We start from the raw sequence: 61,255 nt of genomic DNA, 5'->3' as shown, positions 1-61,255 counted from the left end.
ATATAGACATGTGAGCTCAGCTACTCAGCAGCCCCTCTGCCTGAATGATAATTCCTGGCATCCTGATACCTGAGTGCCAGACAGATAGTCATTCCAGAAATAACAAACCCAGATTAACTTGGCTGTTAAATAGGGAAATGTAAATATATTTTTATTATACTTGGTGGGTGTTTGGTGGAGGGCAAGGAGATCCATGGGGCAGGGTCCAGGATGCTCAGATTACTGCCACCAGACCTCCCCTTTCATGATGATGGAGTTTGGGTGTGTGTGTGTAACATGGGGTTTAGCAGCTAATAAAAGTTTGGGGGCTCTTTTGTTTGGGGCTTCCATCTTGTTCCACCTTGTGGCAGGTGGGAGTCCTGTCACGACAGTCTTCAATAAAGACCAAGCCTACTGGCTGCTGTTTTGCTCTGGTATTCCTGGATGGTGCCCTTGTTTTTGGTCCAAGGGAGCCCTCAGATTTCTCCGCCCACATGAGGGTTCTGCTGTCCCTGTGCATCCTGCCCCCTGATGCCCCCAACCTCACATTGCCTCATGGTGGCCAGGCCCTGCTTGAGAAGCCCCAGCTTCCTATTCCCCCCTCCCAGCATAGAGGTGCTTTTCGCCTCAGACCCCCAAAAGGCGCCAAAAATCCCCACCACTCCCACCAAACAAAAACAAATCCTAGGGGAGTCACTGCGCCTGCGCCCGGATGGCTCGAGCCGGCCAGACGAGGAGGCGGAGCTTCGTCCCTGCTTACCCATCGTCCCCCCCCCCCCGCTCCCGCCTCACTCCGGTTCAGTATATGCCCCTCGTCAGGGAGCTGGAAAGCTCTCTCGCTGGATGTTGGGCGCGCATGCGCATTCCGCTTCTCGTCGCGCGCCGGTGGCTTTTGACAGTTGAAAAAAGGAGCGCGAGGGCCGGCCGGGCGGGAGAGGAGGAGGAGGAGGGGGCGGGGCCTCCCGTCCTGAAGTTTTGAGGAGAGAAGGAGGGAGCGGGCGGCGACTCTCCTCGGCTTCTTCGCCAGGCGGGGCTGGGGTTTGGGTCCCGGCCAGCCTTCCTCTCCTCCGGGCAGAGTCTGCCGCCTCCCTTCTCTCCCGGCTGCGTCCCCTCAAGTGCGCTCGTCGGAGCTCTGAGAGGCGCCCGCGCCGGTAAGGATGGCGGGTGGGCGCTTCTCCCTTCGGAAAGAGGGACGGGCGTGAGGGAGGGGAGGGGGAGGCAACTCGCTTCCAGAAGCCAGGGAGGCCGGTGCAGCCCCTGTCTCGGGGGGGGGGGGGCGGGGGGGCGGGCGGTTATAATGGTGCGATTAGCTCTGGGCTTAACGGTCTCACAGGAACCTCCCCACCCCCAATTTCTATGGCTGCTCGGACTTCTAATGGGGTCGAGGGTGGGGGGCTCCTCCTGAAGTTTATGCTGGTTGGGGGTGGGGTGGGTGGGTGGGGGCTGTGGACCTTGTGGACGTCTGCTCCAAAGCCCTACCTCGAGGGGTAACTATTGGGGGAAATTCGTGGAAGACCCCCCCCCCCCCCGCTTTTCTCTCCAGAGGGAGAAGGAGGTGTGTGTGTGTGGGGGGGGACTTATTGCCATTGATGCCTCACACGCGTTTTACTCAAATTGCCGCAGAAGAACGTTTTGCATTTAACCTCAGTGTTTACATTCCCCCCCCCCACCCGCAGAAAAGGATAACGGCAACAACACTTCGCGCATCTGATTCAGTCCGCGAAAGTTTAGTGCTTTTAAGGCGCCCCCCCCCCGAGACGGTCTTTTCGATTCTGTTGTAATTCTCGGTTCGCTTATCTGGGAGAGCGAGCCCTTTATGGGACATTGTGAAATTTACTTCCAAGTAAAAGTGCACAGGACTTCGGTTGTTCCCTTCCGATTTTAGGGAAGCAGCTCTGCTATTGCAAGAGTAGTTCGGCTTCTATGCTGATGGTTTTACCGCATCTCCTTCGTTTCAAAGCGTGCTTGTTAAATTTAAAGTTGCCCCTCCTTTCAGAGTTTGTGTTTGTGCAAGCACACACTTGAGCTGGATATACCACATACAATACATACCTTTTCTTGGGGGGGGGGGGGGCGCGCGCGAAAAAACCAAAACAATATTCTTCCCATTAATACTTAATCTCTGTCGCTCCAAAGGGCAAGACCAGAACCAAGGTGTGGAAAGTTCAAGAAAGCAGAATGTGGTTAAACATTAGAAGAAACATCCTAACAATAAGAGCTATTCAACACTGGAAAAGACTGCCTTCCTTCACTAGATGTATTTGAGCGCACCCATCTGTCAGGGATGTTATTTCTGCATACTGCGCTGCAGTTCCTATACTAAGCAACGGGTTGGATTAGATGACCTCCACAGTCCTTTCTAACTGTATTAATTCCATTTTCTCCATAGCTGTTGGATGCTGCTTTTATTTCAAGCCTTTCTTTGCTGTTTGACATTGCAAGTCACCCCATCCTCTGCCCCCCTCGCTAACTGGACTGGAACAACTGCCATTGCTTTTTCCTGTTCTTGCAGTGGCTAGAAGCTATTTATATCTTTACCCACCAAAGGTGTGGGCAAAGCTGGTTAGTACAGTGGTACCACGGGTTAAGTACTTAATTCATTCCGGAGGTCCGTTCTTAACCTGAAACTGTTCTTAACCTGAAGCACCACTTTAGCTAATGGGGACTCCCGCTGCTGCCACGCCGTTGGAGCACGATTTCTCTTCTCATCCTGAAGCAAAGTTCTTAACCTGAAGCACTATTTCTGGGTTAGCGGAGTCTGTAACCTGAAGTGTATGTAACCCAAGGTACCACTGTATAGGTTATTTTACCTAGTGTTGTCCTGACAACTAAATAGTTTAAAGAATGTCAAAATGATGGCTCCCCACTCCAGTGCTTTGATCCAGAGGAGAATAGGAGGATATAATATGTGTGTGTTTGTGATTGTGAGTATTTATCTGCTATAAGCATGCTTTGCAAGCAAGGAAAAAATTAGCCCTGCACTATTCCAGGTGCCTGATTAGGGTGAAATGGCAGTGGCTAAAATGTGTTGGATGACCTTGAGAGTGAAATTGTAGGGATGCACTTCATTTGGAGGGTTATGGTTATTTAAAAGAGTAATGATATAGAAAGTTTGTCCTTTTTCTACACAGTAGAAATACTTGCATTCCAAACACTGCAGCTCTGCAGTGAGTGCTTTTTACCTTTAATAACTTATTTGGGAAAGGTTTGTAAATAGCAATCTTCAAGTATTAAATCTGAGGGGTCACTTTCTTTCTCAAAATCCAAAGATTCAGCCTGTCTTCTCCTTCAGAGCCAAACACTGACTTTCTTTTAGGCTTCCTTTCTCTATTATAGGCAATTGTAGTTACTTTGTGCGCTGAATCTGCTACTTTGAAAAGGGTAAAAATGTTTGCAGTTGCCATGTGAATACATTGATACAAAAGTACCAGAATTACTTGTTCCTAAAGATTTGTAGCCATGTTAGCTGGTTGCAGCACAGCTGAAAATTTTAAGGTGCCACAAGACTTTGTTTTCCTCCCTGATGGTTGGCTAATGATTTGAGAATGGTGCAAGTTCTTTATCTTGTATTTTCTCCTTTGTTTTCCTTTAACTAGGTGAAGCAAGTGAACAGATGTATTTTGTTTTGGTAGTGATGGATTATTATTTTTCTCTCGGGGTGTGGGGTGGGGACTGGGAACAAATAGGGGTGGAAAGTGGGATGAAATATATTGGGAAATTAATATTGGAAACAGATGGTCTTTTGGGAGAATCAAAAGGCGAAATGTTTTGGGAGAAGGCTAATTGGCAAAGAAATTGTTTTGGGAACCTGGCTTGTGCTTCAGATTCCAACTTTGCTCTGCTCACAGTGTGTTGTCTTGGGCAAGCCACTCAATTTTATCTGGTTCTGTACTCCAGTTTCCACTACTGGCTCATCAGATATCTCTGGGAAACTTACAAACATGACATGAGGGCAGCATCCACAACTGGTATTCAGAGGTATACGATGTACATGGAAAATCGGGGTGGAGCAGAGTTAAGGGAAAGCAATGTGGGAGTGGCTTTCTAGCATATATGGGACATATAACAGTCCCAATATTGGAGGTAATAGCTACCCCTGGTTGTGGGATAACACTGCATTCTTTGACTTTTTGCTAGGTGCTAGTTCAGGAAAATGTGTTTTCTCTGTTTCAGTATTTTTGAAAGTTAAACAGTGCGCCTGAGTGTTTGTGTGTGTGCTGGCATGCTTCTGTTTGAGTTATTGTATATATTAAACTTTGTACAGTAATAACATCTAATTCGTATAGCAATCCATAAACACCTTTTATAGGATGGAAGACATGTTAAGAATATGTAGAGCAATTCTCCACCCAAGTTGGGATCAACTATATACAAACTTGTCTGCATGTTAGCCAATATATTATAGGTTGTCCTCAACTGGCACAAGAGTTAAGTGTCTTTAACTAGGGGCATGCCTGATAAAACAGAGGTTCAGGTAGGGCAGCTAGTTGCCATTAGCTAACCTGCTTTAAAATGATTAGCACAATCTTCCATTAAAAGAGGCAGAAGGGAGGTTAGAGGTAATGTTCCAAAAGTGCAGGGATGTTTGATGCCACCATAGCTAGTAACAAATAAATCATTTTATCTTGTTTTACAGACAAGACTCAGGCCAAGAAACTTGCCTAATTGGAGTTTGGCAGGTGTTTGAACCTGTGCTCCAAATCCAGATTTGTTCACCACTAGTCTGTGCTGAGTTTATTACATCCTATGCTTACAGTCACCATTTAGATTTGTTATATATTGTTGTACAGAAGCTTTAAAATGATGTTAGCCTCATGAAAACTTTGCAAAACAGTGCCAATATAGTCAACCTCAGAGCAAACAACTTTGTGGTAACATTAGTTTCTGATTGCCAAGCTACAAATCTTGGGTTTAAATTTTCAGCTGGCACAGAGCTTGCTGTGGTCAATGGGAGTGGAAAATTTTGTCTGAAAAGCCTTTACAGTGGCAGGAGGGAGCAAAATGCTAAGAAATGGAGAGGTTTTGGAACATCAGCTTTCCACTAACATACTTGAGGGTAGTGGATCATGTGGCTAGGTTTTTTAAATACTTGTTCCTTAATTACAAAATTATTAATTTCTGTTTTGCTGCTTTAGAAAGGATAGGTTTTATGGGAGGCTTACTTGTGTTAGTGGCTGTGCTTGAAGTTGTCAGCATTTTCTGTTGCCAACCAGTATTCATGGTGGTTAAAATACAGTCAGAAGGGCTGGGAAGAATGACTGTACTAAATTGCTTGCTGACCAGCATTCCTACTTAGTTGCAAGTTAGCTGTTTTTCAAAGCTAGCTTTACTACTGGGCTTATACAAACAACTAGTGATTATCCTTATTCCCCGTTTTCATTGTTGGTAGGATCCTTGCCTTCAGCTTATCTGTGGTGAATAAAAGGTCTTGCCAACCCACCATATCTTGGAAGTATACTTTACTAACCAATACTTTGTGTGCAAGGCTGCATGGAGGAGCCAAGAAGTGTTCAGAGATTAACTCTTCCAGTTTCTACTATTATACCGTAATTTGCACAAACGTAGAATTTCCTCATATCAAGCCGGTCTTCACTGACACTACATTGCTATCAACTGAAAGCCATCTCAGCTACTCTGATTTAAACTCACTTTAGATTTCAGACAAGCTGACAGCCAAGTTCCTTTATTGTGAAAGGCAGTTGCATTCCAATCATTCTTATTTTTTTGGTCCTATTAGCCAGGGTTGTCTGAACTTTGTACTAAATAAATCAATCAAAAGTCTATACAAAGGTAACCTGAACTGTGCACCAAGAAAAATGGAATTATGTTACACAAATCAAGCTGATGTGCCTATATATTTTAACTTTTGTATACTATGTTCTGCTTCTGAGAATTGTGGGAAGGGGTTGGAAAGCCTTTGGCAAAACTAGTTGTGAATTCCGGTTCCTATTCCAATAGGAAGAGCCTACTTTAAATTGTGCCCCGCCTCCAGTTGTTTGTTCTTTGTGGGAAAGCATAATTATTTTCAGTTTATTTTACAAATTCATAAACTGCTTCACAGCCTGTGGCCATCAAAGTCATGTACAACAGGATATTCAATATTCTATCTACACAGCAAACAGCAGCTTCAAGGAGGATGCTTTCTGTTTGTGTGAGAAATGATTAATCTACCCACCCTGGTCCCCTTCTGAATTGGTGGTTTCTATGACTGCAACTTTTAAAAAAAGTGGGAGATCTAACTTGCCTGCATTGCATCTTGTTTGGTGTCTGTGATGCTGAATCCTGTGCCCATTTTTAATAATTAATAATAATAATAATAATAATAATAATAATAATAACAATACATACCTGACTGTGCTGCCCCAGCCACTTTATGTAGTATACACAAAGAGACATAAGTTTCCATTGATTCTGTATACTTGTGGGTTTTCCCTTATACTCAGATGAAACACTCCTTTATCTGAAAAATCATGATGCTGTTAAACTTTTTTTTAAAGCCGCCTAAACTAGAAGGCATACAGTATTTGTGAATCTTGAAATGTTTATAACTTGAGGGGTACAAAGTGTGTGAGATGTTCGGCCATGATTTTTATTTCACAAAACTTCTAGAAGTGTTTTTCTGCTTTATATGTTTTGATGGAAAAGAGAGCATTACTCTTTGGTATAAATAGTTGTGGTTAGGGAAGAGGATAAAAATAGCTCATCAGCCATGGTGAGGCATAGCCAGAAGTTGAACTTGAGCAATATTTGGAATGTAAATCAAACTAGCAGGAAATTCCAAGTTAAAACTGGCATTTTGTCCTTACTTAACACACACATATGAACTTCCTGACTTTTCTCGGTTAATAACTCGAGACAGTTGCATTGCTTTGAGGTTTTTAAACAGTTCAAACCTAGCAGATTGGTTTTAAAGGGATGATAGCACTTCTGCATGTAGAAGGAACAGGGTTCAGTCCTAAGGATCATCCAGTTTGGATCTTTGTCAGAAACCCTAAAGGAACAGTGTAGGGAGGAATATTAAAGTGTTGTACACCAGAAATTGTATGATTGTTGTCTTGACACTCTGTCCTGCTTGAAAAGCAATAAAATGATATACTCTTCCCTCTAACTGTTTAGATTGGGAACATGATGCAAATTGCTGAGTGAACACACCATACAAACACCTGATAAATTTAGCTTTGTGTGTTTTTGGATTATAATCTGCATGCATATTAGTGCTTTACACACACATGGGAGGGTCAGTGATATCTTTCTGCTGCATTTACATAGGTAAACACTTTCGAGAAACTTTGGATTTATGCATGCATCTTTTCGTTTCCTTGAAACATTTTAACTGTCATGTTCAGTGCTTACTATTCAAAGGGTATAATCTTCAAATCTGCATAGGGAAGAGCTGCTTGAATTCAAACTTTATGTTCACTCAAGCTGCCTGTGGGCATGCAGATGTCTCCTTCCCGCTGCATTTTACTCCGGTGTACCAGGTCTTGTTTCAGTGCTTTATGCTCTGAATCATAAAGGTAAAGGGACCCCTGACTGTTAAGTCCAGTCGCGGATGATTCTGGGGTTGCGGCACTAATCTTGCTTTACTGGCCAGCGTACAGGTTCTGGGTCATGTGGCCAGCATGACTAAGCTGCTTCTGGCGAAGCAGAGCAGCGCACAAAAACACTGTTTATCTTCCTGCTGGAGCGGTACCTATTTATCTACTTGCACTTTGATGTGCTTTCAAACTGCTAGGTTGGCAGGAACAGGGACCGAGCAATGGGAGCTCACCCCGTTGCGGGGATTCGAACCGCCAGCCTTCTGATCAGCAAGCCCTAGGCTCTGTGGTTTAGACCACAGTGCCACCAGCGTCCCTTGCTCTGAATCATATTGGTGATTAAATATGAGCTTGAGCCTGCATGCCTAGCAGTTAGCTCTGAGACCAGACCAGACCAGACCAGACCAGATTTGATTTGATTTATTATATTTCTATGCCACTTTTCATTCAAATGAATTGAAAAGTGGCTTAGTAACAATAACATAAGAGAACATCCCAAATGCAACATAAATAATATAAAATAATTAAATCTTCTATAAAACACCATTAACAAAACAACTAAAAAAAAAGATAAACAGCACAATTACAATAAAAGTCATAGGATTCATAAAGTACTACAGCATTCATAATTTATAAAACAATATTAACAACATTAACAAAATAGCAGCCAAAAAGTAAATTAAGCACAGTTGAATTCATCTACACACACTCCCCATCCCCATGACTCATAATCTTCTATTTTATTCAGTTCATTAAAATACACATACACATAATGCCCATGGCAGCAGCTCCATTCTGAAGGTTCCTGGGGCTGTAGGGTGAGACAAGGCAGATGGGAAAAGCTATTGCCTGATGGCCAGTAGAGCTGAACAATATACTGATACATTGTTCAGTACCGGTTTCTAGACCACATCATGATAACCATTTAAAAATAATTGAGCTGGCAATAAATACATCGTGAAGCACACCGTGTGTGTGTACAACATGCCTTTGCCTGGAAGCAGCTGGCAGAAGGCACAGTTTCATGAAGCTACTGCTGATGCTGAATTGCTGACTTCCCTCCCAGACGCCACTAAGTAAAAATAAGACCTACCACATTGCCCTGTGTTGCTCAACTTCTTTCCTCCCTTGCTCTCATCTATGTGTGTGCGTGCCTGACTTACTGCATGTCCAATCTCCATGCTCCTCTGCCCAGCCACATGTCCAATCTTTATGCTCCCCACCTGCCTGATCTCCATGTTTCTTTGCCCACGGACACGCCTCATCTCCATGCTTCTTTGCTCACTGGCACACCTGATCTCCATGCTCCTTTGTCCAGCCGCAAATTGTGCTTTAATATTTAATTATTCTGTGGCAGGCTTGTTAGTGATAAAGAGCTCAGGAATTGGAAGCTGCAGCTGTGTTTGTGTTTCTTTAAGACTGGCTCTATTTTTCTCCAGAGCTGTTAACTTCATGGTGAAGCAGAATGCCATTCTAATGCAGCAAGAGAAGAGAAAGGTGTTCATGACTCTTGTGGAACTTAACATTTTTCATGAAATCAGAAGGAACAAAAACTGATACATTTAATTAATATGACAGAGCATGTGTGCAAACCTTAACATCAGAAATTTAATGCAGAGTTCTGCTTTGATCTGTATTAGTACATCTGCTGTCCATAATACCTAAACTGCAAACATGTGCAAGATTCTTTTCCAAAAGGGCAACAGGAAATGGCTTTTGTAAAACAGGGGAAAAAATCACACATATATTAACAGACAAATAATAGAGGTGGTTTTTTTGGAGTGGGGCGGGTTAGGCTGTATGCCTGGCCCACTTCTAATTCTTGGAATAGCCAAGCTAACTTCCAGATGAGGTGATGGGCTGTTAAGAGGAATAAAGAAAGTGGCTCGGAAAGTGGCTCCCCTTCATTTCTTCTTGCTGTCCCTGGGCCAGTCCATTTCACCCCCTGTCCCAAACTGCAAATCAGAGTCCTGCCACAAGTTTTTATCTGGGGACACTTTCTTCAGGATCAGCTGGCCCAGTCTCCTTAAGTTGGTGGTCAAGAATTCCCCTCTCTGCTTACTTCCAGCATCTCTCAAACACTTCATGGACCCAAACAAAGGCAGTTAAGCCTCCCAGTGGCTCTTGCCCCACCCCCCAATCCCACAGGACCCTGGGTGATGCTGGCAAAGTAATAAGTGATAACTGTAATTCTGTTGACAGGCATAGGAATAGACACCACAGAGAAGGATTTCATCTGGAAAAAGTCTGTCTTATTGTGCTTATTGGCTGGAGCATTAAATACTTGGTAACTTACAAAAACTAGAATTCCAAAAAGGAATTCAAACCATTTGTTCTTGAGCATTACACTAAAATAATTGGGTCTACACTATATTGTATATAATCCTGAAGCCCTTTACTAAACAAATGCTTTATATTACCTCCATGCTGCTTTAGTATATTGCATTTTGTAAAAAAAAATTAAAAAATGCTTTGGGAATAATTGCCTTTATAACCCTGATGAAGAGGGACCAAATTAAGTGTTGTCTCAAAACTGCATTAGCAGAGGAAACAGAATTGTAATTACGAACGAGTTCCTGATTGAAGCATATGATTAAGAAATTAAGGCTTCTTGGGCTTTTCATATAATATCAGTGTGGGTGTGTGCACGCACTTACCAGTAAATTCAGGTTGTACAATGAAAGTTGATTTGGCAGTCTTGCAAAACAAATCTATTCCCCTGCCATGGTCTTTTTGTGATAAGGAAAATGCAGTGAAAAGTGTGTGATAAAGATAATTCTTGACTCAGCATCGTCTAACCTCCCCACAAATAAATTGGAATGAATGCTCAGTGAATAGCTGTCATTCTCTAAGCTCTCTGCAAACTTTATGCAAACAATACAATAATGAATCCTCTACTGTATAAGCAAGCTGTTTGGAAGTGCCTGCAGACACTAGGATACAAATATCGAACACAAATATGTTTTCTTCGCGTGCCTAACAAAATAAGCTCTTGCCTTGTATCCTTTGCTTTTTGTAGCCACTGATAATACAAGCTTGTCAATATCGGCAATCCGGGGTAGAGAAAATGCCTTTCTTTTTTTGTCCATATCCTGCATTATTGTAAATTACTGCAAATAAAGTAGAAATATATTGCATATCCATATTTGTATAAGGTGAGTCCCCACATTTTTTTTGGCCATTCAGAATTGGTCTCTCCCTTTTGGATTTGTCATCTTTGCCATTCGTTAAGAACCACTAGGGTCCAAGGTATAAGATGTCTAGGGCTGATGAAAATATCTACTGTATTATGCTCATTTAAAACCAGTTTCACTATTCTAGCCATAAAACCCTGGGAGTTACAGTTCTGGGAAAGTGCTGTGGTTTGGAGGTTCTCCAGTTCATTCACAATCACAATTTCAAGGATTCCTCGAAGGCTTGAAACTAGTCTAAGTTTGTTATGGGGATATGCTCTTAGAAAGATAGTACTCATTTTCTTACACATTTCATTTTCTCTTTTTAAACAGATGATTTGCAAGTGAGACTTCAGCTGTGTATCTCCAACTTGTTCCAACAAGATGTTTACAACGAATCCTGCAAATTGGGTTACATTTGAAGATGAACCCCTATTCCATTCTCCTCAGAAAGCAGGGGGAAGTCATAGTGCCTGCAAAGCAAATGGGCTTAAACTCCATCTGCCTAAAATGCCTGATTCCTTGAGCCAATCTCCATCTTCCAGCAATACTCCTCTCTCCTCTCCTGTAGTTGACTATTACTTTAGCCCTGGACCTCCTAGCAATTCTCCACTATGTACACCCACTAAAGATTATTCAGTCAGCCCTTTATTTTCAAAATCTGGAATTCAGCACCTTTATCCTATTCCAGAGTTGTCATCCAACATTAATATTCTGCCAGTGGGTGGGACATCTTCTCAAAAACTGACTGGTACCTCTCAGGCTCAGCATCACTCAGAATGTTCAGTCTCAGAGCCATTAGATGGTGCAAATGCCACTCATCAGGAAAGCGCAAAGAAATCAGAAGATTCCCTGGAATCAGAAACATTCTTCCAATACATTCAGAATGACTGTGCTTTTGCTAGTCCATTTTGGTCAGAAGATTCACCAGATACATCCATCAATGTGCACAAAAAGGATGCAAACCTTGAAAAGGATAGTAGCTCTTCCAGTGAAAAGGACAGGTTCCCTGATCAGAAAAGTCTCAATCAGGGATCATTCCACTATATTTGTGAGAGGCTTGAGCACTTGCAAACTGATACTTCAGATAATGAAAGGACTCTGACAGCCGTGCCATACATGTATACGGGAGATGGCTTTTCTTCGTTTCTTCCACATAGCCTCTTCAGCAGCCAAAGAAAAGATGGCTGGCCTTTCATGTTGAGGATTCCCGAAAAGAAGAATATGATGTCATCAAGGCAGTGGGGGCCTATATACCTTAAGGTCTTACCTGGAGGAATCCTACAAATGTATTATGAAAAGGGCCTTGAGAAACCTTTCAAAGAATTTCAGCTGCAGCCATTTTGTAAACTTTCAGAACCCAAGCTAGAGAACTGCAGTATCTCTGGGAAAATCCATACTGTGAAAATTGAGCATGTGTCTTATGTGGAGAGAAAGAAGTATCATCCCAAAGCTGAAGTGGTTCATGAACCAGAGATAGAACAGATGCTAAAGTTGGGAACGACTGATTACAATGACTTCACTGACTTCCTGGTGATAGTGGAGGAAGAGTTAATGAAGCTTCCTGTTATTTCAAAACCAAAAAAACACTATGAAGAACAGGAAATGATCCTGGAGATAGTGGACAACTTTACAGGGAGGATCACTAAAGCAGAAGGGAAGCTAGTTGAAAGTGCTGTCATCACCCATATTTATTGCTTGAGTTTTGTGAATGGAAACTCTGAGTGCTTTTTGACGCTGAATGATCTGGAGCTTCAGAGGAAAGATGAGCACTACTTTGAAAAGGATGCGAAAAAATGGATTGAAATCATTGACTACCACTTCCATCAATGTGTGAAAACACAAGAATTTGAGCAGTCAAGGATAATTAAATTTACACCTACAGAAGGCTGTAGGTTAGAACTGATGCGTTTCAGGACATGGTATAATGGAGCTGATCTTCCATTTTCTGTCAAGGCCATGGTGGTAGTACAAGGAGCTTATGTTGAACTGCAAGCTTTCATAAACATGTCCTCTTCTGCTCTGACTTCAGTGCATTCAAATTGCATGAAACCCTGTGAAGGTATTATGGTACACTTTCCTATTCCCTCACAGTGGATTAAAACTCTTTGGACCATGAACCTCCAAAGACAGAAGTCTCTGAAAGCAAAAATGAACAGAAGAACATGCCTTGGCTCTTTAACTGAGATTGAATCTGATCCTGTAATACAGGTCTCAATTGGAACAGCCAAATATGAAAGTGCCTATAGAGCTATTGTGTGGAAGATTGACAGACTTCCCGATAAAAACTCAAGTAAATATTTGTTTTATATAAAGATTTTTTCTAAAAATGGTATAAAGCTGTGCTGAAAGGGAATTGCATTTTCTCATAGTGGGTTAACAATATGATGACTCCAGAGATTTTACTGGCCAATTGATTAAAATGTATGGTATGAAGGCTGCAGATGGTGAATTGTGTGTGCTATTGTGCTGGGAAAAAGAAAGATACTCTTGATATAGCACACATTCCTGTGCTTTAGAAATCTGAATATTTTAACCACACCAACCTAACAAAGCAGCTTTGATAGATGCTTGATTCAAGCCAAGTGATAATTAGGCCTGCTTTTCACATTCCGTTTAAGACGTCTTGGCACCTTCATATTTGAAAGTGTTTATTTTGTTTCATTCATATTCTGGGATTTTGCTTTATTAGATCCAGGAATCAAACTCCCTCTCCCTAGGTGGCTACAATTAACTTCTGTAAATTCACTGTGTGTACTACAATGTATATTGATATTGGAAAAGGAAGTGTGTAGGGGTAAGAATTTATAAATTGTTCTGGAACTGGTGTCTTTCCATCTTGGACATCCATATAAATTTTATATCACCTTTTCAGGTATGAAGTGCATCTCTGCATCTTCAAAAGTATGCAAAAAGTAAAAAGAAACAATTTCATGTTAGACTGCAGGAAGAAATTCTGTTGTCCTTGGAAACTGCAATGCATAGAAGCCAGTCTACGACTGATCTTTTGCATTACTTTGAAGGTGATATAAGAATATAATTTACTTACGTTCCACAGACAACAAATATAAAAAGTTACAGAATGTAAAATATGTATTATCATTAAAAGCAAAAATAAGAAAGTAATAACAGCTTGTCTAATTGCTGTTTTTAGAAATATTGCAACTTAGTGAGAAATTTAAAAATAGAGACCTCCCTAAAATGATAAGAAGGAGGTACATATTGAAACATCCAACAGCCTTTTTTGCTTTCATGTTGCATACTCATATTTGTGTGTACCACACACTAAAAATAGCATGTGTTTTTAAAAAATGTATTCTGTGAGCTGTTGCATTATGTTTGCTAAGTAAAAGCATAATCATGCAGCATAGTTAACCGAAAGAGCCAAAGTTCAACACATGGCAGTGAAACCCCACACCTCACTTTGTAGTATGAATTCTTCCAGTTCAGTGGTACCTTGGTTGTCAAACTTAATCTATTCCAGGAGTCCATTTGACTCCCGGAACCATTCAAAAACCAAGGCACGGCTTCTGGCTGGCTGCAGGAGCTTCCTGCACTCAATCGGAAGCTGTGCAAGCCGTGTCGGACGTTCGACTTCTGAAAAATGTTCGCAAGCCGGAACACTCATTTCTGGGTTTGCGGCGTTCAGGAGCTGATTTGTTCAGAAGCCAAGCTGTTTGACAACCAAGGTACCACTGTAAATGAAGAATAATTAGTTCTGTTGGCATCTCTTATTCCTCTATGTTGTTCCTTTAGAAAGCTCAAACCAGAGACAAACACTGCTTAAGTATGCCTAATCAGTGTTTGTCTCTGGTCTGAGTTTTCTACAGGAACAACATGGTAGAATAAGAGATATATTTATGCAAAATAGAACTTTTGTGGTATTCCTGGTTCTGAATTTTGGAAATATGTGGTCTGGAGTGTACATTGTAAAGAATATCATCCTTTCTCTCTCTATCTACTGACATAGCCTCTATCAACCAAAAGAGAGCAGTATTGTAACAGTTAGATGGCTGTACTGCCAGCCTTTTCTTGAGATTCTTGAGTTCTGTTAAGTCCATTGCAGCTGACATACTAGATCTACTTTGGAAAGAAATATCCTCTAGTGCTATGCTGGTGGACTAGCTAATGCATTCAGTCCACGTTAGTGCTGGAATATCCACAGTGACAAGAGACGGCCTCCAGTTACACTTCTGTTCTACTAATATTTCATTATATAAATATCTAGTGTAGCACAAGCACTCACGCTTTTTATCATGGCCAAGTATGCTATAACCTTTCCCCCAGTGATAGGGGAAGTGATCTAATATAATACAGGATATAATCCTGTATATGCCTGCTCAGCAGTAAGTTCTGTATTTCAGTCTTAGTTGAAATTGAAGGTGTGAGTAGTTTGAGATTATATATGGTCCTGTTGGTTTGTGTTGTCAACATACAAAAATAACTTTTAAAATGATGTAGCTTTAGTAATAATTTAAAATACTCTTCTATAATTATGATTTAAAAAATACTGCTATGAAGGCCTGTTCATATGACAGTCAGGTCCTTGGCTATGGGAAAAGCCTGCATAGAATGGCTCCATTTGGTTGCCAGCCAGCCAGTCATTGAGAGTCATTAGGGAGTTGGCTGTCACATTCTTCAGTAACATAATAATAGAATGCAGCCCTATATGTTGTATATTGCAGTAGGCAAGCCTTTCAGGGTATAAAGGTATAAATAATAGTAACTTGAGTTTGCATCAAATAAAGGAACTGAAACTGTCAGGTGAAAGGTACATTGGCTATTGTAACAATCTGATTTCAGGAGTACGCCAGGGTATATGATTTAAACCCACTTTGTATGTGGTGGCGCACACATACATACATACTTGCTAGCTCTCTGGAGGAATGAAACATTATGCATGAAGTATCAGACACTTAGTGTCCTTTGGTGATTAGGATGATTCATCTCTCCCAGGAATGTATATAGGTATATTTGTGCATCTTTAAATATGCTGGGGATGAGACAGATGAAAATATCATAACTTTAAAACAACTCTTTAACTAATACAAGGACTAAGTTTCCCTTTGTCACTTTAGTGGGGTAGATTTTAAAACTGCATAAGAGCAAAGTTAAGTGAAAGTGTTACTTGGAAGAGTTACTAGCGATAGATAAATAATGGATTTCCCCTGCAAGGGAAATAATAATAATAATAATAATAATAATAATAATAATAATAATAATTTATTATTTATACCCCGCCCATCTGGCTGGGCTTCCCCAGCCACTCTGGGCGGCTTCCAAAAAAAATATATTAAAATACTGTAATACATCAAAATAAGAAAAGGCCTACCTCATATGCATGTTTCCAGACTACAGCATATATATCAATACATTTGCAGTTTTTGAGAGGCCACAGCCAACATTGCTATGCTGTTGTCATGTCATGGCCCTCTTCAAATGTTTAGCTTACACAATTAATGTATGTGTTTTTGGAGGCATGGAGTCTTTTAGCATCCTCCTATGTGACACATTTTCCCCAATTTGACAAAAGGAAAATTGAGTCTGCAAGCAAGGTCTTCAAGTCCCTGGGTTCAGTCTGGAATCTATAGTAATGAAAATGAGTGAGATCCAATGTTGTGTGAATGGGTGTTCACCCAGAATGCATAAAGTTTCCAATTCCAAAACAAATACAGCTTTGCATGAGGAAAAGAATGACAGCTTGCTAATCCTATTGTTGATAGGATGTAAATATGGCAGAAATGTGACTTTAACTCAAAACTATGGGAGAAATGTGACTTCAAATCCAAATTGAAACAATGATCTCTTAACCACAATCTTTCTTAATCATTTTTAAATGAAATCTCATGGGGTCTAGTTCCTAGATTATTTTCACATTGGATTTTCCAATAACTGCTGGTAATATGTCTGCCTTGTTCCAGGAAATGCTTTCTTGGCAGCATGGCCTCATTGTTCTTCTTTTCAAGTTTATAGTAAATTGTTAAAGGATTTGATATAATGGAGAACATAAGCAAACAAAATTAAGAGTAAAAATCCCACCCCTGGTCTAATACATGCTGTGAGTGTTCAATGTGGAATGCCAAATTGAGCTCTTGAGTGTTTATTTTATGGGATTTCTAGTTGGTTGGTTTCCATATCAGTTATGATTATTAGGTAACAATCCATGGAACTCCAACGGTTGCCTGAACAGTTGGACACACTGCCTACATAACATTACCTGGCATTTATAGGGACAATTTCCTAAATGTTATTCGCCTATATCCCCCTCCTTCTTACTGTGCTGTTGCATTTCCCTCCTATTGCAAATGAAAAGATCTGAGGCTGGGAGAGTGTCTTTGAAGTGGGAACAGTGAACTACTGTATAAAGTAGTGTTATGTACATAAAAAATAGGACTGTTGCCTCCTTAAAGTTTTAGTTGATTGACTCTATGCATTACAGTACTAGAATAATTAAATATTCATTAGCATTTTGAGTAAGAAACATTTTTCTGCATACTTTTTGTTTTTCTAGATGGCATATGTATGAATTTCAACATTTTAAGTCAGTCCCTACTGTGTAAGAGAGGAGACGGAATACTACTTCTAAGTTGGCGCCTGCCTCCTGCTGTTTTTGTATTAGAAATCTTTCCTTTTCTGCCTGATTAGAAAAGATGCCCTGATTACTTGGCTAAATGTACATTCCTAATCAAGTGCTGGATAAATATAAATAGTGTTTAAAAATTGGGTGAAACATTGTATGCAGATGCCTCCATTAAAACCTCCTTGGGTGATGCTTGTAGGAGAGGATGCAGAGACAGGAAGAGAGAGGCTAACTCCTCCCCACACTTGCCATAAGACTCTTATGCTAGATTGCTTCTACTTTGAAGTTGCTTTTTATTTCAAAAAGGATCAGTTTAGGTTGAAGTACACATGTTTGTGTGTACTATATCCTTCACTGAATATAAAATTCCCAGTTTACTTCCTCTTTCTGATACCCAAGACACACTTCACTGCATATTTTAACATACCCATTTTGGAATTTTAATGATTATCCAGATACTTAAGATGCATTCTAAAGTAAATTCCATCAGATTCAGTTGAATCATGAGCATCTCCACTGAATCTCTGCTAGAGGCTTATTGTAGAAGCACTTGTTGTTTGATGATGCCTCAGATCTTCAGGCATCCTGGCCAACATTTTCATACATTGGCAAAGCTTTGTGATGAGTAAAACCTCTTGGTGGTTTAAACAGCTCTCAGTGAAGTTTTTTGGGTTGCTTTTAGATGAACAAAGTTTACACATTAATGGAGTACAATAAGCCCGCAGTTTATGCACATTTAACTTGCGCAAATTAAGATTTACGCACTTGGCAGAGAAAAAAAAGTGGAAAGAGGGCGGGTGTCCAGGGAAAAAAGATTTTGGCAATCCCACCTACCACTGAACCCAATATGTTTTGACGTGATTTTGGCTTTAGGCGTGATTTCCGGAACATAACCCTCGCATAAGTTGCAGACTTAGTGTAATTGCCTTAATTCTTTTCTTGCTTGCTTCTGCAGGGAGCTTTTTGCTATAGAGGCATTCACAAAATAAATAGAATCTGTGTGATTTAATAACTGTAATTTTCTAAATAGTTGCCACTGAGAAAGGTGATGCCTTAAGGTTGTAGCCAATGCTAGTCATACTCAGAGTAGACCCATTCAAAATAATGTCCTTGGCTAAATTAGCTCCCTTAATTTAAATGGGTCTATGCAACCTATAAAGTGTAACTGTTCTGTGCCTGAACCTGAGCTTCTGTTTCTTTATCAACCATATTGACAAGGCATATTGACAACCATATTGTCAAACCATATTGGTACATTGGTGTACAAGTGACTACGCTCCGACAGTAACTTGCAGATGGGGAAATTAAGGGGTAAAAGCCCATCTGGACTATGTGTTAGAATGAGGGTGTTTGGTGGGGATTACTGATGATGGAGTATACTTGAAATGGTGAATAATGTCATGTAATATAGAGCTATTTGTGATGGTGAATTATGAAAGTGTTTCTAGCCTTCCAAGATACAAAGAGCAGGTCTGAATGGGAGCAAATGCTCTTTTTTTTTTTTAACTAGGCATTGGTGGTGCTTGTGACCTGTTGAGCTACTTTCCTTTTTCATTGGGTTGCTCTACTTAATCACAACTTAGCAAAAACCTCCAGTAACTTGATTGTTCTCTCAGCTACTTGTCTTGGCTAAAATTCCTGTGACATTCCCTCCATCCTTTTCTCAAGGTCCAGATCATCCGCACAGTTTGTCTTACAAGCTAGAACTTGGATCGGATCAGGAAATCCCCTCTGATTGGTATCCCTTTGCCACAGTGCAGTTTGTTGTGCCTGATGCATGCGCTTCCGGAACTGAAGTTAAATCACTGGGCATCGAGAGTGACATCCAACCCCAGAAACATGTGATACGTAAAGCATGTTACAACTGCCAGGTAACCTTCTTGTCCTCTTGTTTTGTTCTTTAGCCTTTTGGAACATCAAGGCAACAAAGCAAGTCAGGCAGCTATGCAAGGAAAAGCTTGGTATCACCCAGTTATTTATTAAAGCACCAGCTAAAATGGTCATGAAGGCACAATAAAGGCATTCTGGGCCACGAGCTGTCAGTAGGGTATATCTTGTAAAAACCTATAGCTCAAGAACTGAATCCTAGAGACGCTAAGCCTGTAGGAACTTAAGTTTTCAGTTCTACTGTAGCATGGCGGCTTTGAGGGACTGCAGTAAAATGCAAATATAAACCTATTTTGGGACAGGGGGGTAAGGAAACTGAAATATAGTTTCACACCGTACAGACTTAGCTAGTAAAAAAGCAGTTTAAAACTGAAATGTGTAGGGTTAGCTTTCAACTCAAACTCAGAGTAGGATTCTGTTTACTGAAGATTGATACCTGCACTGCAGAAAATTGATATGTTTGTTGTTAGTTTTTAAATTTCTCCTTCAGTATTGATTGTTTTATATTTATAGCATTGTAACCTGGGGTCCTAGGACAGAGGGTAGGATGTAAGTTTAATCAATAATTTTATAATAGTATTTACTTTTCCTCTTGTTCCTATATTTTGTTTTCTACTTGGGGTATGTATCTGATGAGGTAGATTTTGATAAACCTCATGCACTCTGCAACTTTTAATTTGCAACAAAGTGCTGCAGGATTTCTTATGTTCTTATGCTATAAACAAACATGGCTTCTACTCTAGCAGGTGATTGCTGGTTACACAAGTCCTGGTTCATTATTGTCATCTAATTTTTAATAGGATTAGAATGCTAGCTATTGGCTCACTGGGTATAGTGTCAAGAGCTTCAGTAATGTTACTGCTTTGTAAAAAGAATACAACCTTTTTGCTTTCATATTACAGGTTGAAATTGAGAAGAAATGGATAAGGCTTGATGGCGAAGATTCCAATAAATGTGGCAGTTGTCAAATGCAGTAGTGAGGAATCGAACTGAAGAGTATGGTGTGTTGCTAGGACTGTGGGGGAAAGTTCTTTATATATTGCCTCCAAATGAATTCGCAAGGCAGTGGACTACAGCATATTCTCTGCAGTTTGTCATGTCGAAAGACCAGATACCATTGGAAGTTTGTGCTCCTAACTTAGCTTACTGACCAATGTTATCCTTTAAAAAGCTAAAGCACACAAAGTCAATTCACAGTATCTTGAAAATTAGTGGCACTTGATATGAACTCTTGTAAGGCAGTTGCCTATGAAGCATTTAGACTTAACATCAAATATATATTTTGCCGTGGTCCAAAAAGGTAAATTATAAATTTCAAATTAAGTTATGTATTACAGTAAGCCTGCAACTTATGTGGGGGTTATATTCTGGGGATTGCACCTAAAGCCAAAATTGTGTACAGTCCGAACACATGGGGTTCAGTGTGGGGTGGGATTGCCAAAGTCATTTTTTATAGAATCATAGAGTTGGAAGGGACCCCAAGGATCATCTAGTCCAACCTCCTGCAGTGCAGGAATAAGCAGCTGTCCCATACAGCGATCAAACCTGCAACATTGGCATTATCAGCACCATGCTCTAACCAACTTAGCTGTCCAGGCTGATTCCTGGAACCCCACCTTTCCACTCCCTTTTTATTTATTTTTTGTCATGAACACATAGCTGAATGCAAACAAGTTAAACGTGCATAAGTTGTGGACATACTGTATATATATTTTTGTAGGTACTTTGTGAATGTAATCGTATGTCTTGCTCTTCCCAGTATTGGTAAATAATGCAAGCCTAAAGTATATTGAAAAGGGGTGTCATTTGGCAGAGCAGATAAAAGTTTCAGTGGCTCATAAATGGGATCTTTTTGGATTATTCCACTATATTATTCCTGTACAGAGGAATATGTGTATGAAAAATGTTACTTTTGAATTGCAAATCTACACTGGCTTTCAGAATAGTTAATGTCAGGAATTTAATTCATTGCTTTCAGTATTTCTTTGAAATCTATTGCATACATTCTTCCACATAGGAAGGCATACCATGTTTCAAATAGCTAGTAAGTGCTGCTCTTTTGGCCTCTCCTGTTTGAATCTGTAAATGGAAGTTTTTTCCTTTCATTCTTTGGAAGGGGACTCTGCCTGGGCTCATGGGGGGGGGAGGCATTGTGGGTAATAAAAATTCTTGACCTGAAAGGATGAGGCAAAGTTTTCATTTCAGGATCTTGGACAGAACAGAGTTATTTTTAACACATTGCCAACTATTATGAATTATTTTGGATCTCCAACAGGAACAGATGTTAGATCTGGAACAAAAGCATGTCCTGAATTGCTAGTCAAAGAAGCTATAAGATCCAGGAGACTCCAGAAGAACGTGGAAAGCGAGATGTTCCTTTGCGTTGCCAGCTGAGCTAGAGTTTGCTTAAGGGGTGTGCCACAGAAGACTTCTAAGTCTAAAGGAAATATGAAACTGTAAATGTTTTGACAATCACCTTAACCTTTTAGATGCTGACTTTTAAGCTTGTAGGACAGTTCTATTTGTCCCCTTGTGGGAGACATCATCTTTGTCCTTTGCTTTTTGAGGCCTTTCTTGTATACTCTAGAAGCCAGAGAAGTGTCTGTCTCTGTTTTAATCTGTATTGATGGATTTCTGCTTTATTGTGATTGCTCTAGATGATATATTTGCTGTGTGTAAGTCTTTTTGGAATAAAGCTGTAATAGCATACTTCATCTCACTTTAATATTTTGTCCCTGCTGCAGATATTAAATATGGACCTTAATACTTCAGCTAATTGGCCCCAAAGGGAAAATGATTTAGAATAAATTGAGTTTTATTAATCTGGGAAAACATAGTTTATATTATAATTCCAGTTCAATGGAAGTGGATATTAAGTTACAGTCTCAATTCTCTATGTAGCTTTGTCCCAACAGTTAATTTTGAAGATACAACAGCTTCTCTAATCTCATTTTACTAGTAAATTGTCTTGAAATGTCAAAAGAGCCTTTAGGTGATAATAGCTCTGGTATATGCTGTTTTTGTTAGATAGATGGATGGTGTGTTTTTTTGGGTTTCAGAGGAGGAAAAATGTTGGTTCTTGCTTTAGGTCATATTGAGGCTCAAATACTAGCCAATTTGCCTTTCATATTTAGGCTGTCATTTTCAAGCTCATATGATAGCTCAAACCCCATTTATTCCAACAGGATTCTGTTGTACTCTGGTATAGAAAAACATAACCCTTTCCAGATTTTTAAGGGTGGCAAATGCATTTTGGAAAAGGGAAATGGATCTTGTCTCCAGCGCAGCATTCCAGAGGTCTAACTCTTCATTTTAAATCATTGGCTGAAGAGAACTGTGCACACCGTCACTTGTGAAGTGTGGTGCAACTGTGTTGCTTTGCATTCTTGTTGGTTGGTAAGGCAGTGCGTACCTCCGTGTACCTGCCCACAGACTGTCTTGCCAGAGTGGTGCATGCTCTAGTTATCTCCCACTTGGACTACTGCAATGTGCTCTATGTGGGGCTACCTTTGAAGGTGAACTGGAAACTGCAACTCATCTAGAATGCGGCAGCTAGACTGGTGACTGGGAGTGGCCGCCAAGACCATATAACACCGGTCTTGAAAGACCTACATTGGCTCCCAGTACGTTTCCGAGCACAATTTCAAGTGTTGGTGCTGACCTTTAAAGCCCTAAATGGCCTCGGCCCAGTATACCTGAAGGAGTGTCTCCACCCCCATCTGTCACTGAGGTCCAACTCCGAGGGCCTTCTGGCGGTTCCCTCACTGTGAGAAGTGAGGTTACAGGGAACCAGGCAGAGGCCTTCTCGGTAGTGGCACCCACCTTGTGGAATGCCCTCCCATCAGATGTCAAGGAAATAAACAACTATCCGACTTTTAGAAGACATCTGAAGGCAGCCGTCTTTAGAGAAGTTTTTAATGTTTGAAACTTTATTCTGTTTTTAATGTTCTGTTGAAACCCACCCCTAGTGGCTGGGGAAGAAATAATTTATCATCATCATCATCATCATCATCATCATCACCACCATGACACATTCCAGTCTTGTCAAACACTTGAGGATGCAAAGCGTTGACAATGAGGTGATGCCTGGGGAGAGGCAGATGGAGGGCCAGATGGCGAGGTCTGGAGGCCACATTTAGCCCCAGACCTGAAGTTCCCTACCTCTGCCCTAGAAACGTGAGAACTATTACTTTTTTAGATGAAAGTGGAGATTTCCTTTCCTTTCCTTTCCATTTCATTTATTAAGCTTGCCAGTCTCGTCGCCCAAAGGTCTCCAAGTGACTTACAGTAAGTGTGTACACACACACACACACACACACACACACACAGACACACAGACTACCATAAGGGGGGAAATGGGGGGATCATAATGCATTAATATATCATCTAACACAATGCATATGAAAAATAAAAATCAGCAGACCTGTCATATAAATAATAAGAAACAACATTAGGATTCTTAGAATGCAGAGTCTTACGCCTCACATAAAACCATGTTTAGGGAAGCTTTTAATGTTTGATGCATTACAGTATTTTAATATTTTTTTGGAAGCTGCCCAGAGTGGCTGGGGAAGCCCAGCCAAATGGGTGGGGTATAATGAATTGTTCTGATAAATGTGTGTGAAAAGGCATTGTGCTGCAGTGGCACAAAGGGAAGAATGAGCAAGGCCTTTGGGTAATGCAGCTCGGGTACTGAGGCTGTTGCACAGCCTTGGATTCTAGCAGAAATCGGGCGTGGCTCTCTCAGCTGCCCCACCTACAACCTGCTTCTAGCTTCTAGCTCACACATCTGACCCTTGTCCTTCTCACCAACAGCCAGGTGAGGGAGGAGGAGCACCTATTTTTTCCCTGTTGCAGAGCCACTTCCTTTGTTACCTTAATGACCCATACTTGGGGGCCATTACTGCCCTTGCTGGATCCAGGAAGGGACTCAAACATACAGCCTGAGATAGGAGCTAAAGGAAGCAACACCCCTCCTGTATCTGCACCTCTGGAGCAAGAAGGAACGAGAAAGTATCTTCAGCCTCATCTGAAATTCAGACTCCACATTTGAGCTTCCAGAAGCAGACTTTCCAGCAATCTGGGTTTATCAAAATCTAATTCACCGCTATTTGTTGATGCAATGATTGCTAAACACTTGCTGTCTGCTGATTGACAAAGCTGGCACAATGAACGCCTGCCATTGACATCTGCAATTGCATGATTGCATGTTTTCATTCAGCCCTAGATATATAAAGACTATAATCTTTCTGTTCCGGTTTATTGTTGCACTGCATACAGTATGACACTGACAAGCTTCAGTATGTAAACTCAGGACTGCAGAAAGGGAAAAAAGAAAGATATGCAGACTGAAATAAATAAGAAATTAACTAAAGCTATAGTTGTGTGGATGCCGGCCGTGCTGGATACGTGCAACTGATATTTGAACATCCTTATGGATATAATAGTATCTATCTGCTCCAAATGCTGAGCTGCAGTCAATGTGAGGGAGTTTAATGTGGCAGTCATAGTTCTTTGCATTTTATCCTCACAACAACCCTGTGAGGTAGGTGAGACTGAGAGTGGGTGCTTGGCCGAAGGTCACCCAGCAAGCTTCATGGCTGAGTGGTTTGGACTCATTTAATCATTGGCAGTGGGCACAAATGAAAGAGACTGGCAGACACATTTAAATACCAGAAGAGGGGGGTGGAGTTTCTTCTTGCTCCTCTGCTCCTACATCCTTAGCCCTGGCATTACTGTTGGCAAAGGTACATTGTGGGTGCTCAAGTGTCACTAATCCCACATCACAGTCTTGTGACCATGCCACCCTGCTGTCTTGAGACTATGACACTCTATTCGTTCCAACAGAAATGCCACCAGAGGCAGTGGCTTCCGGGGAGGCATCGTAGCAGGTCAGCCGCATCTGTTGGGACGCTGTCGACAGATGTAATTAAGTGGTGATTATAAATAGACTATCAAATTATCTTTGAAGAACAGAGGTAACATTGGGAAAAACTTCCAAATGCTCTGGGAGGGTTGCACTCTGCTGTGGGATCGAGAAATCCTCAAGGAGGGGTGAGTGACAGCGAGTGGGAGAAATTGAAATTTCGTCCAAGCACCACTTAAGAGCTCTGGAGATTCTTTCAGCATGAAAACATACATAATTGCAACGTAACAAAAATCATTAAAAATACACAACCAAATTGAACAATTTCCACATACAAAAAAATCAATATCAGTAACAGCAACAGCACCCCTGAGCAATACCCCAGCCCAAGAGTCTGCTGAGCAGCCTCATCTTCTGCAGCGGAAGCCAGTCAGGGTCCTGCCTTTTCAGGTCAGGTGGGAAAGGCAAGGCAGTGAGGAGGTCATTCTAGCATACACTAAAACTTTATTCCCTTAATCATCCTCCTTGCCAGCTGTTTGCTTTCCGGAACTAGGTTTTTTCTGCAGTCATCCCTGGTTTCACACCGTACTGCCTAAGAAAAACATTCAGAAAATTTAGTTGCTTTATAATAGAGCTGCAAGACTATTCTTTTTTTTCCCCAATAGATTTTTATTGAGATTTTAAAGGTTACAAAAAGAAAAAAATAAAGGACATATTTAAACAGAAAAAATAAAAATACAGAACAATACAAGAACAAAGGGGAAAAAACACGAAAAAAAGATGCAGATAATTAAAAAAAAGACAAATCAATCCTTTACATAAGTTTCTTTCCTTTGCTTATTTCCTTGACCTCCTCACACCTCCCTTTTTTGTATTCTAATTCAATTAGATATTTCAGCAAATCCTTTCCATCTTTATTTTTATCCTAATAATTTATCTTAATATACTATAATTTTGCATTCTGTTCTTTCACCAATTAACAACCCATTTTTACTTAATCCTTTATATCATTTCTGCTAAAACCACATTACTTCATTCCAACATCCTTCTAACATTCCTTAATTTTACAATGTTTCTGTAGATAAACTTTAAATTTCTTCCAATCTTCTTCCACCAACTCTTCTCCTTAGTCTCGGATTCTGCCAGTCATTTCCGCCAGTTCCATATAGTCCATCACCTTCATCTGCCATTCTTCCCGGGTGGGTAAATCTTGTGTCTTCCAGTACTTTGCAATAAGTATTCTTGCTGCTGTTGTGGCATACATAAAGAAAGTTCTATCCTTCTTTGACACCAATTGGCCGACCATGCCCAGGAGAAAGGCCTCTGGTTTCTTCTGAAAGGTATATTTAAATACCTTTTTCATTTCATTATAAATCATCTCCCAGAAAGTCTTAATCCTTGGGCATGTCCACCAAAGGTGAAAGAATGTACCTTCAATCTCTTTACACTTCCAACATTTATTATTGGGCAAATGATAATTTTTTGCAAGCTTGACTGGCGTCATGTACCACCTGTAGATCATTTTCATTATATTCTCTCTTAAGGCATCACATGCCGTAAACTTCATACCTGTGGTCCATAACTGTTCCCAGTCAGCCATCATAATGTTATGTCCAACATCTTGTGCCCATTTAATCATAGCAGATTTCACCATTTCATCCTGAGTATTCCATTTCAACAGCAAGTTATACATTCTTGACAAATTCTTAGTTTTAGAGTCTAACAGTTCTATTTCCAATTTTGATTTTTCCACCTGAAAGCCAATTTTCTTGTCCAAATTGTAAGCCTCCATTATTTGGTAGTAATGAAGCCAATCTCGCACTTTGTTTTTTAGTTTTTCAAAACTGCAGTTTTAATCTGTCTCCTTCTTGTTCCAAAATTTCGAGCTGCAAGTCTATTCAGTGGTCAAGACCTTTTGCTTTGATACTGTGCAACCTTCATTTGTTGCCAATTTGTGCCCAGGCTCAGCTGAAATGGCTGATTTTAACTCTTAAGGCCCTAAAAATTATGGGCCTGGGCTGAGATATCTTAAGGACCATCTCCACCCATGTATACTTTAATGAGTTTTACTATCGTATTTCTCCAGAAAGGATTATCACTCTGGTCTGTCTTACCTGGATAGAGTTTTGGACTTGAAGAAACGAGTGTTAATAGCATTGGGATGCTGCGATGATGTGTTTCCATGGGAACTAATGGTTGAACTATCTTCATTAAATCAGCTGAATAGGGCAAAAACAGACCTCTCAGCACACCTCGAGATTTGTTTTATTTATAATTGCAATTTATATCCTGTCCTTCTTCCCAGAGCCATCCACAACAGAGGAATAACCCATTAATAATGCTATGGGTTAGTGGGGGGAGAGGAACCCCACAGGTTCCTGGGTGTCAGATTCCCCCCTCTAGATTCTTGGGTGCTGGGGGTTAATCACAGCTGACAGCCTAAGCTTGGATTTTTTTGCCAGACAAAAGGGCAGAGGCAGTGGCGTAGTGTGGGGGGTGCAGGGGGGGCCGGCAGCACCGGGCACAACATCTGGGGGGGCGCGCTCGCCGCCTCCGGAGTCGCCAAAGAGCCTCGGGCGCAGGCTGTAGCAGAGCCCCATGTCTCGTGGAACCGACAAGCTGTGCGCACATCCGGGCTGAAGGTGTCCGGCAGGCAGCGGCTCTCAGAGCTCGCCGCGGTCCCCGCGCGTCAGGGCCGCGGAGGGCGCACCAGGCAGCCCCTCCTCACAGCCCCGCTGCTGCTGCTGCTGCTGCAGCTGCTGGGCCATGTTGCATTTTCCTCGCCTCTCTGCCCTCCTCCTCCTCCGGGCAAGCGGCGTTGTTTGGGCAGCAGCGCCAGTGGCAACTCACCTCAGATCACCTGACATGGACCTGCCACCGCCGCCGCCATGGCTACCTTACCGTAAATACCAGGCAGCAGCAAGAAGAAGCTGGCAGCGGCGGCAGGTTAGGGGCGCAAATTACTTGCCTTGCCCCGGGTTAGGGGGCGCAAATTACTTGCCTTGCCCCAGGTTAGGGGGCGCAAATTACTTGCCTTGCCCCGGGTGCTGACAACCCACGCTACGCCGCTGGGCAGAGGGAGATGGTGGTCTTGCAAAAGCCATCTGCAAGACAAAAGCCCCTACTGGACATGGTGTTGCACAGGAAAAAAACACACCCTGTCCTTTTACACAGAGATTTTTTTTGCAAGGTGTTTTGAGAACAAGGAGGATGTGCAGCAGGACTCTATGCATACTGGCTGGGAGAGGCTATGCCAAGAGGCACAACTGGCTGCTGCTGCTGGACCCAAGCTTGTTGAAGCTATGAGAGGAGTCCTGGTGAACTATGGCACCCCGTGCAAGGGATTTCTACAGGTGAGGTGCCACCACTGAGAAGACCCTGCCTCAGGTGACCATGTCGTGAGCTTGCTTCAATGGCAGAACCACAACAAGAGCCTCTACTATCAATTTTAATACACAGGCAGACTGATGGAGCAGGATGCACACTTTCGGATATTTGGGTTCCAAGTTGTTTGGAACTTCATACGTTAAAGTCAGGGCCTTGAATTTTGCCCACTCAATTATAGATAACCAATGGAACCCCTTTAACTGTGATCTTATGTGATTACGTCTCACTGGTGCATTCAGGGTTCTGGTAGCCACATTTTGCAGTCTTCAAAGGAAGCCCCAAGAAGAGGACATTTCTAGCTTGGAAGTTGCCAGACCATGGGTAACTGCGGCCTTGGTAATATGTCACCCTATGCGAGGCCAAAATTTGATGCCTCCCAACCTAATAATGATAATAATAATAATAATAATAATAATAATAATAATAATAATAATAAAATTTATTTATACCCCGCCCTCCCCAGCCAAGAAGGGTCTCAGGGCGGCTAACACCAAATATAAAAACAATTGATTGAAATACAGCTTAAAAAACAAGATTAAAATACAACATTAAAACATTAAAATGCAGTGGAAACTCAATCAAAAAATTTTGGGGGGATAAAAACGTCGTCTTCACCAAGGCTAACTATCCAGACTGGTCCAACATGGGCCAGAAAAAAGCCAGGGAAGTCCCCAGATAGGAGTTCCAACACAGAAGGAGAAAGGAAAAAGGAAAAATCCCTCCTGTCTCCTTCCCAGAACGGGGCATGCGCTAACTAGGCTTTGGGAAGGAGGCAGGGAGATGCCCTCTCGGCTTGGCACCCTGAGCAGGGGAACCAGTCATGTTGCCTTAAATCTGCCTCTGACAGTGTTTTGGCTGTTGTATTCCAGAAACAGTAATAGCTGATGAATCAGCCATAACTGGTTTTAGAAACGCTTTATATTTTTAAAATTTTTTTACTTAAAAAAAAAATATTTATTTTATTAAATTTCATACCTGCCCTTCCCCACAAGGTCTCAGGGTGGACTACAATGATAAATAAGACCACTGAAACAGTTGCAATCATAAAACAGAAAATGTTTAAATTGCATTGTTTTGCTGCTTAGCTTTCTGCTGCCCTGGGCTCCTTAGTGAGGCAGGCTGGGGTGGGAAACAAGCAGATAAATACTAGCTGAAAAGGGCACTCCTTGTCACAGACACAGACACAACCTTGGCAATGCTGTGTCACAAAGGTGTGTGTGTTTATTCTGAGGCTCTCTTTGTTTGCTGTGCTGTTGGACAGAGCAATCCGGTAGAGGTTGGGCCAGGAAGGAGATTGTCTATGGTGAAGGAGCCAACACTACCGCAGCCCTGACAGGCCAAGTGCGGTGGCTCTCTGTTCCCCTTTTGATTCCCCTTTTTTCTGTTTAGAATTCCCCTCCTTTTCTTTCCAATCAGGACCGGCCCTACTATTAGGTAAAGGGAGTCAGACAGCAGATTCTGAGAGGTGGGAGCGGACAGAGCTGTGTACAGTGGTGCCCCGCAAGACAAACTCCTCGCAAGACGGAAAACCCGCTAGACGAAAGGGTTTACCGTTTTGGAGGCGCTTCGCAAAACGAATTTCCCTATGGGCTTGCTTCGCAAGACGAAATGTCTTGCGAGTTTTTCTGACTCCCCCCCCCTTCCCCTTTCCCCTGCTTTTTCTAAGCCGCTAAGCCGCTTATCTGCTTATCCGCTAAGCTGATAAGCCGCTAAATGCCGCTAAAAGCCACTAAGCCGCTAATAGCGCTAATCTGCTAAGCTGTCAATGGGCTTGCTTCGCAAGACGAAAAAATCGCTATACGAAGAGAATCGCGGAACGGATTCCTTTCGTCTTGCGAGGCAGCACTGTACACCACTACCTCCTCTGCACTGCGTTCCCTGAGCTAGTCTGTGGTCCCCAAGTGCAGCGGAGGACACACTGCCCATTGCCAAGCAAAATTCAACCACCATTCTGGTGGACTTTGTACATGGATTCAGGGAGCAGCCATTGTGTCCTTTGCTTTGGGTAGGACAATGGCTTGGGTGAGTTCTGCTGCCAACCATAGGAGAAAAACTACTGTGCCTGTCTGGGAAAGGAATAATAATAATAATAATAATAATAATAATAATAATAATAATAATAATATATTTATACCCTGCCCATCTGGCTGGGCTTCCCCAGCCACTCTGGGCGGCTTCCAACAAAATACAGCAATGCATCAAACATTAAAAGCTTCCCTAAATAGGGCCGCCTTCAGATGTCTTCTAAAAGTCTGGTAGTTGTTGTTCTCTTTGACATCTGGTGGGAGGGAGTTCCACAGGGTGGGTGCCACTACCAAGAAGGGCTTCTGCCTGGTTCCCTGTAACTTGGCTTCTCACGGTGAGGGAACTGCCAGAAGGCCCCCAGCGCTGGACCTCAGTGTCCCGGTAGAACGATGGGGGTGGAGATTCTCCTTCAGCTATACTGGACTGAGGCCATTTAGGGCTTTAAAGATGTACTGGGAGCTATGGATTCAGAATCACCCCATATCTCCCCCCCCTTTAGCTCTTGCACTTCTGGTGGGGCATCTGTAGCTAGGGGCTGCCCTATCACCAACAAAGGGAAGACCTTCACAATGAAGGCCATAGAATCATAGAGTTGGAAGGTACCAGCTCCAGCTCTGGCAATGCAGGAATCTTCCCTCCCATGTGACATTTGAATCCATGACTCTGAGACTCTGAGATTAAGAATCTCATGTCCTACCAACTGAACTATCTCAGAAAAAGGCCTGTAGTACCACACAGCCCTTGGGATGTCCTTCCCAGGGACCACTGGTCTGCACTCTTTTATGTGCTTAATCTGTTATAACATGCCTGGGGTTTATTGTATTAGAGAAACAGCAAATTAGTGAATGTATGTGAAAGAATGAATGAATGAATGAATCAATCAATTTATTTCGGTCATTGACCAGAGTATGAATTAATCTGCCCGGAAATGGCAAGCAGCATTTTTGTTTAGACTTTGGGCACGGGGAAGCAATCTTTTGGCAGAAAACTGAATAAGGATGAGACTGGGGATGTTGGTTGCCACATCTCTTTTGCGAAGTGGTAGAAAGTCAGGATTTGGAAACAGTGTCTGGGCGGAAATCGCCAAAATGTCTGGGGAAATCCGAATGTATGGCAACCCTTGTTGACAGTGCTGTTTTTGGCAATTTCCCTTAAAAATAGCTCAAAAACGTCTTTTTTTTTTGAGATTTTGCTGAAAAAAAAGTGACAGCTTTGGCCAAAAAACGCCCTCTTTGTGTCCAGGTTTTCACTTTTTGAAATATGGCAACCCTACATTTGCAAAGAGATTGGGATGGGATTATATGCCTTTCCTCTGCTGATTTACTCCATGCAGTTTATATGGGCCTGGGGATCCAGACTTGAAGATTTGCTGGGCGAAACGTTGGGCAAGGAAGCCCCTTGACCCCATCCACCTTTCTCACTCTCCAAATTTTGTTTGCTTTCCAGCACAGAGCTAGTATCCAGGGCCCCCAGATTGGTGCGTGATTTGCCAAAATGTAGCTCACCCCTTGGAATATATAGGCCAGGCACCCTGTAAGGATTAAATGAAAAACGATGTTAATAAAAAAAATTGTGCTTTTTGAGCAATGCTTGCTTAAAACAGAAGAGGGCATTAGTTAGCTATCATGAATGGATCTTTTATTAAAAGACAAGAAAAAAACCCCAGATCACAGCTCTTAGAAGCAGTTAAATCTTTTTTAGAAAAATCTGGTGTTAAATATAAATCATCATTAGCTATCAAGCCGAGTGAAAAGTATAAATAATTAAAAGTGAGCAGTTCTTGTAGATCGTAAATGTCAAAAGCATGCCCCTTCCATTTTAAGTTCATCCTCATGGTTACATAAAGGACAATTTAAAAATTGCTTATGATGAAATGAGTTAGCACAAACCGCTGCATGATTGCTGGCTTTGCTATGCTCTTACTAGTCACCTTCACATCATAACAGTTGTTGGGGTCTATCTGTCTCGGGAAACAATGGAGCACTGAGCCTTTGGGGGTGACATCAAACGGTTGGAGAGTTACAGCACCTGCTGTGGCTGTAGAGACCAATACAGGAGAGACATGTTTTGTTGCAGCCGGAGCAGATGAAGGCATCCATTCGGTTATGCTGCTGCAGATGCACCATGGCATTTATTCTCTCTGCGCTCTTCCCAGCAGTTATTCCTTCTCTGGTCACTGCTATGGATGTACAACCTGACTATCTATCACCAGGCACCAGGTTTGCAGACATCTTTGCAATGGACATCCTTGGGGTTCTTGCCATCTTCCATTCTGTGGACACAACAAAGCCAGTGTAGATGTCATTGAGAAAGCAGTGTGAACATGCTGGGAATGTGGGTTTGGGAGAGCACACCTTTGTGTGCTGGTCCCGGGGGGAAGGTTACCGTTGGCGTAGTCAAAGTCCGGTCCTGGGTCAATAGCCTGGAAACAGTTCCGAAGGAGCGGGGCAAGGTCTGAAGCAGGAAGCCGGGTGGGGACAGGAGCACTGGAGAGTCAGGTCTGGGTCCGGGCAGGAACAGGTACTCAACAACGACGTTGCTCCCACAACCTGGGACTGGGCCGACTGGCCTTTATCTGTTCTGAGGCCAGGGGCGGTCCCGGCCCCCAGGAGACCCGCCTCTCTTGGCCTTAAGGCGAGCACTCCTCCTGGGAGAAACCAGTTCCCTTCGCCTCTCTGCCCTGAGTCTCTGCAGTTCAGGAGAGGCTGAAGGGTTATTGGGCCCAGGGGGAGACTCACCTGCAGGCACTGAGTCCTCAACCACCTCTGGAGCCAGAGTGGAATCACCTGGTGCCTGCTCCTGAGGATCCGGCACAGGTGCAGGCGCTTCAGAATCCAGGCCCTGCCCCAGTTCAGCTGGCCCTGGAGGCGGGGACTCCTGTGCAGGCTGGGATTCCTCTGGTTCAGCCTCTGAATCGGAATCCCAGGCCATCACACTTTGAGACTGTCCTGATGACCCAAATCTCCCTGATGCAGCACATGTAGAAGGCGTTGAGGGGTTGCTCCTGGTGGTTGTAAGTTGCCAGTGACTCATTTCAATAAAGCAGCATGCTCAACATGCAAGCCTGGTAGACCTTCGTCTTGGGATTGGTCCTTAACATCACATTCTCCCACACCTCTTTTTTTTGCAGAGGTGGGCCACTGCGGTAGCTGCTTTGCCAATATGCTTGTCCAGCTCACCGTTGATGGGGAGATTGCTGGTTATGGTGGGACCCACTTCAGCCATGTAGTCAGCATTGCTGATGCATGGAGTGCTGGATATGTCCTGACCAAGGATGCTGGGTCTTCATCAGGTAAGGCAGAAATTCCTGCAAGACTGGGCAAAATGGTTGACTTGTTTATTGGCAGCTCTGTTGCAGATGGAAGGGAATTCCTCCCTGCGAATCTCATGCCATGAATACGTGGTTCTCCTAGATGCCCTCCTTGCTGGAAAAAGGTGTGGTTCTTCTCTCTGAGGCAGTCATTTGAAGTGAGCCTGGTCCCTTGTAGAGTTAATGCTCCTGTACAGTTAGTGCACAGTTAATACACATGCAAAAAACATCACTTCCGCCAAAGAACCCTGGGAACCCAGGCAGAGGAATGGGGGGGGGGGGGAGCGCACCGCCCCCATCACCATCGGGGAGGGGGGTACCATCATGGCCACCCCCCGGACATGTGCTGTGCACCCCCACTGCACCGGGCACCACGCCCCCGCGGGCACTGCTACATGCTCCCGGGATGCATGCCACGCCCCTGTTGGCGATGTGCCACACCCCCGGGGCGCACACCAGCCATGCCCCCACCCCACTTGCTCTCTGCCCCCGGTGCTGGAGCATGCAGCTTCACCACTGGTTAAGCATGCTGGCAACTGCAGCTCTGTAAACTGCAGTTCCCAGGATTGTTTGGTAGATGCCCTGTGCTTTATATATATGGTGTGGGTTATTTGAAGGAAGATTAGGACCACATCAGGATCAATGCTCAATAAACAGGTCATCCAGAAGCAGCCATGTCCTCATTCCAGCCCAGAAGGATACCACGTACAGTGGTACCTCTGGTTATGTACTTAATTCGTTCCAGAGGTCCGTTCTTAACCTGAAACTGTTCTTAACCCGAAGACCACTTTAGCTAATGGGGCCTCCCGCTGCCGCCGCCGCACTATTTCTGTTCTCATCTTGAAGCAAAGTTCTTAACCCGAGGTACTATTTCTGGGTTAGCGGAGTCTGTAACCTGAAGGGTATGTAACCTGAAGCGTATGTAACCCGAGGTACCACTGTATTGAAAGCCACTGGAAGAATCCTCAGAGCTCCACCCAGGGGAGCTGCTAGGCTCCGAAAGGATGCAGCGACCAGGGCCCTGACCCTCGGACATTTTTAGAAGATTCTGACAGTTTCACAGAACGCTTAATTGCACTCTTCCCTAAGCAACGTACATAACTGAATACAATAAAAACACCAGCACCACCCAGAAGCGCCTGGAACTGTACTGCTATTGCATATTTGACTCCCTAACTCCCCAAGGTGCATTGGAGACTGTAGGCTTCTGTGAGCTTGTAAAAGCAAGCCAGTCGTTTCCTCGGCACGCTTTCTGCCAAAACACCGTTTGCTGCATTTGGGGGGCTTTGTCAGATCCCAGAGGCTGGGGTTCCTCGCAATTGCGTTACATTTTCATAGGGCACGAGGCGCTCATTTGGAGGAGAAGCGCATCCTGGTGGCCGCGTGCGCCTTCCCCGATGGCTCCCGGAGAGAGCCTTCTAAAGATCCCCCGAGCTCTTCAATTGGGTTTCAATAGCTCTGCATGCAAAACTGCCTGGCGCTGATGGGGGAAGGACGTGCACGGCTGAACGAGCCGGCGCCATCGAACCCGGAGTGTTGACAATGCCATTAAGCATATTTGGTTGGGATGCAGAACTGCTTTAGGAGAAAATTGCCTTTGCTCTTTGTCTCATTTGTGAGGCTCCGGTTTACCATATTATTATGGAAGCTGCTGCCTTTCTGGTACGTGGAGGTGTTAGCCCGGCTCTGTAATTATGGGACTGTCAGAGTTTTCATTAAAATCCCTTCTTTTTAAAAGGATGCGTAACTCAGCTTAAATCAACAACTCAACACGGGCTTTGGGGCTTTGCGCAGAAGATGCGCGCTGCCCACTGTGGCAGGCAGATGGCGCCGTCGCACCTACGGTTGCAAGAAGGAGCTGGATCGATTCGCACTCGTGCTATTGGGATATGCCATGTGAAGAGCCAAACATCTTTCTATTATTATTTTTAACTTGATTGCTTCTCGGTAATGAGCCTTGAAAGCACGCGAGCTTTGCGCAAATATATTTCACTCCCTACTGCGAATGCACCAAGAGCCCCACTGAATAAGACAAAAGGGCTATTTACTCCAGCATCCTGTTTTCCTCATTGACCTGTCCAGATAATAATGAGAATTCATTTTGTTTTGGTGACACCCTTCCTCCGAGTCAGGAGCCCAGAGCCGGCCCACCCATGAGGCAAGGTGAGGTGACCGCCTCAGGCGCAAGATCCACACAGGCAGCAGAACCCAATGTAGATCTTTATTCCTCCCATCGTCCCTGATGTTCCTGAATTTCACACACCCCTTCTTCGCTGGCAGGGAGGGTGGTGCCATTTCGTGGTTCTCCTCAGGTGACAAAATGTCTTAGGGAAGGTCCTGATGCTGCACAGCACCATTACAATACAGTTAGACCCAAACATTAGGTTAAAATCTACCTACATGCAGCAGAGCCTAACTTCAAAACTGACATCACCCTCTTACAATGGCTGGGTGAACAACTATATGTTTAGAATTGATTGTGAAATGCCGCCAGTGAGGGGAACAATGTACTTCCTCAAGGAGGGAATTCCACAGATGAGGTGCCAGTGTCGAGAAGGCCCCGCCTCAGATGTCTCTGAGAAGCTCAGATTGCGTCTTTTACAGGCAAAGCCCATCAAAACATGACTTTCCAAACAATATTTGCCATAGAGGCAACCCAATTGCTGCTGGCATTATTTTCACAGGCATTGCGGACATTTGTTTCAAACATACACACAACCTCTCAGCCAACTTTACCTCTTCTAGGTGATCGGAGATGAATGAGAACTTGGAACTGGTGCAGAGGTAGTTGGAGAAGAACCGAACTGTCTGCTGGCTGACCTGTGTGCCCTTCCTCATTTTTTTGTTCAGAATTCCATGTATGTTTCCCCCCTCAAATCTGCACACAACCCAGTTCTGACAGTGAGCTATTTGTCTACATGCAGGGCCCGAAAAATGAACATCATCACTGTCTCTAGGTGATTCAGCCCTCCCCACCTTGTTCATAATCCTCTTCAACAGCCTAGATTCAGAACTGGCTGAAGCTGGCATTGCCAACTTTATGAAACAGCCCCTGTAGCAACAGGCAGTCTGGCCTGCAGTAATTAACAGGCAATCTTTTCTTCGCAGCCTGGCAAGAACTTTAATTCTCCTGTGCCTTTAAGATCTTTCAAGACTTCTGCAATTTCCTAGACCTTTTAAACTCACCGTGTGAGTTTTTAGCTCTGTCTTATTTATTATTGAGTGACTTGGTTTTATCTGCCTGTTGTTGGCTGCTTTTTATTGACTAATTATATTGTTTTTATATGGCTTGCTAAGCCAATACCGAGAGCATTTTATGCGGAAGGTGCAGGAAACACATTTGGGGAAGGGCTGTCACTCTGGGGGCAGAGAGCCTTGCATGCAGATGTTCAGTCCCTGGCATTTCCAGGAAGGAGAGACCCCTTTCTTAAATCCTGGAGAGCTGTTGCCAATTATTGTAGGCAGTTCTGAGCTATATTTCTCCCTCCCAATAAAGCTTGACTCTAACATTCGTCTGCTGTGTGTTGCATCCCTGGGCAAGGGATGTCCAAGGAGGCATGTTCCATACCTTCTCCAGGCCACGTGGCAGAGGGGTTGCCAAAGATACCAGCTCACAACTGATCTGTACATCAGGTGTTATTCCAGAACAGCTGCCTCACAATATCTGCTTTCACCTCAGGCCCAGATTCCTCCCAATACCAGGTCCTTCAACAAACTTCTCCTTCCTGGGGGGTGCTTCAGCACAGCTCTTTCTTCCTAGTGAGCAACCATCCAGTCTGGTCTCCTCAGGAGTAAGTCCCAGGGATGGTCAGTTCCTCCCACAGTTGCCTCAGATTTCCTCTCCCGCCATGCCCAGACCTCCTGTTCCCTGTCTCACTGGGGCCTCATTTCTGCTCTCTTTGACTTTTTATTTCCTCCTTGTCTTCAAGGACCGCCTCTTTCCATATGAACAGACCCAGACCTTGAGATCATCTTCTGAGGCCCTTCTTCACGCACCTCCTCCAAGAGAGGTCTGGAGGATAGCAAGAGGAGAGCAGGCCTTCTCTGCAATGGCTCCCCATTTGAGGAATGCTCTCCCTAGGGAGGCTCGCCTGGCACCTTCCTTATACACCTTTAGGCGCCTGGCAAAAACGTTCCTCTTTAACCAGGCCTTTGGTTGATCGACATCCAATGCCCTGTTAAAAAGTGTGTGTGGGGGGGGAAGGATTGTTGGGTTGTTTTTGTTTTATTTTGATTGTATGTTTTGTGTTTGCATATTTTTATTTTTTCCTGTGAACCACCCTGAGACCCGCGGGGATAGGGATGTATACAAGTTTAATAAATAATAGTGACAATTTTTCCTTGGCAGCTGGGGTCCTTCTTTGCCACCGGGCCACCAGGGGAGAGCCTCCTGGATTTTTGTCCCCCAGTTGGAGTCCCCAGACAATGCCCAAATGTGGTCTCCTCAGGTGTCATTGCCTGGTTGGTGCTTGGTGGTATGGCTAGTGGCTTACTAGGGAAGTTTTTAATGTTTGATCTTTTATCGCTTTCTTCTTCTTCTTCTTCTTCTTCTTCTTCTTCTTCTTCTTCTTTTGGGAGCTGCCCAGAGAGGGTGGGGAAACCCAGTCAGATGGGTGGGGTATAAATAAATTATTATTATTATTATTATTATTATTATTATTATTACTGTTATTATTATTAAAGTCTGTCACAGAATCATAGAATTGTAGAGCTGGGAGTGGCCCCCGGGTCATCTAGTCCAACCCCCTGCAGGAATCTTTTGTTCAACATGGGACTTGAACCCACAACCCTGAGATGAAGAGTCTCAGGCTCTACTGACCCAGCTAGGTCAGGCGCCACCAAAGGACGAAGGCAAGCCCTGGCAGCCCCTCACATGCTCTCAAAGTCCCACAGCTGAGGATGGGACACTGAACAAGAAAGTTCTGCCATGGATGCTTTCGTTGAGATTCCACAGTTGGGGTTCCCTTCCAACTCTATGCAGGACGTGGGTGGCTCTGTGGTTTAACCGATCAGAAGGTCGGCGGTTTGAATCCCCGCAACGGGGTGAGCTCCCACTGCTCGGTCCCTGCTCCTGCCAACCTAGCAGTTCGAAAGCATGTCAAAGTGCAAGTAGATAAATAGGTACCACTCCGGCGGGAAGGTAAACGGCATTCCTGTGCACTGCTCTGGTTCACCAGAAGTGGCTTAGTCCTGCTGACCACACGACCCGGAAGCTGTACGCCGACTCCCTTGGCTAATGAAGCGAGATGAGCGCCGCAACCCCAGAGTCGGCCACAAATGGACCTAATGGTCAGGGGTCCCTTCCAACTCTATGCACAGAGGTATGAGGAGAATGCACCGGTGTTAAAGGTATTCCAGAGATGAATTCAAATTATAATTACACGCCTTTGGTTATTTCCCTTTAATTTTCCCTTTTAAAAAATCTTCCCCCAACCTCCCCCCGCCCCATTTCTTAAAAAATGCCACGAACACACGTTTTGTGGTCGTGTGCATGCAAAACTCAGCAAACATTTTATTATATATATATATATATATAATAAAAGCTTCTAGGTCCAGCCATGTCCCACCCCACCGACCGTTCATCTCCAGCGAAACCTCCCCTCTGATTGACACCTCCCTCCCAGGGCGCCGGCAGCCAGCGGAGGGGCGAACGGGACCGGATGCTCGGCAGTTGGCTCGGGAACCGACAGGGGGCGCGCGCGGACGGGCGTTAGGCGGTGGCCGCCGAGCTGCGAGAGGGCGAGGAGAGATGGCTCATGGCAACCCCGTGGTGAGGGCGAAAAGCTGGGGTGGGGGGCTGGGAATAGGGGGGAGAAGCTCAGCTTGGCTCAGGGAAGCGCCCAGGCACGTTTAGACCCTGGGTTTAGCCGGCTTACAGACATCCCCCCTTCCCTCTTAGGATGCTAATGCGCCTGGCTGTGTTTGGGGGTGTGTGTGTCCTTTAGCAGAGGGGTTCCCCAAATTCCTTCCCTTGAGCAGACCCATTAAGAGGCTCTGGGTGGTACTTAAAAGAATCGCTGGATCGGGGGAGCAGAAACAGTACATTTTTCTTTTAAAGACGCACCCCCAGTCCTCCGGGCATTTAACTGAACCGAACCCCAAGAGATTGGCATCAAAGCACCCCGTGTTAGAGAGGTGGTATATATCACCTTTCTGTTGTGTTATGTTAGTATAAAGGTAAAGGGACCCCTGACCATTAGGTCCAGTCGTGTCCGACTCTGGGGTTGTGGCGCTCATCTCGCTTTATTGTCCAAGGGAGCCGGCGTATAGCCAGCATGTGGCCAGCATGACTAAGCCGCTTCTGGCGAACCAGAGCAGCGCACGGAAACGCCGTTTACCTTCCCGCCTGAGCGGTACCTATTTATCTACTTGCACTTTGGCGTGCTTTTGAACTGCTAGGTTGGCAGGAGCAGGGACCCAGCAATGGGAGCTCACCCCGTCGTGGGGATTTGAACCGCCAACCTTCTGATCGGCAAGCCCTAGGCTCTGTGGTTTAACCCACAGCGACACCCGCGTCCCATCATGTTAGTATAGGGCACCACCACCGCCTCGATTTACATCGTTTTGAAAGGGATGGCTAGGAAGAACTAGTCAGGCTAATAATGGTCTCTTGGTGCACTTTAAAGCCAGGCTACTGCAATGAAGCTTCCAAGTTGAGAGGCAGTCTACCTTTAAACCTCTATGTGCACCGGTGGTGGGGAATGGGAAAGGCAGCCAGGGCAGGGCTGTTGTTTTCAGCTCCTGCTTCAGTGATTCCTGAAAGCATTTTGGGAAACAGGAATGCTGGATTGGTTGGAAATTTTGGCCAACCCAGCAGGGTTACTCTTTTGGTCCATATTTTACATCCTGGGTCCTAATCTCACTCCCTGCCCTGAATGTTGCTAATGGAGGCAGCCTTCAGCTACCTCTTCTTCCAAAGCCCTGGAACATTTTTAGGTTAGAGAAAATGTGGCTAAGAGGCGACGTGATGTTGTTGTTGTTTAGTCGTTTAGTCGTGTCCAACTCTTTGTGACCCCATGGACCAGAGCACGCCAGGCACTCCCGTCTTCCACTGCCTCCCACAGTTTGGTCAGACTCATGTTTGTAGCTTCGAGAACACTGTCCAACTATCTCGTCCTCTGTCTTCCCCTTCTCCTTGTGCCCTCCATCTTTCCCAACATCAGGGTCTTCTCCAGGGTGTCATCTCTTCTCATGAGGTGGCCAAAGTATTGGAGTCTCAGCTTCAGGATCTGTCCTTCCAGTGAGCACTAAGGGCTGATTTCCGTGATAGAAGTTAGTGAAATTATGCACAGCACAGAGAAAGTGGACAAGAGATAGATAAACTTTATTCACATTAGCCAATGGCCATAGCAACATAAAACAAGCAATATATACAATTAAAAAGACAACAATGGGTAAAAAGGGCAATCAAATGACCAAGATAATCGTTCAAATAGTGGCCCTGGCAACCTTTGCTGTTGTCTGATCATTTTGATCTGATAAAAGAAAGAACAATGTGGCCACAGATGGGCGGCCTGGGATGGTAAGAGTGGGGTGATGATCTCATTCCTCAGATCTTTATAAAGGGGACAGGACAGGAGAACATGAGCCACTGTTTCCGGATAAAGTGGACAAGAGAAAAGGTTGTCTCCCTCTCTCATAACACTAAAACTCACAGGCATCAAACGAAGCTGAGCGTTGGAAGATTCAGGATGGATGAAAGGAAAAGTTTTCCTTCCCACGCAGGACATGGTTAAACTTTGGAACTCACTTCCACAAGATGCAGTGATGGCTGCCAGCTTGAAAGAGGATTGGGCAAATTCATGGAGGAGAGAGGCTGTGCTCTGCGGAAGCAGTAAAGCTTTTGTGTAATGGGTTAGTGGTTGGTGGTCCGTGCCCACTCAGGGTTGGCTGTGAGCAGAATCCCTGCATTGCAGAGGGCTGGACTAGATGACCCCCAGAGGACCCTCCCAGCTCTACAATTCTACTATTCTACTAGTTGCTGGAAACTGCAGGAGGGGAGACTGCCCTTGTGCTTGGCTCCTGCTGGCAGGTTTCCCAGAATCACCTGACTGGTCACTGTGAGGACAGCATGCTAGACTAGATGGGCCACTGGCCATTCTAGGGACCTCATCTAGTCCAACCCCTCACAGTGCAGAATTCAGAATCGCCAAGAAGGGAGGTAGCACATTCCACTGTCTGTTGAGCAGTCCAGCCTCCATTCATGATGGCCATGAAGTCCTGAGCTACTCCAGAGCACAGATATTTTAGAAGAGCAAACTTATAAACCTGCTGTTTGAACAAAACGCACATGGAACATTTAATTCGAGGGGCTGTCACGCTTCAGACATGTATTTATTTTTGGTGTTAACTTTGTGCCGGGTTTTAAATTTGTCGATGCTACCCAAATTGTTAACGTGCTTATCTTAAAACTCAAGATCGGGAGATTACTCGCAAAGCTTCTGTTATTAGAATAAATGTTTTGTGGGCGTGTGCCTAACAGCACTAAACTAAGCCTGTGCTGAAATTAATGTAATGTATTTTCGGGGGAAATCTGACCTAGTTTGAAAGTCTTGAAATTTTAGAAATGACGATAACACAAGTTTGCATGTATTCTGGGGAAGGTTCTCAAGCTTTACATTTAAAGCACTTTAAAAAAAAAAAAAAAGAAGAAGTGAGGAAAACAAGCTTAATGTTGCAAAGACATTTATTTGCTGGGAAATGTGGCAAAATGTGAAATTAATAGCCTGCTTTGCACGTCACACCAAGCCACACCATGACTTACTGTGAATGCATGGGGGCCTGGAGAGAAACTTATGTCCCCTTCACTCCCTCCTGGGTTGTGTTGCTTCTGTGCTGAACAGGTGTGGGGTTATGGCATTTGTATGGCTTGAGAGACAGTGGAATGTGCCTCTGGGGGGTGAAGTCAAACTGTTCCATTAGCAGCACCAAAGTGACCTCCCTGGGGTGCAAGCCTGGGTGGTATGTATATCATAATAATAATAATATTTTATTTATATCCCGCCCTCCCCAGCAGAAGCCGGGCTCAGAGCGGCTAACAACAATTAAATAATACAGCATTCTAAAATCAATTCATTCTAAAATCAGTTCAAATCAAATTAATGGCAACCATTGGGCTAGAGTTCTGTGAGGATTACTAAAGGTCAGGCTGTGCCTTGGCCAAAGGCCTGGTGGAACAGCTTTGTCTTGCAGGCTCTGCAGAAAGATGTCAACTCCCGCAGGGCCCTAGTCTCTTGTGAAAGAGCGTTCCACCAGATCGGGGCCACAGCTGCAAAAGCCCTGGCTCTGGTTGAGGCCAGCCTAACCTCCCTGTGGCCTGGGACCTCCAAGATGTTTTTGTTTGAAGACTGTAAGGTCCTGCGTGGGACATACCAGGAGAAGTATGGAAGTCCAGGGCTTCCCAAACAAAAAGACCCTCCTTTTGGCCTCCTTGATGTGGTCCAAAGGAAAGCAGAGCAAGACGTGTTGCACCAGCTTGGCTGCAGGAGGGTATGGCTTGTTCCTTGAGGTTTACTCCCGAAGCCTTTCTAATGAATGGGTATAGCCACAAGGCAGCGGAAGTTTAGGACCAGAGTTTCCCTTCTCTTCGATGGTCTACTTTGCCAGGCTGATGAGCCCCATTAGCCCCTCATTTCCTTCGATAGCATCCTTCGACAGCACATTCAAAAATCACCTCCTTGACCATCGGATCCACTTTCGGTCTTGTTTGCTCAATCCTCTGAAGCCTGTCTTCACATGCAGGGAAAGTCCCTAACCTGCTGAGGGTTTGAGACCAATAATAATACAGTGGTACCTGGGATGCGGGTGGCGCTGTGGGTTAAACCACAGAGCCAAGGACTTGCCGATCAGAAGGTTGGCGGTTTGAATTCCCGTGACGTGGTGAGCTCCCGTTGCTTGGTCCCTGCTCCTGCCAACCCAGCAGTTTGAAAGCATGCCAGCGCAAGTAGATAAATAGGTACCGCTCCAGCGGGAAGGTAAATGGCGTTTCTGTGCACTGCTCTGGTTCGCCAGAAGCGGCTTAGTCATGCTGGCCACATGACCCGGAAGCTGTACGCCAGCTCCCTCGGCCAATAAAGCGAAATGAGCGCCGCAACCCCAGAGTCAGCCACAACTGGACCTAATGGTCAGGGGTCCCTTTACCTTTACCTCGGGTTACAGATGCTTCAGGTTACAGACTCCGCTAACCCAGAAATAGTACCTCGGGGTAAGAACTTTGCTTCAGGATGAGAACAGAAATCGCATGACACTGGCATGGCGGCAGCGGGAGGCCCTATTAGCTAAAGTGGTACCTCAGGTTAAGAACAGTTTCAGGTTAAGAACGGACCTCCAGAATGAATTAAGTTCTTACCCCGAGGTACCACTGTAGTAGTAGTAGTAATAATAATAATTATAATTATAATAATTTTATTATTTGTATCCTGCCAATCTGACTTGGTTGCCCCAGCCACTCTGGGCAGCTTCTAGCATATACAAAAATATAATCAAACATTAAACATTGAAAACTTCCCATCGGCTATCCTCACCTGGTTTAGCCGGGCAGTCAAAGCCGTTCCTGAGATAAGGCTGCTGTCTCATGCTGACAGCTTCTAGGAGCCGCAGGTGAGAGCTGAGTGCAGGGTAGGGACCAAAGGTGGGCAAACTACTCCAGAAGGAGCATGATGTACTCTCCCCCACAGGTAGCCCCGCTCCCCTCACACCCAATACATCCCATACTCCAGGTGTGCGGTGACTTTAACGTAACTGGGCATTTTGCACGGCCAAAGGAAAGAACTGTGTTTACCTGCGCCAACAGCTTTGGAACGGACCGGGCAGAAGTTGAACTGAGGTTGCAGTCCCATGTACACTTATCTGGAAAATGAAACAGTACTGGGCACAGTGGGCCATGCATGCATAGAAGTGGGGAGGGCTGCTTTAAGAACACAGGAAGAGCTTGCTGGATGTCCAGCCAGATTCCCCGGGGAGAAATTGGCAAGCAGGACCCGGGTGCAAGACCACTCCCCCTCTCCTTTAGCACCCTGAGCGCTGCTGATCTTACTGAGATATACCTAGGACTCCTGAGACTTCACCAGCCATTGCCCATCCATGTTTAAACCCTGTTTTACAGCCACAATGGCCAGACCTGTGAATGTTTTGAAAGGGAAAATGGGAGATTCCTAAGTTCTGGACCCAATGAAACCTCTTTAGTACCACAGAAGGGGCGAAGCTCAGTGGCAGAACACCTGGTTCGTATGCAGTAGGGCTCAGTTTCATTCCTCCAGGCAGGTTTGGGAGACCCCGTCTGAAATCCCTGAGAGCTGCTGCTGCTGCCGGCCAGTGTAGACATAACTGAGCTAGATATATGTCAGTGGTCCGACGTGGTGCAAGGCAGCATCTTCCTATGTTCTTTCACGGAACTGCAGCACACAGAGACAGGGAGCCTCCTTTTAACTCTTCCCCCCCTCTGTGATTCATGTGCCGCACAGCCTAAATTCTACAAATCGGTTATCGATGATGTGATTGAAGTTGTCCAGGATGTCTTTGCGGAAGAAGGGGTCGATGAGCAGGTCCTGAAAGAGCTGAAGCGGGTTAGTTGAATGGCTCTGGTTTGCAGTTTCCCTCTCTCTCCTTCTCCCATTCCTAGTCTGGTCTGAGTAGCCTGCATTCCTGTTTTCTGCAGAAATTCCCAAACACTTTCCTTTGACACCAGTGGTGCAGTGGAGGGTGGGGCAGGGACAAAGCCCCACCACTTATTTCACAGCAGGGATGATAATAAGATGTCCTGGGCTGCTGTATGTCAATAGTGCCAAATAAATAAAAGAGAAATTCACCAGATAAGCAGATAAGGCCAAATTAGTGAGCAAGCTGTTGAGATCCCCAAAACTCTTCAGCTCCTCATTGCTGTTCTACCACTGCTTGCCACTGATTACCAGTTTAGTTCATATTTAGAGTTGACAGCATCTGTCTGTGTCACAGGGGCAAAAGGGAGTCATATCTATCTTCATTTTTTAGTTAATGGTAGGATGTGGAATTTCCCCTAAGAATCAAAATTCCGGTTATTGGGTTCTGAAGTACAGTCTGAGCTGAGTTTATGCTCTTGTTGTGCTCTGTCTTGCAATTTCTTCACAAAGATCATGCTTCTGGTTCTTGCATGATGGTCGGGGATGGTCAGGATTTTTTTTTTCCAGCCGAAACTTGCCAGAACTCAGTTCCAGCACCTCTCAGATGGGCACAATTGCCTTTCTAAGAGAACAAGGGAGGTGTGTTCATGGTGAGTTCTGGCACCTCTTTTTCTAGAAAAATAGCACCGAGGATGCTTATTATAATTTTAGATGCTCCCCGCTTTCTTGAATAGAGTCCAGGGATAGTGCAATGTTGTTTAGTTTCCTACAGATTTGAGAGGGAGCATGCACACCAGAATCTCTCTGTATTTCTATAATATTGGTTTGTTCACAAATATACCAGCAGAGCATAGTAGAAGCAAAAACGCCCCCCCAAAGCAGGTAGCTTAATCACCGATTCTGCACCATATCCCCTAAAAGCAGCTAATACAAAGTCTTAAGTCCGTACCCCAGTTATTCAGATGACTTCCATGGAAAACTCAGCTCTTTGCTGTTCCTGGGTTTCACCCTGCAATTATTCATTAATGAACAATTATCACGCACCAGGTAATTATTTTAGCATAGCCATAGTGATAGGCCCACCCACAGTGACAGAGGAGGCTAAACTCAACAATATATAAAGCCAACGGGTTATGTTAGATCCTGACGGGGAGTGGAAAAATCAGCTGGCTTAAATGAGATCTTTTCACCTTTATGTGTGTGTGGTTTTATTATTCAAACCTCCTTTTCTTGCAGCGCTGGGAAACGAAAGTGATGCAGTCTAAAGCAACGGAAAGCTTCTTCCGCCACAGCCACCTTCCTCCCCAATTCACCTTGCACCTGCCTCCCAACTTCCACCAAGCCCTGCAGACGACAACAGGTTGATGAACGGTCTCTCTCTGCAGATACTTCACAGTGGTGGCTGTGGGTAGCTCACTGGGGAAGCGTACATCTGGCCTGCAGAAAAACCCTTGTTCAATCCTTGTATGTGATGGTTGTATGTGATGGCAGAGAAGGGCTGCCCCTCGGTAGACAAGGCTGGGTTAGACCAGGCAGAGCCAACATGGTGCCCTCCATATTTGGCTTCATTCCAGCTCCCATCAGCCCCAGCGTGGCTGTTGGTCAGTTTTGAAAGGAGCTGCAGTTTCCACTTTTACTAACGGATACCTGCTCGGCAATAATACCTTGTGAGGCACAGGCTGCAGTTCTATACCACTGAGTCTAAACCACTGAGCCTCTTGGGCTTGCCGATCAGAAAGTCGGCGGTTCGAATCCCCGCGATGGGGTGAGCTCCCATTGCTTTGTCCCAGCTCCTGCCAACCTAGCAGTTCGAAAGCATCTCAGTGCAAGTAGATAAACAGATACCGGTGCGCTGGGAAGGTAAACAGTGTTTCCATGCGCCCTGGTTTCCGTCATGGTGTTCCATTGTGCCAGAAGCAGTTTAGTCCTGCTGGCCACATGACCCAGAAATCTGTCTGTGAACGAACACCGACTCCCTTGGCCTAAACGCGAGATGAGCCCCGCACCTCATAGTCATCTTTGACTGGACTTAGCTGTCCAAGGGTCCTTTACCTTTCCCCCTGGAATTAAGCCCCTTTGAAGAGAGTGGGATTTATATACAAACTGAGAGGCGTAGGAGTGCTCTGAATGAATTGCAGTCAGAAGTCAAAGTGTGGTGCTGGCTTGATGACGGATTAAACAAAGAGAATACTTGAGGCCTTACTGTAACACCAAGGGTGCTTCATGACTGCTGCTATTTTTGGGTGGGATTCAATCACGTACCAGCTAGTTTTCCAGTTGGGCAAATGTCGTGGATTAGGAGGTCTTGTGCAACAAGCTCACTTCTCCAAAAGGTTGGACTTTTTGCAAGAAGGAAAGTGAGGGGGGGATGTGCTGGAAAGTGTGGGGTGATAATCTGTTTTGGTGCAACATCATATCACCTCCCTGCAGACAAATCAGAAGGCATGCTCATTAAATAGCCAGCAGGGCCTAATCTCCCTGCAAACAAATTGTGATGGATGCTTAATAAAGCAGTTGTCTGGGAACGCTCCCTGACGCCAGCCTCTCGCCTCTGCTGATTTTTGTCAGGGCTTAATGGTGATGCATATGCAGTGGGAGGAATCACCGTGCAGGAGAATTCAAAACTTTACATGAAGCCCTTGTGACATTTGTTATTTAAACGATATTCCTTTAGGTGCTGCTGCCGGCAGAGGAATTCAACAGTTTCCGACATCAGCAGTGGCGGCGGCCGAACTTGTATGTAGACTTAGCACTGCCTTATGATTTTTCTTATCCCCCTCAAAGGCAAAAACCTTAAATTCTATATCAGTATCAACGTTTCCCAGTTTAACAATCTTTGGTGATGATAAATAGCCTTGCAAAAATGTCAATTGTAATCAAGCAATCAGCATTCATATTGCAAACACCAGTAATTATAGAGATGCCCAGTCCGTTTTTATAGAGTTTTGTATCAATTGGGGATGGGGACGACGACCATTACGCTACTTTTGTCTGCCACCTTAAACCCAATTGTAGATGTGGCCTTCTCTTGGTACATTTGAGATTGTTTCCCCTTATTTCATTTATTGTATTAATTTAATAGCTTGTCTCCTAAAAGCATTTGAAAGCAACTTGCCATTTATGTATTGAATTGATGCTTTGCTAGGCTTGTCTGTACGATGGATTGGGTCCAGGCTTGCACATCACAGACTCCCGCCAGTGCTAGAGGAAGACAGCAGGCAGTGATTTTCGTCAATTTTGTCTCCCCCTGCAGCCCCTTGGAAAAACTGTCCCATAGGATTGTGGGGGACAGCATGGGAGGTGGTGCTTGTTGCTGCAAAGCAAAGAGGAGTTAGATCCTGTCTCTCCATGTGAATGGATGGAGCCTTTGTCCAGTCACAGATGTGCAAGTCTGGATACAATCTGCACTCTAATAACGTACTCAGGAGGATAATTTGCAGTAGGAGGGTGGGCAACGTCTTGCAGCCCAAGGGCTGCATTTGGGGCAACTTTCCCAAGGCCAAACGCTAGGGCTGGGCAGCACCAGAGGCAAAAGTGGGAAGAGCAACAAATGTAAAACCCAACTTTCTACAGTGGGGTCATTTCTACATTACCCTCCTGCAACATGCCCTGTGTGAGTGTCTGGAGGTGGGTGGCAGCTAACGGATTAAGGTTGAATCCCAACAAGACAGAAGTATTATTTCTGGGGGACAGGGGGCAGACAGGTGTGGAGGACTCCCTGGTCCTGAATGGGGTAACTGTGCCCCTGGAGGATCAGGTGCGCAGCCTGGGAGTCATTTTGGATTCACAGCTGTCCATGGAGGCGCAGGTCCAGGGCAGGTGTCTACCAGCTCCACCTGGTACGCAGGCTGAGACCGTACCTGCCCGCACACTGTCTTGCCAGAGTGGTACATGCTCTGGTTATCTCCCTCTTGGACTACTGCAATGCACTCTATGTGGGGCTGCCTTTGAAGGTGACCGAGAAACTACAACTAATCCAGAATGCAGCAGCTAGACTGGTGACTGGGAGCGGCTGCCAGGACCCTATACCATTGGTCCTGTGTGGGAATATGGTCATTTGTCCATAAGAGCATGGGCAAAAGTTTATTGCAAGGTGATTTCATAAGCAGAAAGCATTGCTTGGAAGCATGATCAACGCGTGGAGAGCTCATGCCATCCGATGATTGGTTCACGTAGTATAACATGATCAACTGCGTGGTCTGGTGTGAGAACATGAGACTAATGTATTGTATTGTCTTTTATCTGCTGACTGAGGCAAAGCTCTCTCCTTGAATTTGTATCTTTTCGTGGACACACAATAAAGGCTGTGCTCCAGCAGCTTCTAGAGAGAGCTGCGGCCAGACTTCTTCAACCCATCTTGGCGTGAGACTGATTATTTACGGATGGCGAGCGGGTTCTCGTCATTTGGTGCCCCGTGTGACCACCTTTGGACTCCACGTTGTTTCTCATCGTCCAGCGCTCACCACACCTTTCTCATCCGCTTCGGATCCCAGTGAGCGCTCCCTGTCCTTCTGCCTTTGTGGGGCAGTCTCTTTCGGACTTCGACTGATTTCGGACTTCAGGGCTGCGGCCCTCTCAGCACTCACCTCGTCCGGCACGGGTTTCAGACGCGTCTTTCATCCACTTCGGATCCCCGGTGAGTGCTCCCGCCCTTTTTGCTATTATGGAGCTATCTCTTTCTGCACCACAGAAGAAGTTTTTTTGATGAACTTAAGTCTCTCTTGGCCAGTAACAACCTTGTTGTCCAGGATGCCGATCTTAAGGCACTCATAGAAGACCTGGACGCCCACTGTCCCTGGTATCCCCAGGATTGCACTTGGAATTTGAAGGACTGGGAAAAAATAGGGCAAATTTTTCCAGAACCATCCTCAAATTGATGTCAAAGTGTTACATGCCTGGTGTAAAGTCTACAAAGCTATGTCGAGTTTAACTCCTGCAAATATTCTCCTGGCTGCTGCACCGGCTTTTTCACCTACCCTCCCTCCTTCGTCTCTATATCTCACGTTGCCTTCTTCGGAACTACCAGTTTATGTCCCTCCAAAGCCCCCACCTCCTCTGCCCAAGGCTTCTGGCATCGCTTCCACCCCACTTCAAGAGGCCCTTCGCACCGCTGCTCCGTTGTTGGCTTTTGATTCTACAACTCCTAATCTCTTTCCTGTGATTGTTCCTGCCGCCCCGGGGGGAGGCCCAGCCCGGCACGAACAGTTTGATTTGAGATTCATAAAGGAACCTTTGTCTTCTGTACCTGATGACAAAAATGAGCGAGATGGCCGTTGGGGCAGCGTCAGACAGGATCCTACAGAGCCTTATGGACAATTTGTCGATCGCTTGTATAACACCCTTAAGCGGCAAGTTCAAGACATGGCAGCCCAAGAAGTGATTGTTCGCCAGCTTGCATTTGATAATGCGAATGAGGACTGTAAGCAAGCACTACACCCTTTGATGACAATTCCCAATATAGCCATTGCAGATATGCTTAAAGCCTGCCAGTCAGTAGGCACTGAGATGCACAAAGCTCGCCTTCTAGCCACGGCTTTGACTTCCATCGTGTCCCAGAATCCTGCCAAGGATAAAATCTGTTTTGGATGTGGCGAAGTGGGTCATTTTCATGCGCAGTGCAAATCTATCGCACAGCAATGTCACCCCAGCACAAAGTGCTCCATCTTTGATACAGGCCAGGACTTGTCAATTTTATGAAGCACATCTTAGATCTCACACTGGCCACCCTGGGTATTTGGCAGAAAGGATTTTACGCCTGCTGAACTTCACTTCGTCTTCGCCCAAGGAGACACCAGCGCCTTGCAACCGTATTTTACACTGTCTGCCTGTGGGAATCTGCCTTTTGACCTCAACCCGCCCTGCAGCTGGAGACATCGCCACATTGACGTGCCCTGGATAAAGTCACCTTCTACAGCTGTTCCAGTGTTTCCTGGCACGTTGAAAGGCCATCTTCGTCCCTACCGCGTGCTACACTGACCACCACTTATCATTACAGTTTTGCCGCCTCTTGTTTGGGAAATGCACCTGGCTTTGAAGGATGCCCTCGCCGGACTGGCATCGCTTGGGTTTTGCCCCCCAACAGCGACCATCCTATTTGCATCATCACGTTTCGTTGGGCTTGGATTTTTGGCTCAGCAGTACGAGGAGCAGTGAATGAAGCCTATTTACGACAAATGGGCTCCTGTGTCTGCAAAAATGGTTGTGTGGCTTCTTCTGGATTGTGGTTTTTACATGCCAATAATCGAGCCACGAAATATCACGTAGGTTGCTCGGAAACGGCTATTGGAACAATTTACCATTCTCATCCTTATTGCCCCCCCAAGCAACCAGTGTGGCATCGTCCCGATTGGCCCAACAATTCTATTTCACACGGATGGAGTCCCTCTGTGGACATTGTAAAGTGCCGCCTTCGTCGTGCTACTCTTTTGCAGAAGGCCCAGAAGCCTCAACTTTATCATCAGATTTGGACTAATAATACTTACGTTAAGGACATTAATCATTTTGCTTCTATACTTATTTTTTCTGATTGCTGGCTGTGTATGCATATTCCTCCTCAATCAAAGAGATCTGGTATATTATTACATGGTATTCCAATAAATGCTTCATATAAGTTTAGCAATAATTTGAAGGATAACCGTAAAAATTCACCCCCTGTGTTTTTGTTGCTTCTGGAAACAGCATCTCATTGTTTTCGTTTTAATCATGATAGCAGTAAATTTTTAGGTCATTATCCATATTGTAATTGGACCTATGAGTATGTTAATGGATCTTCTTGTTTTCTTAATGTTACTACTATGAGTGGCAGGCCAAAAGTTTTAGTTAATAATGTCACGTCCTACATGACTTATGAACAACAGGCTGCATGTAGAGATTTTTATAATTGGTTGGATTGGATGAAGAGAAGCAGCAGATCTACATGTTTGCTTCCATCTGATTTATGGTTATTTTGTGGCACAAAAGCCTATAAAGAAATCCCTTCTGCCTTTTCTGGAACCTGCACTTTAGGAATAGTCATACCCCTAGTGTATAAATTGGACAAACTCCCAGCAGTCCGTTTGCATAACAGAAAGGAAGTACAATCACCTATTTCTCAATATATAGGGACAGCTGTCTCTAGGTCTCTTCTGCCCTCTTTAGGTGTAGCCATGAATTATCGTGATCTGCATAAATTAGCAAATTGGACAGAGGCTCTGTTTAATAATACTATCTTGGCTTTAAAAATGATGAACAAGGAAATGTCAGAAATAAGAGATGCGGTTCTTCAACATCACTTTGCTTTAGATATAATCCTTGCCTCCAAAGGTGGAATTTGTGCCTTAATTCATTCTCATTGTTGCATGTATATATCTGATCAATCGACTAATATCTCCGCTACTATTGATCATATGGAACAAATGATAGCTCATAATCCTTTGAACCCACCCGAAGGTTTTGATCCATGGGAATGGCTTTCTTCTTGGTTGCCTAATAGAACATGGTTAAGAAAAATTTTGCTAATTGTAATTTTGCTTGTTGTAGGATTTATTGTGTTGTGCTGCTGTATTCAATGTTTGCCCTCTCTGGTTGCCCAATGTACTGCATGGTGGTATCGACCTAGACCCACCACAGGGGTTACAAGAGGAATTTATGTTGCAAAATATAGGCGCTTAGTAATGAGATATATGATTCTGCTTAAGGTTCCCTCTTATAAAATAAATAAGAAAAGAGGGGATGTGGGAATATGGTCATTTGTCCATAAGAGCATGGGCAAAAGATTATTATTGCAAGGATGATTTCATAGCAGAAAGCATTGCTTGGAAGCATGATCAACGCGTGGAGAGCTCATGCCATCCAATGATTGGTCCACGTAGTATAACATGATCAACTGCGTGGTCTGGTGTGAGAACATGAGACTAATGTATTGTATTGTCTTTTATCTGCTGACTGAGGCAAAGCTCTCTCCTTGAATTTGTATCTTTTCGTGGACACACAATAAAGGCTGTGCTCCAGCAGCTTCTAGAGAGAGCTGCGGCCAGACTTCTTCAACCCATCTTGGCGTGAGACTGATTATTTACAGATGGCGAGCAGGTTCTCGTCGGTCCTGAAAGACCTACATTGTTTCCCGGTGCATTTTTAAGCGCAATTCAAAGTGCTGCTCCTGACCTTTAAAGCCCTAAACTACCTTGGCCCAGTATACCTGAAGGAGCGTCTCCACCCCCATTGCTCAGGCCGGACACTGAGGTCCAGCGCCGAGGGCCTTCTGGCGGTTCCCTCACTATGAGAAGTGAGGTTACAGGGAATGAGGCAGAGGGTCTTCTCAGCAGTGATGCCCTCCCTTGTGGAATGTCCTTCCATTAGATGTCAAGGGGGTAAATAACTATACTACTTTTAGAAGACATCCCTATATGGGGAGGTTTTTAATGTTTGATGTTTTATTATGCATTTATATGTGTTGGTTGCTGTCCAGGGTATCTGGGGCAACCCATCCAGATGGGCAGAATATAAATAATAAAATAATAAAAATTACTGCTACTGCTACTACTACTACTATTTAGCAAAGCACTTGGGAGGCGCTCCAAGCCACCAAGCCCTGTCTAGACTTGTTCTGCATCTGCTGTAGCTTCAAGGGGGAACTGGGGAAATGTTTCAGGGCTACAGAAACACAACTGACTGTTTCCAGACGAAAACCAGGCAACATATGATGAGCTGGCAGATTGAACAAAGTGAAAATCTTGGCTGCTGTGAACTTCAGGAGGAGGGTTGGCCAAGGCTGCAAGTTCTGGAGGGCACTGGGACAGGAAAGGCTGACGCAAGGACATGTCCTTCAAAGGATCCTGGGATTATTATACAGTGGTACCTCAGGTTACATACGCTTCAGGTTACAGATGCTTCAGGTTACAGACTCCGCTAACCCAGAAATAGTGCTTCAGGTTAAGAACTTTGCTTCAGGATGAGAACAGAAATCGTCCTCTGGCGGCATGGCAGCAGCAGGAAGCCCCATTAGCTAAAGTGGTGCTTCAGGTTAAGAACAGTTTCAGGTTAAGTACGGACCTCCGGAACAAATTAAGTACTTAACCTGAGGTACCACTGTATACTAATGCAAAGCTTTATTTTTCAAAGTGACCAAGATTAGAGTTTCCGGATAACAATGAGACATTCCACAAATTCTCCACTATGAAGCACTAAACAGCTAGTTGCTACAGTTTTGCGGAGCACTTTGCAATTGCTACTGCAGGCAGGAAAATCCCTGAGTGGTCCATCAAGACCCTCAGCCATGTTCAAGTGATCCATTATGGGGAGGTGGGGATATTTTAGAGATACTGGAACAGAACATGGGCTGCGATCTACAAAATCTAACTGAATTTTCCTGACGGGCTTCCTTTCACTTCAGGGCACCTCCAGGTCTGCCGGCACAATCTTCACCCTGCCTTCAGGCTTTGCCTATCCCATCCAAATACCTGCTGGCGTGACTCTGCAGACGGCTTCTGGTAAGCAGAGCAGGTGCAGGCTTGGAACATGGTTGATACGTTTGGCAGGGTTTGAAGAAGTGTGTGAGGAAGACTGTAAGGATTTTGCAATGTGGAAGTTGGCCATTGATAAGCTTTAAGGGTAAAGACTGCACCACAAACTAGTTTAATAAAAAAAGAACAAAAGAACTGTTGCACGGTGTTTCCAGGTGGCTGCTGTTTTTGGGTGGGATTCAGTTGCATCCCAATAAATTCAGGTTTGCACAATGAAAGCTGATTGTAGACTCATGGAATTGTAGATCATAGAATTGTAGAATTGGAAGGCAGGAACCTCAACTAAATCATCCATGACAGATGGCCATCCAACTTCTGTTTAAGAACTTCTAAGGAAGGAGAGTCCTCCACCTTCCGAGGGAGTCTGTTCCACTTCTGAACAGCTCTTACTGTCAGAAAGTTCTTCCTGAGGTTTAGTTGGAATCCCCTTTCTTATAACTTGAATCCATTGGTTCAGGTTCTTCCTTATGGAGCAGGAGGAAACAAGCTTGCTCCACCCTCCTTTCTTCTTCTTCTTCCTCCTCCTCCTCCTCCTCCTCCTCCTCCTCCTCCTCCTCCTCCTCCTCTCTTCTTCTTCTTCTTCTTCTTCTTCTTCTTCTTCTTCTTCTTCTTCTTCTGTGATCACTCTTGGTGAAGTAAGATTGTCTTCCATAAACACGGTCTTAACAGTGAGTCCGTAAGTGACTGTGGAGGCCAATTCTGGATTCATACATCCTTCCACAGTGGTGGCATAATTTTCCGGGTGGGAGTTGATCACGGTGAGGGTTTGCCAAGCGTGCCTTCCTCTAAGCACGTTTCTCCCTTTCGTCCTGAGTTTGAGCATCTTCAAAGCCCATGACACCTTTGGTAAAGGCTGTTCTGCAATTGGAGTGCTCACAGGCCAGGGTTTCCCAGTTGTCAGTGTTTATACTACATTTTTAAAGATTTGCCTTGAGAGAGTCTTTAAACCTCTTTTGTTGACCACCAGCATTACGCTTCCCATTTTTCAGTTCAAAATAGAGTAGTTGCTTTCGAAGATGATAATCAGGTGTTTGCACAACATGACCAGTCCAACGAAGGTGACGTTGAAGAATCATTCCTTCGACACTGGTGATCTTTGCTTCTTCCAGTACACTGGCATTAGTTTGCCCTCCATCATCCATGTAACAGCTCTCATCTACCTGGCTCTTCTTGATCAACCCCAGATTATGGCTTGAAGGCACATGAAGCCACTATCTGGTTGAAGCTAAGCAGGTCTGGTTGGTTAGTGCCTGGATGGAGTACTATCTGGGAACTGCATGTATGTTCCATGATGGAAGAAAGGGAGGATATAAATGTAAGGTTTTGGTTTGTTTGTTTTTAATGGAAGAAAAGAAAAAAGATCTGGAGGGCCCCAGGTGGACCATGTATGTGTTTAACCTTCTGTTAACATTGAGCTGACTGTTGATGGATGAAACTTTGTGGGAGGGAAAAAGCTGAATGGCAGCAGAACTGGCAAACCAAGGAATTTGGCTCACCTCTGGCTCTCTTCCCAAGCAGTTCTGATTGGCCATTGAGGGAGACAGGGCTACTCACAATATTCAGTTTCTCTTTCTTAGGGCAGCTGTATAAAGTCAACATGCCGGTGGTGGTCACCCAGGCCCCAGGAGGTGCAACTGTCCTCCAGAATCCAGTTCAGCAAATATTCCAACAGCTCGGGCGGCAGCCCTCAGGAGCTCAGCCTGCTGCCGCTGGTGCCATGCCGGCGAATGCCTCTTCTCATCAGGCACCCAGTGAAAACCTGCAGGCCCTGAATCCTGCTGTATCTCAGCAAGTGGGAATGGAAGAGAAGACCTTGCCTGCTGCTGCTGCTGTCATGCAGGAGGCTATTGGGAGTCATGGGAAAGCTGCAGTGGGAGCTCTGGTAAGAGAGCAACCAACCAGCTCCCTGGAGACCCTTCCAAATGCAGTTGTTCTTGACTTGAAATTATCTGAAGCACACTGCCCTACGGTGGCCACAGAAGCGACGGCAGGAAGCTCTCCCAATGGGTCAGAATTGCCAGTCAATCTTGAGCAGCCACTGGATCCCAACGATATAATTGAGCTGATAATTATGGGCAACGAGTTGGACGACAGCACTCTCCTTTCTGACGAAGCCAACCTCTCCTTTTCTGAAGAGGTAATTCTTTCATTTTAAAGCAGGGACAGAGTCCAACAACATTTGGTGGGCCACAGGTTCCCTACTTTCTTTTGAAGGATATCTTTCCATTTTTCTTCTGTTCAAAACTGTTTGCAAATGTGATTTTTAAAATGTAGCAGAACGTAGGATGTGTGCAGAATTGTGAAATAAGCATGCTCCTGGGTATTTACCATATTCTTCCCATTTAAAATTGAGAATGAGGTACTTAAAGGAGCTGGCGTGCTGAACAAAGACTAAGCAAGGGCAGTTAGTATTCCCCACTCCTCCCATGGCCCCAAATTGTATATGTGGGGGTCAGGAGAACCTCTGGAACAGCAGGGGTGGGGCAGAGAAGGGAGATTCCATCGCATAAGCAGAAATGCTTGTGCTGATGGAGTGATCTGCTTAGCACTACCCTGAATTATTCCCATTGCTGTTTTTTTAAAATTATTATTATAAAGGACTACTTTCTGAAGGCTTTTTTTAAAAAATGAGTGTATGCTTGTGGAATAGTTTCATTTCATTTCGATTTATCTTTGTAAATTTTCAATGATTGAAAGCTGGGAGGAGGATCTTAGATTCCTCCTAAGCCCCGCTCCTAGGTTTGACCCTGGGAAGTTGACACGGATAATAGTTGTCATGGCATGCTTATGTCTGAATTGATCTTGTGAGCCTCTCCCATAGACAGAAGGGCAAGGCTTCAGAAGTAGTGTGGTGGGCATTTGTTTGTGAGGAAATGCTCCCATGTCTTCAGTGTAGTACACATCTTCCTTCCAGCTGGAGACTAGCGTGCAGATGGAAGCTGATCTGCAGACCCAGAAGGATATTGCCAATAATATTGAAGAGATAATTCAGCTGGATGGAACAGGTGATGTTTCTCCCAAGGCAGAAATAGAAAGCCCAAGAGATGGGGAAGATGAGGAACTTGTGGGCATCATTGATGCTGAAGATCTGAAGGTCCTGGATGAAGAGGAGGAAGAAGACGGTGAAAACAGTACCTCAGACAATCAATCTCTTAGCAGCAGTAGTGATGTGGATGAACCCTCGGTTGACATAATTGAGGAGGTAAAGCTTTCGATCCACTTGAAAATAACGATCTTTCCACATTTGTGGGTGAGGCTGAAACTACACACAATGTAAACTGCTTTCAGTTTTCTTTTTCTTTTTACAGTCAAGCAGTGTATTAATTTTATGAAATACAGTGGTACCTCGGGTTACATACGCTCCAGGTTACAGACTCTGCTAACCCAGAAATAGTGCTTCAGGTTAAGAACTTTGCTTCAGGATGAGAACGGAAATCATGCTCCGGCGGCTCGGCAGCAGCAGGAGGCCCCATTAGCTAAAGTGGTGCTTCAGGTTAAGAACAGTTTCAGGTTAAGAACGGACCTCTGGAACAAATTAAGTACTTAACCCGAGGTACCACTGTAGATAAATGGCAGGAATCAGAGAACAATTTTGAGGACCAAAATGGGGAAGATATTACATCTTTATTCCTGTTATGTTACTTGTGAACTTTTATGCCAATCCAGATTTGGGCACTTTGAGTCTTTGATAATCACCTGCATGCCATCCAGTTACATGATCTGCACTGCATACATGAGCAATTGTGATGCCCCTGTTGGGGTGATGGCACTGATGAAAAACATCTCTCCCCTTTCATTCTTTTCCTGCATGAAAAGGCATGCTATGCCCACCTATTTTGCACATGCAGAAACTGAGATGGAGACATCCCCTGTGTTACAACAAACACGTCCTATGGCAGTATTTTGTGGTGGTTCCTCATAACACTTCCTCAAAATTCCACATATACTTGCACATTCCAGAGTCGCCACTATATCAACCCTTTGTGTTCTTGGAATGCTGCTACCATAACAGAGTTGACCAGTTCTTGTTGTTGTTATTTAAGAAACATAGTTCAATGCCAATCAGGAAAAAAGAAACCTTTTCCTTTTTTAGGATCCTTTAAATTCTGGGGACGATGTCAGTGAGCAGGAGACACCAGATGTATTTGACACCGATAACATAATTGTATGCCAGTATGACAAGGTACAGTGAAGAATGCTTGCTAGTTAAATGGGCCTTTACAATTTAAGTCTTCCCAGCCCTGTTAAATGTTTGGGGAAAATGTAACTGCCTCCCTCGTTCACATCTAACACAGACCTGGGTTTGCTGTGCAGGGAGTTTTTCCACAGGCAGCCGCACCAATCATGTATCCCTGATGAAAGTTCCTGTATGATGCATTTACACTTTGTGTCTTAAGTCAAACAACTTAGATGTGCGCTGGAACCAAAAAATGTGGGAAGTGGACCTAGGAATAAATTAAGGCCGTTTTATCTGCTTATTTGGGGGGTGGGTTGGTATGGACTGCAAATCCCCTCAGTCCTTTCCGTTGGCCATGTTGGCTGGAGCTGATGGGAGCTGCATATGGGAGCTGCCTAGTGGGTGGGAAGGAATAGAGTTTCCCCGGAAAAAGGTGTGGCTGTCTGGAATCCTGAACAGCTTCCTGCCATGCAAGGTTGTCTGTTCCACATGTAAGCTACTTTTTAAGTGTGCAGTGAAGATATTTCTGAGTGCTTCTGCTTTTAGTACATGAATTGTTTTTAATTGTTCAATATTTCCCATTGCTTACCAAGGAAAGCAACTGTTATTTTAGTGGGATTTAAAGGCTTCAGTATATTGCTTTTTTTTTTTTTTTTTTACCAGGTTCAGCGGAGTAAGAACAGATGGAAGTTCTACTTGAAAGACGGTGTGATGTGCTTTGGGGGAAAGGACTACGTTTTTTCCAAAGCCATTGGAGATGCAGAATGGTGAAATGTACAAAAATATCCAGAGTGTTTTTGAATTTTTTTTGTGCAACGTTCGGTAAGAATATACTGAAATGCTTGCCTTCCGAAATGTGAAATACAGCAATGTGAAAAGAGACTTCACATGAAAAACACATGTAAAAAATGAATAAATCCTACGTTAACAGCGATTGTGCATGGGCCAGCTTTGTCTTTTGTGCACACACACAAATGTGGGTTATGCGGCTCGCTTAGCGCATCTGTTTGTGGCATCCCTGTTCTTTAATGCGAACCAAATCTCCAAGCCAGCTTGAGTTACGGAAGGCACTGTAACTTGGGGGCCCTGAGTCTCCCAGCAGTCAAAGCTTGTTGTTGTTGTTTAGTTGTTTAGTCGTGTCCGACTTTTTGTGACTCCATGGACCAGAGCACTCCAGGCACTCCTGTCTTCCACGGCCTCCTGCAGCTTGGTCAAACTCATGCCGGTAGCTTCGAGAACACTATCCAACCATCTCGTCCTCTGTCGTCCCCTTCTCCTTGTGCCCTCCATCTTTCCCAACAGCAGGGTCTTTTCCAGGGAGTCTTCTCTTCTCATGAGGTGGCCAAAGTATTGGAGCCTCAGCTTCACGACCTGTCCTTCCAGTGAGCACTCAGGGCTGATTTCCTTCAGAATGGATAGGTTTGATCTTCTTGCAGTCCATGGGACTCTCAAGAGTCTCCTCCAGCACCATAATTCAAAAGCATCAATTCTTCGGCGACCAGCCTTCTTTATGGTCCAGCTCTCACTTCCATACATCACTACTGGGGAAACCATAACTTTAACTATACAGACCTTTGTTGGCAAGTCAAAGCTCTGCAGTCAAAGCTACTAGAAGTCAATGAAGCAGTCTACAGTGATTCTGCAGGGGAACTTGCACCCTTGGGGATTTCTGATTTGTTTGACTCTGTACACCACTTTCAGTTGCACAGTGCTATGCTTACCTAGTATGCCCTTCCCCAAGCAGAAATGGGGAACCTGTGGCCCTCCCTATTGGGCCCCAGCTGCCGTCAGTCCCAGCCAGCATCGCCAATGGTCCAGGATGATGGGTGTTATTGTCCAGCAACATCTGAAATACCTCAGCTTCCTCATCCCTGATTCTGACGAAGATGGTGAAGAGTTCTCCAGCTCTGCTGCACTCACGGCCTGTTTGCCAGTTTATGGCATGCTTGGGTGCTGATGTTGGCAAGCAGCTGTGTGCAAAAGCCAAAGGCAAATCTTCTAAGCGGAGGTTTCACATGAGGGAGCAAGACACAGTGGTTTTTTGAAAACTAGCTGGCAAGCAACACTTCCAAAATAGCCAACCAAACATTGTTTACTAGGACATTGATAAACCAGACCAGGAGGCAGAGAAATTATGGGAGGTGTTCAGTTACGTTTTACCGAGAGCAGACCTGTTGAAATCAGTGTTCTGAACTTAGGTCATGTTCCTTAATTTCAGTAGGTACACTCTGAGTAA

At 44.4% G+C, this 61,255-nt stretch overlaps 2 protein-coding genes and 1 long non-coding RNA gene across 4 annotated transcripts; 2 read left to right on the top strand and 1 right to left on the bottom strand.

The window, feature by feature from the left end:
• Positions 1-945: 945 nt before the first annotated feature.
• Positions 946-21,871, top strand: LOC307211724 (stonin-1-like). Of its 2 annotated transcripts, XR_013836570.1 has the most exons (5): positions 946-1,130; positions 11,024-12,983; positions 18,939-19,141; positions 20,060-20,457; positions 21,433-21,871. XR_013836570.1 is itself a non-coding variant. In XM_079968635.1 (4 exons), the coding sequence occupies exons 2-4, from the start codon at positions 11,075-11,077 to the stop codon at positions 20,132-20,134; spliced, it is 2,187 nt and encodes a 728-aa protein (XP_079824761.1). In that variant the 5' UTR covers positions 946-1,130; positions 11,024-11,074; the 3' UTR covers positions 20,135-21,871. The 2 variants fall into 2 exon arrangements, 1 of the variants encoding a protein (XP_079824761.1); XM_079968635.1 differs by having other exon boundaries at positions 20,060-21,871.
• A 3,661-nt stretch (positions 21,872-25,532) lies between these two features.
• On the bottom strand, positions 25,533-29,521 carry LOC307212059. Its single transcript, XR_013836783.1, has 3 exons — positions 29,386-29,521; positions 27,138-27,242; positions 25,533-25,615 (listed from the first exon to the last, which is right to left on the bottom strand). It is a non-coding gene; the product is annotated as an uncharacterized lncRNA (long non-coding RNA).
• Positions 29,522-39,383: 9,862 nt separating this feature from the next.
• Positions 39,384-59,953, top strand: GTF2A1L (general transcription factor IIA subunit 1 like). The gene is made up of 9 exons (XM_079968812.1): positions 39,384-39,515; positions 45,208-45,309; positions 46,579-46,702; positions 48,017-48,078; positions 54,713-54,809; positions 56,420-56,979; positions 57,757-58,044; positions 58,936-59,025; positions 59,683-59,953. Exons 1-9 carry the CDS (start codon positions 39,495-39,497, stop codon positions 59,788-59,790), a joined length of 1,452 nt encoding a protein of 483 aa, XP_079824938.1. The 5' UTR covers positions 39,384-39,494; the 3' UTR covers positions 59,791-59,953.
• Positions 59,954-61,255: the final 1,302 nt, after the last annotated feature.

The sequence above is a fragment of the Podarcis cretensis genome (genome assembly GCF_951804945.1).
Source record: "Podarcis cretensis genome assembly, chromosome: 3".
NCBI classification, from domain to species: Eukaryota; Metazoa; Chordata; class Lepidosauria; order Squamata; family Lacertidae; genus Podarcis; species Podarcis cretensis.
Note: the sequence above shows the minus strand (reverse complement) of the source record. Positions and strands in the feature narration are given on the sequence as shown.

What these genes read in the sequence shown, in the direction of transcription:
- LOC307211724 (XM_079968635.1), top strand. Translation starts at nt 11,075, where the DNA reads ATGTTTACAACGAATCCTGCAAATTGGGTTACATTTGAAGATGAACCC. An exon ending in ACTTCCCGATAAAAACTCAA is followed by an intron (nt 12,984 to 18,938) that starts GTAAATATTTGT and finishes CCTTTTCTCAAG; the next exon opens with GTCCAGATCATCCGCACAGT. An exon ending in AAGCATGTTACAACTGCCAG is followed by an intron (nt 19,142 to 20,059) that starts GTAACCTTCTTG and finishes TTCATATTACAG; the next exon opens with GTTGAAATTGAGAAGAAATG.
- GTF2A1L (XM_079968812.1), top strand. Translation starts at nt 39,495, where the DNA reads ATGGCTCATGGCAACCCCGTG. An exon ending in TGGCTCATGGCAACCCCGTG is followed by an intron (nt 39,516 to 45,207) that starts GTGAGGGCGAAA and finishes TGTGCCGCACAG; the next exon opens with CCTAAATTCTACAAATCGGT. An exon ending in TTGTATGCCAGTATGACAAG is followed by an intron (nt 59,026 to 59,682) that starts GTACAGTGAAGA and finishes TTTTTTTACCAG; the next exon opens with GTTCAGCGGAGTAAGAACAG.